General features: G+C 35.3%; 9 protein-coding genes and 2 long non-coding RNA genes across 13 annotated transcripts; 8 read left to right on the forward strand and 3 right to left on the reverse strand.

Annotated features, from left to right (window-relative positions):
* Positions 1-2,050: 2,050 nt before the first annotated feature.
* On the forward strand, positions 2,051-2,985 carry LOC108847626 (uncharacterized). Its single transcript, XR_008940494.1, has 3 exons — positions 2,051-2,141; positions 2,359-2,568; positions 2,677-2,985. It is a non-coding gene; the product is annotated as an uncharacterized LOC108847626 (long non-coding RNA).
* A 16,577-nt stretch (positions 2,986-19,562) lies between these two features.
* LOC108860146 (tubby-like F-box protein 6) lies at positions 19,563-21,909 on the forward strand. The gene is made up of 5 exons (XM_018634081.2): positions 19,563-19,866; positions 20,037-20,443; positions 20,705-20,792; positions 20,945-21,077; positions 21,150-21,909. The coding sequence occupies exons 2-5, from the start codon at positions 20,090-20,092 to the stop codon at positions 21,796-21,798; spliced, it is 1,224 nt and encodes a 407-aa protein (XP_018489583.1). The 5' UTR covers positions 19,563-19,866; positions 20,037-20,089; the 3' UTR covers positions 21,799-21,909.
* A 126-nt stretch (positions 21,910-22,035) lies between these two features.
* On the forward strand, positions 22,036-27,668 carry LOC108852322 (CBS domain-containing protein CBSX3, mitochondrial). Of its 2 annotated transcripts, none has more exons than XM_056987425.1 (5): positions 22,036-22,309; positions 26,371-26,452; positions 26,975-27,048; positions 27,151-27,211; positions 27,291-27,668. In XM_056987425.1, the coding sequence occupies exons 1-5, from the start codon at positions 22,064-22,066 to the stop codon at positions 27,431-27,433; spliced, it is 606 nt and encodes a 201-aa protein (XP_056843405.1). In that variant the 5' UTR covers positions 22,036-22,063; the 3' UTR covers positions 27,434-27,668. The 2 variants fall into 2 exon arrangements, with proteins under 2 accessions (XP_056843405.1, XP_018481326.1); XM_018625824.2 differs by having other exon boundaries at positions 22,037-22,318.
* A 370-nt stretch (positions 27,669-28,038) lies between these two features.
* LOC108847632 (uncharacterized) lies at positions 28,039-29,093 on the forward strand. The gene is made up of 3 exons (XM_018620934.1): positions 28,039-28,146; positions 28,267-28,616; positions 28,712-29,093. The coding sequence occupies exons 1-3, from the start codon at positions 28,039-28,041 to the stop codon at positions 29,091-29,093; spliced, it is 840 nt and encodes a 279-aa protein (XP_018476436.1).
* Positions 29,094-32,610: 3,517 nt separating this feature from the next.
* On the forward strand, positions 32,611-35,739 carry LOC108856331 (3beta-hydroxysteroid-dehydrogenase/decarboxylase). 2 transcript variants are annotated; one of them, XM_056987428.1, is made up of 10 exons: positions 32,611-32,771; positions 32,874-33,141; positions 33,223-33,312; positions 33,561-33,694; positions 33,810-33,980; positions 34,098-34,223; positions 34,601-34,680; positions 34,874-35,072; positions 35,171-35,237; positions 35,339-35,739. In XM_056987428.1, exons 2-10 carry the CDS (start codon positions 32,895-32,897, stop codon positions 35,530-35,532), a joined length of 1,308 nt encoding a protein of 435 aa, XP_056843408.1. In that variant the 5' UTR covers positions 32,611-32,771; positions 32,874-32,894; the 3' UTR covers positions 35,533-35,739. The 2 variants fall into 2 exon arrangements, with proteins under 2 accessions (XP_056843408.1, XP_018485647.1); XM_018630145.2 differs by having other exon boundaries at positions 35,495-35,739.
* Positions 35,740-36,753: 1,014 nt separating this feature from the next.
* On the reverse strand, positions 36,754-38,147 carry LOC108847642 (F-box protein At1g47340-like). The gene has a single exon (XM_018620944.2). The coding sequence runs from the start codon at positions 38,086-38,088 to the stop codon at positions 36,754-36,756; it is 1,335 nt and encodes a 444-aa protein (XP_018476446.1). The 5' UTR covers positions 38,089-38,147.
* A 3,751-nt stretch (positions 38,148-41,898) lies between these two features.
* Positions 41,899-43,308, reverse strand: LOC108847651 (F-box protein At1g47340-like). The gene is given in 3 exon segments (XM_057008746.1): positions 41,899-42,526; positions 42,529-42,585; positions 42,588-43,308. Coding segments are annotated over 3 exon segments (1,239 nt in total). The 5' UTR covers positions 43,297-43,308; the 3' UTR covers positions 41,899-42,053.
* Positions 43,309-46,822: 3,514 nt separating this feature from the next.
* On the forward strand, positions 46,823-48,737 carry LOC130497541 (protein FAR1-RELATED SEQUENCE 5-like). The gene is made up of 4 exons (XM_056990418.1): positions 46,823-46,912; positions 47,403-48,442; positions 48,535-48,627; positions 48,705-48,737. The coding sequence occupies exons 2-4, from the start codon at positions 47,408-47,410 to the stop codon at positions 48,735-48,737; spliced, it is 1,161 nt and encodes a 386-aa protein (XP_056846398.1). The 5' UTR covers positions 46,823-46,912; positions 47,403-47,407.
* Positions 48,738-48,911: 174 nt separating this feature from the next.
* LOC108856241 (uncharacterized) lies at positions 48,912-50,025 on the reverse strand. Its single transcript, XR_001950181.2, has 2 exons — positions 49,887-50,025; positions 48,912-49,613 (listed from the first exon to the last, which is right to left on the reverse strand). It is a non-coding gene; the product is annotated as an uncharacterized LOC108856241 (long non-coding RNA).
* Positions 50,026-63,917: 13,892 nt separating this feature from the next.
* Positions 63,918-66,833, forward strand: LOC108861147 (probable protein phosphatase 2C 12). Its single transcript, XM_018635008.2, has 10 exons — positions 63,918-64,081; positions 64,533-64,779; positions 64,855-65,026; positions 65,116-65,269; positions 65,341-65,404; positions 65,541-65,648; positions 65,747-65,872; positions 65,959-66,194; positions 66,267-66,469; positions 66,556-66,833. Exons 2-10 carry the CDS (start codon positions 64,582-64,584, stop codon positions 66,579-66,581), a joined length of 1,287 nt encoding a protein of 428 aa, XP_018490510.1. The 5' UTR covers positions 63,918-64,081; positions 64,533-64,581; the 3' UTR covers positions 66,582-66,833.
* Positions 66,834-68,029: 1,196 nt separating this feature from the next.
* Positions 68,030-68,434, forward strand: LOC108847664 (uncharacterized). The gene has a single exon (XM_018620977.1). The coding sequence runs from the start codon at positions 68,030-68,032 to the stop codon at positions 68,432-68,434; it is 405 nt and encodes a 134-aa protein (XP_018476479.1).
* Positions 68,435-70,562: the final 2,128 nt, after the last annotated feature.

The raw sequence follows: 70,562 nt of genomic DNA on the forward strand, positions 1-70,562 counted from the left end.
TTTAAGAAATTAAAATATATAATGAATTTTAAAATTAATTTAAATGGGTTATCCGAACTCGAAGTGAACCCGCAACGATCCGAATATAATTCGAACTGAAATTTACAAATATCTGAATGGGGCTGAAATTTTTGACTTCGGAAACCCAAAACCCAAGCAGATCTGAAACGAGCCGAATGGATAACTGAACGCCTAGCCCTAGTCATAATTCGAAATGAATTTAGAAATATATGAATGGGCTGATATCTTTGACCCTGAAAACCTGAAACTCGAACAGATCCGAAAGAACCGGAATTGATACCTGAACGCCCAGCCCTAGTCACTATTATGTATCATATATATGTCATCATATAATTAATTGTATTGGTCCATCATATAAATAACAGAATAGCCTTCCGACGTCAAAAAAAAAAATTGGTCCATCATATAAATAATCATATAAGTAATAGTATTGTATATATACCATCTTATAAATAATCATATATATTATATTCTTAAAGTTTAATGTGAAATATAAAAACCATAATCTAATTTGGTATATATAATTAATCTTTTGTTGTATTTTTCTTATATATATTGAAAATATTTTTAATAATGGTTATTGGAAAATATTTAAGTAAAAATAAATTTTTGAATATATGAATATTTTAAATCATTTTTTTTGATAAATCAACTTTAAATTTATAATTTTGATTTGAAATATGTATATAAAATTTAAATTTTATTTTATGATTATTTTAGACAAAACAATGTTTTTAGGTAATTAGATTAGTCCATTTTGTATATTTTAAAACTGATATAATGGATTTCAAAATTTCATTAATAACAAAATCTAGTTATTTAAGAATATGGCAAATCGTTCCCACTAATTTATTTGTTCAGATTTTACTAAATGGTTAATGATATTTAAATATAGTTCGGTGGATAAGGGAAAATAAATAATATGTGGTATATTAGATAGATTTTTTCTCGGATAATGATGAGAAATAAATGATATGTTTTTAAATTAATGATTTTTAGTGAGATTCTATTTTAAAAAATATCACACATGAATCAAAGTTGTGACTTCTGGTTTAATATATTAACTAGATTTTGATCCGCGCTTTCAAAGCGCGGGTTTATTTTTGGTGAAAACTTTATATAATCACATTTATATAATCCGTCTTGTATATGCATTTATATAACCCGTTTCATATATGTATTTTATATCCGAGTTTATTTTTGTTTAAAACTATAATGTAAATGTATTTTTAGGTTTTTAATTTTGAATTAGATATTTTAAATATAAATCAATATAACAGTTTTATAGTTTTGATCGGTGTTTTGAAACCCGACCCGGACCTGCCGTTGAACAGGTTACCGGTTGGTAACCTGATATTTTTAATATTGTGATTTTTTTTAATGATAAGACAAATTCGGTGATCATAAGTTGGAAATTTGTTTAAAATATATTTATATTTTTCAAAAAAAATTTAAATGATAATGATTGTTGTCAAAATTAATAATTTTAGAATTAACTAAAATCTTAAAGAATAATCGGCATATGCTATTATTGAATTTAAATAACTTACCAGTTTAACCAAAATCATAATGGAACCAAACGACTTCACCGAAAACTTTAGTTCTGTTCGGCAATATTCAACCCTATTATCATTTCGAATCAGAAAATAATCAATAGTAGATGAGATTAGATTTAGGAAAAAGCGGTTTAAAACCAAACCATTAAATAGTTTAAAAACGACGCAGTTTAAAAACATGACCGGTTGGAAAAATACTAAAATGATGCAGTATCAAACATGGAAATAATCACAGACCAAAATTGAATTAGGAAACGGCGCAAAATGTCCACAATACACTTAATGAATACAAAGGAAAGACTCCTTAATAAGAGTAAAAAGAGTAAAAATACCAATATGCTTCTGCTTTAATAGTATAGATATGCCTTATTAAAATTATTTATATTTTAACAGTCTATATTTTTATTTTTATTGCAGAAATTAATTTAAAATCCCTAAATTGGTTTATAGGTTTAGAAGTCGTTAAAGTTCGTGAAAGCAAAGAACAGAAAGCTCAGAGAAGTATACCGAACATTGAAAAAGAAAACTTTGTATGTTAGATATGTTAGAGACAGACGACATGGAGTAAGAATATTTTAATATTTTAATCTTCTGATTTCAAGTTTACGAGTTTTCATGTGGTGTGTCTTTTTTTATTTTTTGTTTGATTGTGTTTAGATTTCCAGAACTTTTAGGTTAACAATTTAAATTATGTTTATTTGTAGTGGGCAAGATAATTCTGTGTTGATATATTCTTTGTTTATGAATGGTGTATACTGAAATTTTATTTATTTACATGCAGAGATGATGATACGATGAAACTGAATAATCCACTTTGGTGGAACAATGAAGAAAGAAGCTGGTGGATACAATTATCTTAATGTATTGGGATTTAAGAGTTTTTTTTTGTGGAAAATGTCTGAGATCAGTTGGAAGAAGTTTAAAGATTTCAGTAAGGCTGAAGACATTGTGACAATTTTAAGATTGATTATGTGTTTCAATGAAAACCAAGGTATATATGTAGAATATCAATTATGTGTTTTAGGATATTAATGGTGATATCTCAGAGTTGTGTTCTTCTGCGAGAATAACATGTGCGACTGATATTTTTTGAGAGTAGATATGTAGCTGAACGAGAAGAAGGTGATGAAACTGATGCAGATGAGAGATCATCCGAGGATGGCGATGAATCTGATGATGATAAGCCGCCAAGAGAAGAGGATGAGCATGAGGAATCTGAGGATGAAGCTCATACATCTAAAAATGAGAAGCAAGATATTGGTGATTATCGGAATGATAAGCATGATCTAGGTGGTGATTTCAATGAAAACCAAGGTGCTAATAAAGGCATTGGTAATGTGGTGGACAATGGTAATGAGATTATTTTTAGATGTAGAAAACGGGGACTCTGTTTTTTTTTTAAACTATATTCTCTCTGCTTTTTCTGTACTTTTACTTTGTTTTCTGCTTTTTTTACTTTACTTTATCTTAAGTTTCTACCATATGAAACATAATAGAGTAGTTTTATTTAAAATTGTTTTTCTATAACTGTGGGGTCCGGCGACCGAGATCAATCGACTAATTTCACGAAACCCACAGCACTCCACGTGGCCACATGGGATTTCGAAGCCATATCCGTATTAAGATCGTAACTCCCTCAATACCACTGACCCACCACCATGTGGTTAAAATTGTTGTTCTCCAGCATACGGTTTCATACGAAATTCTCTTGCTTAGTTTTGTGTTTTCTCTTTAAAGTTTTTTATTTACTCCTAGCTCAACCCTGCAAACAAATTTGGAAATATTATATATTACTTTGCCGGTAAACAGAATAAATATGGTCTGTTAAAATATAAATAATTTTAATAAGAATGTATATGTGATACTATAGTATATCTCTCATGTCTTGTCTGCCTGAACATGATTCCTTATAACAAAATATCATTTCAATCTATAAATACTACTTTACTCCCAACAAATATTATAACACAAGACAAAGAAGAAAAATAGACAATGGTTTTCTGAATAATCACAATTATACTTTCATTCTAATCTCATTTCTAATCATCCTTGTAACGACATCATTTTTGTCTGGACTTTGGCCTTTCTCAACCAAACATGTTTTGATTATCAGCAAACTTGTAATGCGTGCGATATTGATTCGCATTGTATGAACATATATGAAGATAAGTGAGTGATTTCACTTGAATCTGGAAATTTTTCAATTTTTTTTTGTCAATTTTCGCAAAACAACGGTATATATTTGTAGTTTTGCTTGCCTAGCTATGCATACGCATTTGATATTTTTAGAGATGTTTTTTTGGGACAAAAGTATTTTATTAAAGATCTAAGGATAGGCACCGGATGGACAACAAATCAATAAATCTTTGCGGAACCATTATTCTACCTAAACCCCTATGCTACATCTTTGATCTCTGAAAAAAAGAATACAAAAAATTCAATAAAGATGATGTTCCGTTCAATCTTTGAAAGTGATTTGAAAGAGACACATGCAGATTGGTAACCTCCCCTCAAGGATATCATAACTTAGTGGTTCAAAATTTTTGGGGTGAGTCACCTAAATATTCTAAGAAAACATATGATTTTAGTATTTATGTAATTTATTTGTTTTTTTAGAAAATATATAACTAGGATTGGGGGATCATGAGAATTTTCCGCGTAAACTTTGAGAAAAAGGTTAAAATTAGTCCGAAAGACATACCAAGTGGGACAATAAAATAGGAAGTGATGGAAGATATGTGATGCCACTCTGGTCTGACACAGAAGCCTGGAGTGGTCTTGTCACAACTTACTTGTAATTTTTTGACACCGAGGTTTAGAGTGCTAATAGCCAGGTGGATCCATATGGACATGGACCAAATAATCATCATTCTGGACAGAAGTCATACAAAATCCGGGCGTGGAAGATAGTAAGTTGTCGATTCCTAATTAAATTATTTGTTTTTACACTTTATATTAACATTATTGTTGATTTTTTATAGGCTAAAAGAACCAATTCTTCATTCAACTTAAATTAAAAATGAACTTTTCTCTTGCGAAACTTGGGCGATCACATCTTTTCACCAAAATGGAGCTTTTTCTCTCTTCGGAGAACGGTTGTCGTCGGTTTTCGACAGTTGTTTCAGACGGTTATGGTATGTCGGTTATCAGTTGCTAACTTGTACTATAAATCCGTACTGCCTCCTGCCTCTGTTCTGTTGAGACTAGAGTTAAAATTTACGATTTCCTCTGTTCTTGTTAATCATGTCAGAAAAAAATCACAAAACGTTACAACATATATCGTCGGGTATTGATGATGACATCTTCAATCTCCCATTCGATCTATGTGAGGAAGCATCCGAGGAAAACTGTTTCTCTCTGATTACCCGACCAATCAACCTTAGAAGACAAAATCTGCGTGCATTGATGTCGGCTTTCCCAAGACTGGTGATTTAGCGAAGAGGTTACCCGTCGTTTGTTGCAAGACCAAAAAGTCCAATCATCATCTTCACATGCAGATTGGTAACCTCCCCCCAAGGATGTCATAACTTAGTGGTTCAAAATTTTTGCGGTGAGTCACCTAAATAGTCTAAGAAAATATATGATTTTAGTATTTATGTAATTTATTTGTTTTTATTAGAAAATATATAACTAGGATTGGGGGATCATGAGGAATTATCGCGTAAACTTTGAGAAAAGGTTAAAAGTAGTCCGAAGGATTGACCAAGTGGGACAATAAAAGAGGAAGTGGCGGAAGATATGTGATGCCACTCTGGTCTGACCCAGAGGCCTGGAGTGGTCTTGTCACCACTTACTTGCAATTTTTTGGCACCGAGGTTTAGAGTGCTAATAGCCAGGTGGACCCATATGGACATGGACCAGATAATCATCATTCTGGACAGACGTCATACAAAGTCCCGGTATGGAAGATAGTAAGTTTTCGGTTCTTAATTAAATTATTTGTTTTTACACTTTATATGAACATTATTTTTGATTTTTTATAGGCTGAAAGAACCAATTCTTCATTCAACTTAAATTAAAAATGACATTTTCTCTTGCGAAACTTGGGCGATCATATCTTTTCACCAAAACGGTGCATTTTCTCTCTTCGGAGAGCGGTTTTCATCGGTTTTCGACAGTTGTTTCAGAATGTTATGGTACGACGGTTATCAGTTGCTCACTTCTCATTCGTACTATAAATCAGTACTGCCTCCTGCCTCTGTTCTGTTGAGACTAGAGTTAAATTTTACGATTTACTCTGTTCTTGTTAATCATGTCAGAAAAAAATCACAAAACATTACAAGATATATCGTCGGGTATTGATGATGACATCTTCAATCTCCCATTCGATCTATGTGAGAAAGCATCCGAGGAAAACTGTTTCTCTCTGATTACCCGACCAGTCAACCCTAGAAGACAAAATCTGCATGCATTGATGTCGGCTTTCCCAAGACTGGGGATTTAGCGAAGAGGTTACCTGTCATTTGTTGCAAGACCAAAAAATCCAATCATCATCTTCACATGGGATGAATAGATTATATCGGTACTACGTCGTGGCTCTTGGTCTTTCAATGAATGGATGTGTTCCATTCAACGATGGCATCTGAACCATACTGATGATGAGTTAAAGTTTATACCTTTCTGGGTACAAGTTAGGGGGATCCATATACAATTCTTATCTCAGTGAATCGTGATCCATACTGGACATGTTATGGGGTAATTCATAGAAACTGATTTCACTGCAGAGGGGTCTTCAAGTGTGGATTATGTTCGTGTTTGTTTTCTTTGGAATACTGTGGGAACCAAAATTCACACCGTCAAAGAATCATATATTTTAGGAAAGTAGGAAAGCCCTAATTTCCCAGAGGTCCCGGATATCTGAGAAACCACACGCCAACCAATCAGAACACGACAATAACGAGAATAAAAATAAGAAATCGTAAAGAAAATACGAAAGAAAGATTTATTCTGAATCTGCGTATGAGCGTTACAACAAGGTAAGAGCGCTTCGGCTACGAGAGCTGTCGGCGAGATCCCTAGTCTAATACCCGAAGGCGTCTAAACCCTAATTGAGTCGCAGCTCGAGATAACAAAAAACGGAAAAATTCCTAAAATCGCTCTAAGTGCTAGTTTGCTCTGAAAAACGTCTCCCCCTATGCCTCTCGCCTTCAACTCCTTATATACTCCCTCCTAGGTCGGTTTACGCTTCCCCCTTTTGCCCTTAAGCCGTCAAAGTCTGAAAAATGGAAATATTCCATTTTTTCGATTTTCATGATTATCTGCGGAAAGTTTCCATTTACCCGTGGAAACTGATGTTTATCCTCCAAGCATAAACCGTCATAAGATTTATGGGATTTTAAGAAATCGTAAGTGGGCCTCGAATCAAGTTTAGGACCCTTTGGGCCGTCTTTTGATTTGAGACATTTGTTACGATTTCTCCGATAAAGTTAAGTTTCCGCGGTTTCATCGTAAACGGAACGGACGATCCCATTTGATCGAGAAATCAAGAAATGGTTAGCCGTGGCTTGCGGAGAATTGCTATAAGGATAGTCGAGAGTGCATAGTTTTACGTCGTATCGTCGTTTCGGAAGACTTTGAACGTTTTGGAAAATGCGATGTATGAATGCTTGGTCGCTATAGCGACCGAGCTTTATTCGCAGCCGGTCGCTATATACGGAGCGTGGTCTCTATAGCGACCAAGCCATATCCGAGGCTCGGTCACTATAGCGACTGAGCCGTGTCCGAGGCTCGGTCGCTATAAGCCTTGTTTGGAGCTCGGTCGCTATAAGAAATCTTCCAAGAAGAAATCTTCCAAGAAGAAGACTCCCACGAACCCTCCTCCCGAGTGCAATCAGGAAGAGGAGTTTCTTGTTCTGAAGGTCGAGTTTGACTTTCCTCCGGATGCGGCTGAGCGCGACGCATACTGGAAAGCGAGCAGCGACCAAATTGAAGCTCCCGGGGAGGAAAAGTTTCCGATTTCGCGAACTCGGGGCGTAGGATCTGACCTGCCGAGCAAGACCACCAAATCTTTCCTCGCGAAGCTTCGAGAGTATGCTGGGGTTTCGAAAGCGGTCGAGTTTTGGATTCCTAGGTGCGGGGAGGATGCCGAGCATCCTCCGGAGGGCTACTTCACATGCTATGAAGCTGTACTGACGCGTTGTCATCTTTGGTTTCCGATTCCTGAAATCATCGTCCGTGTTCTGGAACGTTTCCAAGTCTCTTTAAACCAGCTGAACCCTACGAGCTTCGAGATTCTCATTGGTCTCGTATTTCTGAGTTATGAGCATGGCTTATCCCTCACTTCAGATCATTTCGAGGCGCTCTTACGAGTGCAGTTTATTCGAGAGTCGGGCTTCTGGCGACTGACCCCTCGTCCCATGATGTTGGTGGTCAGAGGGACCGTTTCTAATTTTAACCATTGGAAACAGTTTTTCTTTTTCGTCCGACTCGATGCCGCGTCCGTTGAGGAGGAATTTATTCCGATGTTCCGGACGGTTCCGAATCCCCTGCCACACATTAGTCTGACGCATCCCTGGCATAGGGATATTATTGAAGTGAGGGATACGCTTAGGAGTGGCGATCATTGGTGGACCAGTTTCACCCGTAGGAGGGTTCGGAAGACAATTAGATTGGTCCACTGTAATTTTGAGGCGGAGGGTGATGTTGACTTTGCTCCCATGGAGCGTCTTCCGGAGTGTGTTCCGGTTGAGAGAATCCGATGTTAATATTGCACCCCATATATAAGTGTATTAATAGTTATAAATCAACTCCAAAGTAGTCCTAGGTAAACCATCAAATATATATCCATTAACTGTGCTAAGTTAACTGATTTTGTACGGCCAAAAATTCAAAACATGTGTATAGTGTAATTATTATGTATCAAAAATCTTAATTGAGGAACCATATATAGTCTTGTTCTATTATCACAATTACATAACTTCCAATATAATTCAAAGCATTCTTACCCAACCATCAAAAGTATGTCGATTAACTGTGCTAACTGATTTAATATGGTTCAAAAATTCAAAACATGTGTGTAGTTGTACAGTTGATTTCTTTTCAAATTTATTATAGTAAAACAAGAACAACAAATTACGTGTTTTCAATCGGTTTGGATTATATTTTAAATCTTCGTTCACTCCGCGCAAGACGCGAATCTCCATCTAGTAATTATTATAATAAAAAGAATCAGACAACACAACACGTTTTTGTCTGATTTTGATGATGGAACTGGTGGCGAGAGCGACTCCGACGAGTGGATAGAGACTTATTATCCATCTTCATCTCCGCAAATCAAGCAATTCTTGAAGCAACAGAACCTTCCAGCAATATCAACATAGTTGATTTTGAATTGTTCAAGGTATTCAGGCACTTGCATGATGTTCTTCTTCTTAGGTTCAATTACCTGGACTTTGTCGATAATTTCTTTTAAATTTGTTAAAACAATTTAAATCGTTTGTGACGCACCAGTATTTGGTGTTGAAACAATATGAATTGTCTGTACCGCAAATAATGAAACGAATCCCTCTCCAATGGAGAAGATAACAAGTCATATGGTTTGTTGTATTATAATTATCATTCTATCGTAAATTAATTTTCATAAATCTAAATAGCCTAGTGGTTATAGTTGTGGTATCTATAGTTACGTGTGGGTTTGATTATCCTCTTATTCCCATTTTTTCTATATATTTGTTAACAAGAACATACAAAATGATGTCACTTTGATGTGTGGTTTGAAAAAAACATTTAAGTTGGTTCTATATTAAACAGGTTTAACTGTTTTTTCCATGGACATGTCAGAATCCAAAGATAAATAAACCGAAATTAATTTCAGTTTTGAAGGAATTGACCATATTTTAATATTTTGTGTGTGAAATTTAAATTTACATTAATTCATGATGTTTTAAGCTTGACCAAAACATTTTTATACGAAAACAATGGTAGCGGAAAATTCATAGTGGAACTGGCCATTTTTCCAGATACACAGATGTCAAGTTTTCGGTTCACCTTTGGTTTGAAAATTTCTAGGTGAACTGATCACTTCTCAAATTGTAGGGAACTTTCTCACATCAATAAGTTACAGGGTTACTCCTTCCGTTTCAAATTATATGTCGTTTTAGAGCAAAATTTTTGTTTCAAAATAAATGTCGTTTTGGTTTTCAATGCAAAATTTATTGAAAATATTTTCTATTCTATTTTTATATTGGTCGATGTGTATTGGTAATAGTATTTTTATTTTAGAAATATGTAAAATTAAATGTTTTCTTAATCTGTGTGCAAAGACTTAGAACGACAAATAATATGAAACGGAGGGAATATTTTCCAACTATGGGTCTACCGAAAAATATGCAACTTTATGGATCACCTTTTAGTCCATTTCCCAAGTTGAAGGATTATTTCCTTGAATATAATTAGCAAAGTTATATAACTCAAACAGATCAAAAAGATCATGATTTATTTACTTTTTTTTACTAGATAACGCATTTTCTAATAAAAACTTAAGGGGCTGTTATTAGTTTATGATTGAAAAAGAGTTTTGATGATTTTAAAAATTAAATAGTAGACTATCAAAAAGTTTATCAAAAAGTTTTGTAGATTATCACAGAATCTGTTAAAGATATTGCTAACTGCTGCAAAGTATCAAAATATTGTATAGTGTCGTGATTGTAGTTATCTTTATCATTTTTCATTGACTATTCATTTTTATAATTTATCTGGTTAAAATTTTCTTCATTTTCAAAACTTGCAGTCTCTCTTTAAAGTAAAAATTGCAGTCTTGCATGCGCAAACTTGCAGCGATATTTGTTCTTTGTATTATTATTGTTATTGGGTGATTCTCATATTCTTGCTAAATTTTGGAATTTACTCTTTTATCTGAATCTGTGTTGAATATGTGTTCATGGAAGGAGATGATAATCATTTGATAGTAGCGACGACAGCTTTGCAAAATTGGAGATAAAAAAAAGGATAAATGAATATTTTCTTTTATTATAAAAGACTTTGAGAATACTGATCAAGATGCAATACTTTGATTAATAAGATTTTGTGAACAAATCACGTGTAGTAGTTAACTAATAACAGCAGACTTTAAAAGTATGTCACAGTCTGTTATTTTAAAAAAAAATCGAATAACACAACACTTTTAGTGATTTTGTAAAATGATGAAACGAATAATTCTAGACTTTTGAAAACTTGCAAGTATTGTTGTAAAATCCTAAACCAATAACATCAGATTTTAACATACTCTTGAGAAGTTTTTATTTAATAACACCAGAATCATAATGAAACTTAAATCTTTGAAAGTTTTTATAAATACTCTATCCAATAACACCCCCTAAAATGGTACATTCTTCTAATTGCAACTAAAAAGTGACAATTTTTCAAATATATATATTATTAGAGCAGAAGATTCTGCCGTTGTTTTTTTAAATTATTTACAAGAGACTGTCACTGTCTTTTCTACTATTTTATAATAAAATGTCATTATTAATTAACACCAATCGAAAGCCATCTAATATTCAAGACAATTACATCTACTTTATTTAAATAGAAGAAATTTTAATAAATCTAATTATGCAAAGTTGTTTGGACCCTTTCATTTAACTCATTATTTTTTGGTCCTACCTTATATTTCCTAAATACAAGGTAACATAAACATATCAAATTAAATGATTTAGCAATCCTCTTATTAATTTTTAGACTACCGTCGAATGATGTCTCTCACATTAGAAAATATATATCCCCTTATTATTAAAAGAGAAGCATTTTGCATTTAATGCTTTCACATTGATTCTACACGTGTCAGCATGAGAAGAAATTGGGAAGAAAACACAATAAGATACTTGCCTTATTTAGCATACGTCGGAGCCTAGCAAAAAAATAAAAAAACACATGTTTTCGAGAAAGAGTAAAAAGTAAAGAACAACATGAGGGTGTAGAGGTGTAGACAGTTTCAAAAAAAAAAAACATGAGGGTGTAGAGTGACTGACGAGTAAGCAAAGAGATTAATATGGCAGTTTCGAAATAACGGTATGCTCTACAAGATTCACATAGAGGACGTACGAAATAGGAGAGTTGGGCAAGGTTCCAAAGAAGATAGAGATGATGCTGACATTGTCAATGCATCATCCACTTCTTCGAAAATTCAAGAGAATGAAAAATGCACTAATGCCCGCGTTCGCGAACATGTCAATGACTCTAACCGAAGAGAAAAGTGGCCATGAACTTGCAGAGACAAAGATAGAAAGAACGTCCACGAGATCGGCACATGACCATGGTTGAGAAAGTCAACAAACGTAGTGAACGGTTAAAAATTCTGTTGCCCACGGAAAAAGATACAACATCAGTAAAGAAAATGGAGTCTGACACGCTGCCATCTGCAAAAATTGAAAGCCTTGCGGATTCAGAGGTCAGAGCAGTTTGGCCAGCTACGAAAAGACGGTGGAGAAGTAGCTGCGAGTCTCTTTGGCTGATGCTCAATGTAGCTTCTTATACGTAAACGGATGGCATGAGATTCTCGCAGGCCGACGGATCAGTTGTGGCGTGGAGGAGCTAAGTTGTGAAAGAATACGGAAAGAAATACGAATAAGGATTTTACTTTGAGAGAATACATTTTGATATTGTTATACGTTGATTGTGGTATGTTCTTTATACATATTCCGTGCATGGACGTGTTTTCTTAATCTTTGTTTGCGGTATGTTGTTTATACATACTGGTAATTCTTGCAAGAAAAATTTTCTACTGTTACGACATACACGTAGCTGTTTGGAACCTTGAGGTACTGTTAATAACGATGGAGTGATAAACGAGATCTATTTTTATCATGCATAAGTTAATCATATTAAACCGAATTTAACCGAATGTTACGATAACTAACCCAATGCGAATTAAACCAGGAAAACCAAGTCTTGATTAAATATTTAATTGTTGCATGACCTCCGCAAGGTAAATTAATGAGCCGTGTCTAGCAAATATTCGTGTATAAATATGTTATGGTAATATATGTATGTTGATAACAAAAATAATAATAGATTATCTTATATAAAATACAAAATCTTAAAATGTTACCAACATTGTTTGTACAAACAATACAAATAATATGGATGTCATTTTTCTTAAACTATTATTTAGATTTTATTTGATTTTGCAAGCATAGAAACTTAAAAATGAAACCATTAGTTCGACATAAGAACTGTCGAAAATTCATATAACATGAAACCAAACAAATATAATAGTTTTAGGTTTATCACCGAAAAATTAAAAACATCGATCACTTCAACCAAAAAAACAAAATAAATATAGATTTAGAATGATATTTATATTTTAGGAGGTTAAAAAAATAACGTAATACCAAACGAATATCCAGATTAAACAGATATAATGTTTTTTATCTTAAAAAGTAGGGTTGGACAAAATATCCAGAACTGACGAACCGAGCCAAAACCGAACCGAAATTCAGGGTTCCGAACTCGATCAGACACGGGGTAAATAACCGAATGGTTCCTAAACTGATGTATCCGAAGAACCGGTACTTAACCCGATCCGAAACGAGAACCGAATGAGTATCCGAAGATTTTCGAAATATAAATATATATTAAAAAAATTATTTATAATTATATGTATAATTATTTTAAAAATTAAAATCAAATTATATATTAAATATATTAATTATTTTGTGTATTTTCAGATAAAATATGATAGTTTGTATAGAAGTACTTAAAAACCGTGTCCAATGAGTAATTTTAGTTTTTTGGTATATTTGGATAGTTTGGATACAAAATACCCGAACCGAATCGTGTAATATGGTTAATTTGAGTATGAACCAATTTCAGATATATTAGTTATTCAGTTATTTTAAGGTTTTTTTACATCAAAACCGAACCCACTCGAACCCGGGAGGATTCGACTCGAACCCGACTCGGAATTTTGTAATACCCAAACGAAACTTAATTTTCAAACCTGAGAAACCCGGTATCCGAAAAAAACGACGGATACCTGAATATTCATGCCAATTAAAAAGATAACAAAATCAATAATCTCATTCCGTGCAAGTAGAGATGTCAAACAGGTTGATCCGTCCCGTCCCGTCCCGTACCGCAGCGGGCTCATCTCTTTGCGGGTCACGGCGGGTCAGGCCCGCGCGGGCTGCGGTCTCCAAAAGGTCGTCCCAAGCCCGTACTGCAAATTGCACACTCCTTTACAGGCTGTCCCGCGGGACATACGTTAATGTAATGTATCCGATCATGTTTGACACTGCAGGCCGCTCCAGAACACTTCTTGATGCTGCATGCTGCTCTAAGATGCCTCAGGCTGTTCCCCTACATAACCAAGTTCACATAATTAATATACATGAAATGTCTACAATGCAAATTCTTCAAAATTTGTAATATAGTATGCATATTTTCTCTATTAAAAGTGCATATAGAACATGAGATGATTATATATATATATGAAGTCATAACCAAACAAAAAGTGCATGTAAAAATGAAATGTTAATGTATATTCTATTCTATTGATGTAACAAGATAACAATGATAAGTAACGAGAGAACATGAAGAATAAAATACATATCGAAGAAGGCTTTAATCAGTAACAAGACTAACTCTTTCAGCTGAACGACATCATTGTTATAGAATTAAATAGCTTAGTCGATCAAGGCTCTAACCATAGCTTATTCTCGTTACCGCTTTGATCAGAGCTTAGTCTTGTTCATGTTATCTTAACCAAATAAAATAGTTATAGTTAATTTTGTCGCACTCAAACATATTTACATACCAATTAAAGATAATTTCAGAATATGTTTTTCATTAGCTTATAACTCCTAAGTTCATAACCAATTTTTTAGTTTTAATGAATAAAAACTAAATATAATCAAACACCAAAACTAAGCTGCTAATCCCAAAATTAATTAAAAAAACACCAAATTAAAACACTAATGGAGCTCAAAACATCATCGTCGGAGCTCGAATCATCATTGCTGGAGCTTTTTTCTTTTTTTCAGAGGAAAGTCATATAAATTACCTTTTTCACTCTTTTTATTTTTTTTTGAGATAAAACAAGAATTGAAGAGGAAAAAAAATGCGGGTCTTTGTAATCCCGCAGACCCGCATGGTCCCGTCCCGCAAAAGACCCAGTCCCGCAAAGACCCGTCCCGCAAAGCCCGCTAATTTGCGGGTCTGTAAAATCTCGGCCCAATCCCGTCCCGCGACAGTTCTTTACGGACCAGACCCGCGGTCCAGGTCCATGATTGACATCTCTACGTGCAAGGCACGGGTTATTACCTAGTTTACCTTATATTTTCCTAACAGTACTTAGTCAATAACGTGACCAATATTTAAACCTTTCTCATTCAAGTCATGTTAAAAATGTGACCAAACTATAAGGTACACTCCATCCTTTACATGATCAAACTTCTCTCTGTTAAAATGAAAAAGCTCCTTCGATATATTATTATCATACTCTCTCCTCAATACCAATAAAACTTTTTGATATACATTTTAGATTAAAAAGATTCATGTATTGTTAAACGAGTAATATTAGTTTCTAATTAACAAATAATTAAATTAAAAGAAATTGTTCCTATATATATATATATATATATATATATATATATATATATATATTGTTGAACATGTTGTTTTAAAATTTCAAATTTCAAATTTCAAATTTCAAATTCTATATTTTCTAAATCATAACAAACAATGTCAAAGCAAAATGAATATATAAATAAATCATAACAAACAATGTCAAAGAAAAATAAAAAATTATAAAATACTAAAAAATAAAATCTTTCCAAAAATCTATTTAAACAAAATTATTGCACCTATTTAGTAGTTAATTATTGGTCTTACCTTATATTTCTCTAACAATACAAGGTCACTTGACGTACATATCGAACTTTAAAGTACGGGTCTGGGTTCATAATTCAAATACATGTAAAATATTTATAATTTTTGGATAAATAACCAATTCGAACGAACTTGGATATTTTAGGACTCAAAAAAGATTTGAAATACCTAAAAGCCCTAAAATACTAAAAAACGGAAATAACTAAAAACACAAACAAATACCTGAAAATATGCAAATACCCAAAAAAATTGCCATAAATCTGACTGGAGGAACCGGAAGCACCTTAAATTTTTTCCTAATACCCACTTTTTTCAAAATTGAAATTTTACTAGAAACTCGAAACTATAATCGAAACATGAACCTGAAACTTAAAAACTATTCATAATACCAAACATATTGGAAATACCAAAAACATATCTGAAATACACAACTATATATAATATACACAAAACATTTCAGATGTTTTAGATACCCGATCGGGTCTCGGCTAGAACCCATAATCGAAAAGAGACCGCGAGTCAAAGAAAAAATCAAATATGTACATAGCCCTGGATCCATACCAAAATTACAACTATATTTTTTGGTCGATTTTGATTTCATTTGTCGGATCTGGTAAAATATCCAGGCCTAAAATAGTTATATAAGAGTGTACATTGAAAATCTTATAATCTAATTCATAAATTACATAACTTTAAACAAATGCCTTTTTGATATAATAACTTTATATTATGTACACCAGTTTCAAAATGATGATTCAAAAACTTTGTTTACAATTCAAATAGGTAAACTTTGTTTACCTATTTGCGAATCGAGCGAGCTCCCCTTGCATGCAATGATGTGGTGGTGAACCTCTCATTCTAATTCAGTGCTCTCCGAACCGTGCGGGAAGGTTTCCCATCACACGGCTCACCAACTTGATCTTCCGCGGGAACCGTATGTCCAAACAGGCCTAGAAAAACAGGTACGATCTCGCTTTCCTTTGCCACTCAAGTGTACGAATCAAATCCGTGCTTAGGCCCCTTCTTCCCTTCCAAGAGTCCACCACCCACCTTAGTAGTCTCAAATAGGGCGTGCAGGCCTCCCTATTTTTTGAGTAGGTGATTCACTACCGAAGCGAAGAAAAGGCTGGATCAAGAAAAGGGGGTACTACGAGCCCTCTGCCCCACGCATTTAACCAGCTCGCGTGGTTCACCGGTTCCACCGACTAGACCAAAAGAGTGATTCAGTCTATACAGAGGTGCGCTTGAAGTGGGGGGTGTGCTGTCCCTATTGGAGGAACCCCTTCCCCATAAGGCCCCACCATCGGGGCATAAGCGCCCTCTTGCTACCCATATACGAGGCAAAGCGCGGATCATAATCTAGTATTTTATTAAATTAGAATCATTACCAATTGATAAATGATTATTCCAACTTAAAAAACTAACTACGTTTAAAAACTACATTTATTCTATATATTGTAGCCACCATTTCAGTTCCATAATAACCGGGACCCACTAGATAATTCTTTCTTTTGCAATTAGTCTCGATCACTCACTTGTATCAGTTACAACCGTTTGAAACAATTTTGAGGCCCGATCAAAACAATAATAAAATATGATATTTATATTTTATTTAATAAACAAGGGTAATGGACTTACATACGCAAACAAAAATGATGGGATCATGAAGTTAAACCACAAAATCATGTTTAACAATAAAACAGAGATCACATTTATAAATGGATGTAGTTAAATGAAAAATATATATGATAATTTCACCAATAAAACAAAAAAAAAATAAAGTAGGCCCTAAGCCATACTTCAACTGCTTCCACCATAGGCCAGTCCGACGAGTTCGTTTATGAAATGTCCATGAACCGGATTGATTTTCAATAAACCAAAAAACAATTAAACACAAAAATACTAACCGAAATTAGATGCTAAACCGAATTGGTACATCTATCTAAACTATTAAACTATAAGCACTAAAAATCTAATTAAGTTATAGTTGGACCAATATATTTGTTTAAACTTTTTAGTATTTTATTTATAACTAACTTGGTTATTATTAAAGATACCTTCTAATCTAACACATTGTTTCATATTTTCAGAATAAGATATGTAAAACGGTATTCTTAACAATAAATTTTAGTGTTTTGATCACCATTTTCTTCAATAATTTAAACGATATAGTAAAAGAATTATCAAAATTTAAAGAAATTACAAATCATATAGTTTATGCAAATTATGTACTATTAAAAATATATCAAAATTTGAATCATTTAAAAAAATAATCAGATTTATATTGATTTTTTATCGGATCAACCAGTGTCAGATCGCGGGTTAGTGGCGAATTTTAGGTTTTTATGGGTTTATCTTGTTTTTTAATATCTGATTTTAACTAACTTTGAATCATACTATATACGGGTACCGGGTTTATCAGTTTGACCGTGAGTTTGGATCGAATACAAAAACACTGGTAAAACTATTAAAACTCCTGCAAATATCAATACTATTAAATCTACAGCATGACATATTGATATGAAGTTGGGTCCAACTATTATTACAACTAAATATACCTTTTAAATTAAACTGTTTCCAAATTTGCTTTACGAATGAAACCGCCACATCTCTCTTTAATGAGTAATTCTTGGGTTCACTTCCTAGGGTGAACCTAGATTCACCCACCAATAGGAGTTCACCATTTTATATTTAATACCTTTTAAAAAAGGAAATAAAATATTGTCAAATTATATTATATTTTTTAAATTAAAAGATAAAAGCTCAAAAATAAAAATAATAGTAGTTGAAAAAAAAATATTTTTAAAAAAAACTTTTAATACCATTAGCAAAATGCTAAACCCTAAATCCTAAATCATAAACCCTAAAACATTGGGTATACCCTAAACCCTTGGACAAATTCTAAATTCTTGATTTTTTAAAGTAATTTTAGTAACGTCGGCAAAACACTAAACCCTAAACCCTAAATACTATACCCTAAACCCATAGATAAATCTTAAACCCTTGGATAAATCATAAACCCTAGAATTTAAGATTTATCCAAGGGTTTAGGATATAGTATTTAGGGTTTAGTGTTTTGTCAATGGCATTAAAATTATTTAAAAAATTTTTTTTTTTGTTTCCAACTAATATTAATTTTTATTTATTCTTATCTTTCAATTTTAAAAATATGACAATATTTTGTTTCCTTTTTTAAAAGATATTAAATACAAAATGGTGAATTCCTATTGGTGGGTGAACCTAGAGGTTCACACTAGGGAGTGAACACAAGAATTACTCCTGTTTAATAATCGGTTGCAACAATGAGTTTGTGATTTGTTGTCGAAATATGTTTGTATTTGGGCCATAGGCTTCAATTTTGATGTATTGTATTGCATAATTATGTATTTGTATGGGTTTTAAAATTTCTATGGTTTGAAATTATTTTGTCTAAATGAGTTTAATTAGATACTAATCTACATTATTATCTGTAAATTTCTATAATTGGTTATATATTTTAATAAAACACCTACTTAAGTTTAGAAATAAAATGTGGAAAATTATAACTGTTATCATATATTAAACTACAAAAATATAATATATTGCAAACTTTATGAATAAAAATTAAAAATAATTATCCAAACGTATATGACACAAGTACATAATTATGAAATTTTATTTATTTAATATACATACAAAAATTATCTATTTTATATCTTTCATATCATACAAAAATATGATTATACAAATACACAAATATATAAATTATATTAGGCAAAATTTTAAAAGCAAAAAATATACCCGCCCTTTTGAGAGCGGGTCAATATCTAATCTATTTTATTAAATTATAATCATGACCAATTGGTAAATAATTAGTCCAAATATGTATTTCATTTATTTAAAAAATTATTGTATCAAATTAAATTAATCTTAAACACAAATATGATTAAAAATAAATTTTGAAAAATATACTCACCTTTTCAAGGCTGGATCAGAATTTATTTGACCTTTTAAAACTACCCGTTAAAGCATTTAGAAAATCTAGTTGGATATATACTGTAATTTGCAAAAGAAAAAGAAAAAAAAAAAACGAATTCCAGTCAGCAAAATAGTATCCAAAAAAATGGAAGAGAGATAAAAAAAAATGTGCTATTTAGAGTAAATTACTAATTTCAATTGAAAGGAGTCGTAATGGGCCGCGCGTAGTGTTCCTTTTCTTAATTAACTTTCCATCTCCTCTTTTCTCTCTTCCTCAAACTGCAGTTATCATCATCATCGTCCCCCCTCCACCTCGTCCGAATCGAAGCTAACGACGGCGACGGTTAACGACATCGGAGGAGCGTGGTGGTGGTGGTGGTGTCTCTAACTACACATTCGAGGAGATCTTTTTTTATAATTTCGAAACAGTTAAAAATCATCGGAATTCACACAATTCTCTCATCCACCACCATCGTGCTTCCCCATGGATTTGTCGCTTCTGTTGGTACATTCATCCTCTCTCCCCTTTCTCAATGCTTTCAATTTTTTTTATTAATTAATAAACCTTTCTTGGGGCTCTACACGTTAATGGCGTAGAAGCCGGATCCATGCCCCTTTCTCATCATTTTCTTAATTCAAACTTCTGAGACTCACATTTTAATCTTTGTTTTGAAGCTCCAAGGGGATTAGGGTTTTGATTTTTTTTTTTGTGATTCATTCACACCGCAATGCCTTTCAAGAAGATAGTTCGTGAGCTTAGGGGTCGTAACAAAGCCATTGGTAGTAGGCGAGGAAGGTCTCACATTGCGCCTGAAGGATCTTCTTCTTCTTCTTCTTCTCCGTCATCTCCGTCTCCATCCACTGATGAATGTTCAGAACAGAGCATTTGGGTTGATTTGCCTCCTGAGTTGCTTCTTGACATCATCCATCGGATTGAGTCTGGTCAGACTTTATGGCCTGGGAGGAGAGACGTCGTCGCTTGCGCCTCCGTTTGTAGGTCATGGAGGGATATGACTAAAGATGAAGTTGTTCAAGTTCCTGAGCTCTCTGGTCTCCTCACTTTTCCTCTTTCCTTAAAACAGGTTTTTATTATTATTACCCTTCTTTCAAACACTTCACTAATGTCAAATCAGTGTCCTAAAAATCGGTCGCCGCCTAGTAGGCAAATCGGGTATGAACGAAAGGATTTATTTAAAAATCGGTTTAGGCATCCGAAAAATCGGCCTAGGCACCCGCATAAACAATAATCCTCTATAAAACAACGCCTAATCACCGCCTAGCGATTTTTAGAACATTGTGTCAAACAAACTCTTATGACGACATTTTGGGTTCTTGTTTCTCAGCCTGGTCCTAGAGATGCTCCGATTCAATGCTTTATCAAACGAGAAAGAGCCACCGGGATTTACCGTCTCTATCTCGGTTTAAGCCCTGGTAGGTATTCTTACCTCTTTTGAAATTGAATTTAGTAAAAAAAAAAAAAAAAAGAAGAAATTGAATTTTTTTTTTTTTTTTAACACCAGAAGAAATTGAATTTAGTAGTCTTTTAGAGTACATTTATGTGAGTTTTGTTTGTGGAATTGCAGCTCTTTCTGGCGACAAGAGTAAGCTCTTACTGTCGGCTAAGAAAGTCAGGAGGGCGACGGGTATGGAGTTTGTTATATCCTTGTCGGGAAATGATTTCTCAAGAAGTAGCACTAGTTACATAGGGAAACTAAGGTATGTATTTGCTAAAGACTGTTTCTTCTCGCCTTAGGTTGTTTTATAAGTTTTCTTGTTGTGTGGATTTAGATCTAATTTCCTTGGAACTAAGTTCACGGTCTACGAGAACCAACCACCTCCGGTTTATTCCGAAAGATCATCATCCAACCGGAAGCTACCACCATCGATGCGTGTGTCTCCATGGGTATCATCTTCTACTCATAGTTACAACATGGCTTCGATCTTGTATGAGCTGAATGTACTCAGAACCAGAGGTCCAAGAAGAATGCAATGTATCATGAACAGCATCCCAGTTTCGTCTATTCAAGAAGGCGGACAAGTTCATTTTCCGACCGAGTTCACAAACCAAGGAAATAAGAAGAACAAGAAGTCGATGATGGATTTATGCACAGGGAACATGGGTGGAGAATCCGTTGTGAAGGAACCTTTGGTCCTGAAAAACAAGTCACCGAGGTGGCACGAGCAGCTCCAGTGCTGGTGTCTAAACTTCAAAGGGCGAGTCACCGTCGCCTCGGTGAAAAATTTCCAGCTAATTGCAGCTGCTGCAGAAGCAGGGAAGAACATGAACATACCAGAGGAGGAGCAAGAGAGAGTGATACTACAGTTTGGGAAGATAGGGAAAGATATTTTCACCATGGATTATCGTTACCCGATCTCTGCATTCCAAGCATTTGCCATTTGTTTAAGCAGCTTCGACACGAAGCCTGTCTGCGAATGAATGTAACATATCGAATCAAATTCTCTATTTGCAGTTTGTTGTGTGTTTGACGAATGTACATACTTTTCCTTCTTGGAACCAAAAAAAAAATCAAGATCTGTTTCCTTTCAACTTGAAATTATTTAATTAATAAGGGATTAACGTTCGGTTTAGGCAAGGTATGTTCTTAGTCTTTATTTGGAAGCAAAAGATTACCACAAATCTCGAAAAAGCTTTCCTTTATTACATAACTCAACTCTTGTTTCTGTCATTGCAAAAAATTAAAATGAAAGCTTTTGTGAGAGGACTAATAGCAAGAGCTAATCTTGAGATGCCAAAGATTCATAGGAAATGGGCATGGAAGGAAACGGCCGGTTTTGGTGGCGTTACTTCTCCTCCTCCTCCGCCGCCGGAGAAAGGGTTGGAGAATCTGACGGTGGCGGATGTCTTGTTGACAAAAGACACTGACGACGGCGGCGGCAAAGTTGACACGTTGATCTCCTGCCGTACGAACGACACCGTTTTCGACGCAGTTAAGAATGTTCGTTCACAAACTCCTTTGTTTCCGTTACAATTAGTAGCTCTAGTCCATGCATCCATCACGTTACATACGCATTAAGAGTTAGTGCGTGTACAAGTTGGGGTGTTCTCCAACTAACAAAGGGTTCTTTCCGTTTCTTTCCAACTTATGTTTTTAATTAACAAAAAAAATATTTCTCTTTATGTTCTTTTCCTATCTACACCAAAACTAAACTTAAATTAAGTTATAGAATTAGGTCACAGATCTCAAATAAAAAGTAACATAGATATTATTTCTTACAAAAGGGTTTGCAAACTTAAATTTGTGTATTAGTGTTCGGTTTCGTTGCCTACTCCACGTTGTTCTGTGTGAATGCGTCCCACCAAACAAGACGTGGTTAAACTCTACATTCAGTGCAATATATAATACAAAGACGTGTGTACATTCGTGCACAAAAAAAAAAAAAAAAAGACGTGTGTACATTACATATGCTTATGTCAGGCATACACTTATATGATTTTTTTTTTGTTTTCAAGAACAATATTTGATAGTATATTTGTTTGAATTTGGTGGTACGTAGAATAAGCCATTGGAATATATTTATTTTGATTACATTATATTTGATAGGAACAGTGTTCGTATGAACATTTGAACAACATTATATGCATATAAGTTATGCACTCGTGCTTGTGTTTCATGTGTATACTAGATGATTACCCGCACTTTGTGCGGATTAATTTAATTTTAGTGTTATTTTGTAGTTTAAATGTAAATTATTAAATTTGATACAAATTTTGAGTAAATTATTTAATTTCAGTATTTGTATTGACTATTATGCATTAAATTCTACTCTTTTTTCACCTTTGCATTTATAAGTGTATATTTTGGATACAAAATTTATCACTACTAACAACTAGGGGTGGGCACTTCGGTTATTTTATCGGTTCGGTTCCGGTTCGGTTCGGTTTGGTTAATTCGGTTCAATGATTTATCCAACCAAAGTAAACCATAGTTAGTTCGGTTTGGATCGGTTTCGGTTCGGTTTGAACTCAGTTCGGTTTGAATTCGGTTCGGTTTTAAAACACAAACGCATGGTCATAAAATCATCGTGTTGACGATTATAAAAAACTAAATTATGTTGACTAGATTCAATATAAAACCGAAAAAAACTTTTAGAAACACAAAACATATATAAGAGCACAATCAAATCAAAGTTAACTATAATAAATAGAAAATTAAAAAAACATCGTTAATAATACCTCTACAAAATAAACTATATAAACTAAATATAATGTAAAACTGAAAGAAAAACTTTAACAAATTATAAACATCAAACAAAAATTAACTAAAGTAAATAGAAAACTAAAAAAAAAATCCTTAATAAAATTAACAATAACTTTAGTCTTAGCATTTTAGTATATTGTATATTGCTAATATGCACATTGGTTATGGGTTCGGTTTAGTTTGGTTCGGTTCAACGTGGTTCGGTTCGGATCGGGTTCGGTTCGGTTGGTTCGGGTTGGGAAAATCTTAAACCTAACTGTTTGATAATAGACTTTGATTCGGTTCGAATCGGTTTCGGTTCGGTTGGTTCGGTTCGATCGGTTCGGTTCGGTTTTTTTGCCCACCCCTACTAACAACCAATTTATGATTAGGAAATTTGAATTTGAAATTAAATACTTATTGTAATTGTAAATTAAAAAGATCTCACCAGCAATAAAATATTAGAAACAATCACGGCTAAAAAACATCAACAAAAATAACAATGACTAATAAACTTATATATATTATTCACAAATTAGATTTAAGAAATTGTGAGAGACAAAAAAACCAATAACTTATAGAACATACCTTTTTATTTGTTTAGATTATACTTAAATTATTTTATACTATTCAATATTTATTTTTGTTTTATATTTCTTTATATTTTTACTAAGTTTCCTATTTCTTTTATAGATTATTTGTATAAGATTTAATATTTTGGTTTTAGTACATTGTTGTGATAATGTTTTGTGATTTTCAAGATCAAAAAATAATTTAATGTTCGGCAATTACAAATGAAATTTTGATTTATTTTAGTTAGGAATGTGTTTTACCCACCCATGCGGACATAATCTTCTTATCAATACTTATTAATGTATGTCTTATTAATCTAAAAACCAGCATAATAAGTTATTCTTTCTGTTTTAAAATAATTAAATCAAACATCAAAGTATTTATATATGTCAAATATTTTTTAAAAATATATACTTATTATTGTGTTATTTTTTAAAACATACATATCTTAGAAATATTTTAGAAAATATCTTTATATACACGTATTTTCTTGACTAAAATTTAATTAAAATATTTTTGCATCTTAATTTTTTATTCTTTATAATAAAAAATTGTTTTGAGATAGCAACACAATATATATAAGAATTATCTTATTTTGTTTTTTTTGATAATTTTCTTTTATTATTTTAGAATCAATTATTTAATATTTAATATAACATATAATTTTATATGTTAAAATAAAATTTGTTTTTAATTATATATAAAATTCATTACAGGTATTTTTTTAAATTAAAAATTAGCGAATCAATTAGAAACTAATAATAAATAAATAACCTAGCTAAAAGTTGAAAATCTTAAAAATATGAAATAAGGAAAATTAAATAAATTTTAATATAACATATAATTTAATATTATTAAAACTAAATTTGTTTTTGATATTTATAAAATTTATTAAGGGTATTTTAAAATTAATAAATTAGTGATTTAGCTAAAAATAATAGTAAATCAATGATTTTGCTAAAACTTAATAAAAACATGACAAATAAGCAAAATCATCTAAAATTAGGGAGAATATGACAAATCAACAAAATTACATATAATTTAATATTATTAAAAATAAATTCGTTTTTATATTTATAAATTTATTAAGGGTATTTTAAAATTAATAAATTAGTGATTTAGCTAAAAGTAAATAGTAAATCAATGATTTTGCTATAACCTAATAAAAACATGACAAATAAACAAAATCACCTAAAATTAGGGAGGATTAACAAATCAGCAAAATCACTTCATAAATAATAGTATAGATAGTTTTGTCAATGGGCCCAATGTCTTGGTCTCCGTAAAAAATAGATCGTAATATATTTTTTAGTATATTTGCATTGTCTACCCATAACATATGTCATAATTAGGTATATACCATATGCAACTGTTATCCACTGTACAACAAAATAGAAAGACCACTATATCCCTATTATGTTTCTTCCTTCTCCTTCTTTCTCTCCTCCGCTTGCTTCCTTTCCTCCACCTTCAAACTTTCTCTGGTTTTTACCACCGTAAATCCTCCATCAAACTCCACCGCTTTCAAATCTCCATCAAACTCCTCCGCCGTCAAGCTACCCCGACTTCCACCCCCGTCAAGCCTCCCCAATTTCCATGACCACCAACACCCACCGAGATCGTTGGCGGCCGAGATCTCTCGACGCCCAGCTCCGCCCCCGAGCTCCTCTCCACATCGATACCTCTCTGTCCGCCCTCCGCTCTTCCCTACCCCGACGTCCATGACCACCAACACCCATCCCCGGAGCCCCCGACAACTCAACCCCGACCATTGTCGATGGCTCCCGCAGCGCGTCCCTTCCCACCCCCGCGCCGTCATCTCAAGTCCGACTTCTCCGGCCGCCGCTCGAACCGCTTCGTCTCCAAAGGGTTTATAAATCCATAGGGGGGTTAGGGTTTAGTTTTGATAAGAGGGGAGGATTTGAGAGGAGAAAAAGAAGTAGGGGCTAGCTCACGCCGTCTCAGTCGTCTCAATCGCCGCCTCCGCTCAATTCACTACGCCCGACTCCGCCTCCCCCCCCCCCCCCCCCCCCCCCGAGGTCCACTAACCTAACATAATAGTTTTGTCGAAAAGGGTTTTTCGGTATTTTCGCTAGCACCACTTTATTTTCTCGGCCCAATTTTACACTGTACATGGTAGATCATTAATTTTGGGTTTGTTTTGGTATATTGGGCTAGTTAACTCTATTTTTTATAAGCAGTAATTGTTTTTTTTTCTTAAAATAAACTAAAAGCAGATGGCAAAGCATAATATTGGATCTTTGGTCGTGCTAAGACCAGGAGACCAGCAATGCATCGCAGGAATTGTCACGGAGAGAGGTGAAATGAGTTTTCACCACTTCATATTGAAATTTTGCAGTTATCGGTATACAGATAAAAAGAAGAAAATTAACCCCAAATAAAAAGAATATACTCATGCAACACAACTTCTTAACCAGCATTCCTTATTTTGTGATGATCATGTGCTTAATCCTATCATCTTGGTTAATGGGAAAATAGTTATTTTATTAAATAAAAATAATTACTGTGAATCTATTCTATTGCAACAACAACATGATCAATCCATATAGCTAGGTTTGGTCGAATTATTTTAATAAAATTATTAAAACATTTTACTAATAATTTAAAGAAAATATATTATACAAATATGATTATAAAAAACACAAATATAATTAAAAACACACACAAATATGAAAACTAAATTAAAAAATGTAAAACAAACGGGTGAAAATCTAACACATATTAGATCATAGACGGAACTTAAGTTTATCTGTGTCTGACATGCAACATTTTTCCTAATTTTATTTGATAATCGAAATTAACTGGTGGATTGTGAAACAGACTATATGAAAAAGATCATCGGAGCGGGAAGATCATCAAAGATTACAAAAGTTGGAGAAGTTATGACAGACGAGGTCAAAATAAACATACATACTATATAATCTAAGTTAATATCTAGGATTTAGTTTATTTATCACATTAGTTTTACTAAAAAATATTGGAATTACTTTGGCCAGAGTAAGTTGATCAGTGTTTCGTCGGGGACAAACATAATCAAAGCAATGCAGCTTATGTCAGGTAGTTGATACTTGATAATACATATATGTTGAATGTATATTTAATCTAAGATGTAAACTATGTTTCTTAAATGGTGTAGAGAATCATATAAGACATGTACCGGTTATTGACGGAAAGATAGTGGGGATGATCTCTATGGTTGATGTCGTTAGAGCAGTTGTGGACCATCAAAATGGCGAGCTCAGGCGCTTGAATCAGTTCATCAAAGGAGACTATTACTAGTTCAAACTCAACAGAAGAAATCAAGTGCGTAGATTCTTACAATAATATCGATATTTATGTAAATACTATCAATAATCTTTAAAACACTCACCACCACCATGAGGCAGTCCTTCATTTTTTATTTTTACAAAGACAATACGTAACAAAACCCGATATGTGTTGGATAATTCTAAGTTTGTGGAAACTTAACATATTAATAAGAGTTCAATTATGTTAAGATAACACAAAAAGTAAATCTAGAATAGAAAAAAAGAATTTTTTTTATTTAGGTTAGTTTGTGTTTCCATATCCCACATATTAAAGAAAATTGTCTTTCACTATAAATAGAGGTCTTATGGAGACGTGTTCCATATGATCAAATAAGAGATCATAAAATCTTAGAGAAAAAACATTGAGAGCTTTAGTTTTGAGTAGTTCCTAAAGCTAATAAAAAAATCATTCTTATAAATTTTTTTGTTTCTAGAGATCAAAGAGAGTTATCAAAGCTTAAATTGAAGCTTTGAGATTTGAATTGGTATCAGAGCTTCCTCAGGTTGAATACTCGATTTAAGCTTAAGTTGAAGCTTCGATCCTTGTGCTTGTGAACAAGAGATCAGGGGAGCAAGATGGTGGACGTGACTAGGGCTCCACGCACAAAGGACTTTGGATCTGCATCCATCCAATGTCCGATGTTATTATCGACAAACTACACAGTTTGGTCGATGAGGATGAAGGTTCTACTTCTTGTTCATGAAGTGTGAGACACGATCAAACCCGGTTCAGATGAGCAAAATAAGAACGACGTGGCGACCGCTCTTTTGTTTCACTCCGTTCCTGAAATTTTGATTCTTCAGGTGGGAGAACAAACCGCAGCGAAGGACATCTGGAACGCCATCAAGTCACGACACCTTGGAGCTGATCGTGTAAAGGAGGCTAGACTTCAGACGTTAATGGCGAAGTTTGATAGGTTGAAGATGGATGATAACGATACCGTCGATGACTTTGCGGGGAAGATATCGAGCCAATCATTTAAAGCAGCCTCGTTAGGAGAAACCATAGAGGAATCCAAGATGGTCAAGAAGTTCTTGAAGGGTCTTCTAAGTCAGAAGTATATCCAGATCGTGGCATTGCTTGATCAAGTCCTAGACCTAAAAGCTACGGGTTTTAGGACATCTTTGGAAGGCTCAGGGCGTACGAGGATCGTGTAAGTGGAGAAACTCAGAAAGAAGACCAAAGAAAGCTTATGTTCTCCAACAAAGAACATCATAGTCATAGGGGCTATGAGAATTCCCGTGGTAGATGTAGAGAACGGAATGGTAGAGTCAGAGGTCGTGGTAGGACACACAACCAAAATCATGTGTCACACACTGACGAAAAAAACTCGAAGAAGGATCGTTCGAAGCTGATATGTTGGAGATGTGACAAGGCGGGTCACTACGCAACTGTCTATCCCGAGAAGTCAGAGAAGAGTCAAGAAACCAACCTAAACGAGACAGAAGAGGCTGATGCACTATATGTACACGAGGTGGTGTCCTTAAATGAAGACAAAGTGATTCCAAAGAATTTCGATATCAACAAAGGCGATGCAAATGTTTGGTATTTGGATAATGGAGCGAGTAATCACATGACGGGAAACAAGGAGTTCTTTTCGAGTTTGGATCAAACACCAAAGGGAAGATAAAGTGATGGATCGTGTGTTGATATCGTTGGAAAAGGTGTGATTACCTTTGTGTGCAAGACAAGAGAGAAGAAGACACTCAAAGAAATCTACTACATACCTGACCTGAAGCACAACATATTGAGTCTTGGGTAAGCAACAGAAAACGGATGTGAGATTAACATGAAAGATGTCTACTTAACGCTCACAGATTCGTGTGGAAGGTCGATTGTACGTATCACAAGATCTCCCAACCGTCTCTACAAGACCCCGATGGAGATTAGCTACCCAGAATGCTTACATGTCAGAGATCAAGATGCTACATGGAGGTTGCATGCTCGACTAGGACATATAAGTTATGGAATGATTATTTGAGTATGTTCTATATACAATAAATACTAGGTAATAACATGTGCCCTGCGCGGAGTGAAATTCTTATATAAAAACTTAAGTTTCATTTTATAATCGAATTATTTGTCTAATATATTTGTGGTCAAAATTAAATCAATAATTGTTTGGTATAGTGCATTTGGTTCTTGGTTTCGGTTTGGTTATTTCGGTTCTTTGGTTGAGGTTCAGTTTTGATTTTCTGGGTTTTCGGTTCAGTTCTGGATAAAGAATAATTAAGATCAGAATAATATTTATGATTTGTAATTTGCTACCATAAATTTCTCTAATATACTTAATTTAAAAATAATTGTTTTTACTATGTTTGCATATCTTGATTTAAAAATATGTGTGCATAACACGCTATAATATATGTTATATACAAATCACAAATGATAATTTAAAATAATAACAAACCAATTGTTCACAAAATTTGGATTGTAAGTCTTTTAAAAGATTTAGTAATTTATAGTCTTAAAAAATTCAAAATATGACATATAAGAAAAAAATATTATTTTTATTATATAGTTAATGTGATTGTTTAAAGTTTTTAACAATATAAATTAAACCAAAATGATGGAGGATACAAAAATTAATACAATTCTTTATTCAAATCATTAATTATTATATATATGTTAATCATATTAGGTAATTTCGTAACTTTTATTTAAAGAAAGAATGAAAAATATATTTATGTATTAATAATTAAATAAAAAGTTAATATATATTTAGATTGACTAACCTCTTTTCTAAGGATTCTGAAAATTAACCTGGTAAAGACACATTGCTACACTCAAAAGTCCCAATGCTCTTCATTAATATATAAGGGATATGATAACCGAAGTTTGGTTTAAAGAATGGCCGGTTTACATTAAATTTACCGGTTAAAATTAAGTATGTTATAAGCACTGTTTTAAAACCGAACCGACTAACGTACCAGAAGTATGTTGGACCATGGATTATTATGGTTTGACTGGGTTTGATTAGATTAGAATGGCCGGTTTACATTAAATTTACCGGTTAAAATTAAGTATGTTATAAGCACTGTTTTAAAACCGAACCGACTAACGTACCAGAAATATGTTGGATCATGGATTATTATGGTTTGACTGGGTTTGATTAGATTAAAATGAGTTTAATGATATTTTGTGAATAGTATATGTATCTCTATTATTAAAATAGAAGTACACTTATAAAATGTCCTTAAATTTTCAGTGTTATTTACAATGGTATGCCACTAAGAATTTAATTAATCTTCCTATATTAATATTTGTCTTTTTCAGTTATTTAATGTGTGTTTCCTAAATATTTTTTGTCTTTTTCTGTTTAATTAATGCATTCCAAAATCAAATTCTATTTAATGTGTGTTACCTTTTATGATTTTTTGTCTTTTCTGTTTAATTAATATATTCCCAAAATCGAATCCGAAATAAAAAAAAGTTTGGCAATAATAATTAATAAACCTATTTTTATTCATTATTTTTTCCTATTTTTTTATATATGTGTGTGTGTTTGCAAATAATTAATAAATATAGCTTTGAATGTTTAATGAACAATATTATTTATAAATATGTAATTATATTTTGTTATTTATTAGTAATAACTAAAAATAAAAGTCACATTAACTAATTAATTTTTTTTTTAAAACTATATTTTTCGAAAATTTTGCTAACATGATTTAAAAGATTTTCACTGTGCATACACCTTCTCTATTTTGAAAATTATGGAATAAATTTTCTATAATGTTTTTATTTTCTTACAAATGTTATAAGTAATGTATCAATTTTTAATACCATATTAACTCATTTTTGTATATGTTTTCTACTTTTGATTCAGAAACTATATTTTTAGATATTTTATACATAAATCTAATTATACAAATGTTTGATTGTCTTACATGATCTAATTATACAAATGTTTGATTTGTTTATATGATGTCCAATAAATATTGGTCATGTAATTTACTGTAGAACGCAAAAAGTTATTCGATGCAATTAAACACATTTTTATTTTTAAATATGTTTTATTAGTACACATATTGAAAACCATATATAATATTTAGTATAAAACAAAAAAATGAAAATTGACACCCGCTCAGTCGAGCGGGTGAAGATCTAGTATTCTTTAAATAGTCATAATGTTAAAAAAAGTAACAATTGAAATATAAAAAGGTAATAAAAATAATTTAATAGTTCAAATCTAAAATCAATATAAAAACTCATTTAAATTTTATTCCTAGATTTTATCTCTCTAAATCCTTATCAACATTTTTTTTTTTAAATTATATACATATTAGTTAAAAATTTTATATTTTGAAATAAAAATTTCACAAACGTAAATGTTTCAATTATTAATTTCTTCTAAACAAGTGATCATGAAATAAAATTTAAACAAAGTGAGAAGTAGACAATAACTATATTTTGACGTGAAAATTAAATTTTATGACTCTTGTGATTTATTAGTTGTAAAGACGTCAAAAGAAAAAGACGAGAGACAATACTTTATTAATTTTTAATAGATCATATTTTCACTTTTAAAGAAGAAAAGTTAATTGTTTTACTATCAAGATTTTGGTTTGCAAATGAACCGGAGTTTGGTCGGTTCATTGGGTCGCCGGTTCCCAGATTTTAGCGGTTTTATAGAGATTTTAACCGGTTCAACTTTAGTTGGGTTTTAACATTAATCTGGCCCGGATTGTTGTTGGTTTATGGTCCAATCCAGTCCAACCACCAGTCCGTTCCGGATTTAAAAACACTGGTTATAAGGTTGAGCGAACGAGTATATGATAGATGCTAAAATATATTTTTAAATACAATATAGAAACATAAATTATCATATAGAAAAAGTTATTTATATATTATAATTACATAAAAATTTAAAATATATTATATGCAAAATGTAGTAATTCTTTTAAAAAATAAAAATGATTATTATCTAACTATTTTAAATTATGAATTTACTGCAGTGAACTATAACACTAAAATGTAAATTATATATTTTAATGAATTACTGATGATATTTTTGTCAATTAATTAATATTAATTAATTAAAAAATTGTTGACAAAAAAAATTAATTAAAAAAATTAATGTTAATTAATTAATGATAATATTTAATTTGTTTTTTTTTTAATTCTGGCAAAAGGTAAGAGAGAGAGTAAACAAGCTCCGATCTACAAGTTTCTCTTCGTTTTCTCCGTACGTTCTATCTCTCCACTCTGTCTATAGTCGATCACCACCTCTCTAGTCGTTGACTTGAACCTGCACCGCCGCCTCCGTCAATTTCCGCCTCACTGTGAACTATAACTTCTTTCAATTGTGAGTTCGACTCGATTCTTGGTCTTTGTTCTAAGCTCTATCTGACTACTGTTGATTATTATATCATATAGCATTGCTTTCGCTCACCAATTAATTGAACAGTGCGGCGGAGAAGACAGCACAATGGTGATGGAAGAAGTTACGGAGACGGAGCGCTGGTGCGTCGTTACCGGCGGCAGAGGATTCGCTGCAAGGCATCTCGTGGAGATGCTCGTACGCCAGGAGATGTTCCACGTCCGCATCGCTGATTTAGCCCCGGCGATACAGCTGGAGGCTCACGAGGAGACGGGACTTCTCGGGGAAGCAATGAGATCCGGTCGAGTTCGCTACGTCTCCGCTGATCTCCGTGATAAAGCTCAAGTCATCAAATGTAAGCTTTGTTCCCCCAGTGAATCTTTCGAGGTTATATATGTATATGTATCTTCTGATGTTATTTAGAGTAACTGAGCAGCTTTTGAAGGAGCGGAAGTGGTGTTTCACATGGCTGCTCCAGATTCATCAATCAACAATTACAAGCTTCACTATTCAGTCAATGTTCAAGGTTTTCAAGAAACTATATCTTATTTTTTATATATGTGCAAAGCTAAAGAAGAAATTATTATTAACCGGCTAGTGGTACTTGAGGGATAACCCCAATACGGTGAACCCGCAGTTCGATCCCTGTTGGCCACCAGATAATTTAACATTGCAATTCTAGGGTCCACAGAATAGTCGGTTGATCTCGGTCGCTGGATACTGTAGTTAATTCAAAAAATAAAGAATAAATTATTAATGGATTTTGATCTGTAGGGACAACAAATGTAATTGAAGCTTGTGTTGAGGTTGGAGTTAAGAGGCTCATCTACACAAGCTCTCCCAGTGTCGTCTTTGATGGCGTCAACAGTATTTTGAATGCCAATGAAACAGTGCCATACCCATCCAAGGTAACTGCTCTTGTTTCACAAATTCACATCATGCCTGCTGCTGGTTGTATATCTCTTCTGGGGTTCAGAACTTGACATTTACAGTGTGTGTAAGCTTGGATCTTTATTGTTTCAGCACAATGACTCGTATTCAGCAACTAAAGCTGAAGGTGAAGCTTTGGTCATGAAAGCGAATGGAAGAAATGGATTACTCACTTGTTGCATACGTCCTAGCAGCATATTTGGTCCTGGTGATAGATTATTGGTTCCGTCGCTTGTTGCTGCTGCCAGGGCTGGGAAATCCAAGGTTTTGATCCATTTTCTTTCGACTACTAAATGCTACCAATCTTCTTTTGCTACCTTTATGCCTTGCCTTGTACATTTAATAACTGTCTTTATTCTCTTTGGAATCTTTATTGTCCAGTTCATCATAGGTGATGGAAGTAACCTCTATGATTTCACTTATGTTGAAAACGTTGTGCATGCCCATGTCTGCGCTGAGCGAGCTCTAGCATCAGGAGGAGAAGTTTGTGCAAAAGCTGCAGGCCAGGTATTTGGTTTCAGTTGATTCCATCTTGTACTTGTCAATATGATAGTGAAACCATTACGGTACCTTATGTCTACTTCCTATGGATATCAAGAGAGTCAGGAAGTTGTATGACATGCCTCAGAACAGATACACGGCTTTAGCTCCAGTCTATTAGTATGTGGACACCGAAGTTGTCTTTTACTTCTTTTTTAGGTTTAGTTATAAGGTGATATCACATTGATTAGACAATAGTTTTTGACTCGGGTTATAATAAGATGACATAATACATGGAAACTGACTACACTTTTCTAGAACTATTGCTTTTTTCTGATAGATGTTAAACTCTACTTAGGGAGAATATATGATGTAGCTTAATCTGAGATGAAATGGCTGTGTAGGCATACTTCATCACCAACATGGAGCCCATTAAATTTTGGGAGTTTATGTCGCTGCTTCTTGAAGGACTTGGCTATGATAGGTATATTATCTTTAACACAGGCTACAAAAAAGGTTCTTCCCCTTTTGGTGGTTCTCTTATGTATGGTGCGTTAGATATTTCGTTTGCTTTCTTAACTTTGTCCTACACAATGCGAGTTAAGAAAATGCACACATTATATTTGATTTATTATGCTTCATGACAGATTAACGGTAATTGATTGTATTCTTTTCAGGCCAAGTATAAAGATACCTGCAATTATCATGATGCCAATAGCACACCTAGTGGAACTGGTATATAAATTACTGGGACCATATGGGATGAAAGTACCACAGCTAACTCCTTCTAGAGTTAGGCTGCTCTCTTGCAGCAGAACTTTCGACTCCTCAAAAGCAAAAGATCTCTTAGGCTACGCTCCTGTTGTCCCACTTCAGGTTTATACAATCTCTTTTAACTAGAGACATGGATCGATACATACACTTTCTGCTTTTTTGGTATCTCGCTTACACTTTTCAGTAATGTGTAACTTTAGGAAGGTATAAAGAGGACAATAGACTCATTCTCACACTTGACGGCTCAAAACAATCCCAAAAAGGAGGGTACGTATGGTTAACATCTCTGAATTATATGCTTTGAGAGTCATCATTGGTAGTCATCTAGAGAGAGTGATTTTGATGGCATGATTGATTGATATTTGAAGTTAATGATAGGGTTCAGTGGAAAAAGCAAACACTGATTGCAATAGTCATTCTGATTACTCTCTATCTTAACTTTGTTGCAATGACTGGATACTCTGCCATACTAATTCCAATTTTTGTAGCATCAATGATTTTCTTCTTCCGTGGCAATTTTCCAGAGAAAATTAAATTGTTGGGGAGCAAGAGGGATGACTAAAGAAGAAGACTCCATCTTTCAGTAATCTCAACGTTGCGTGTTTTGGAGCTTTCTTTTTTACGGTTTGTATACATCCTTTGGGTATATGGATGTTCATTGGTTTGAATTGCTTGTATTTCTTTTTCCCTTTGTAAGTTTAAACTCTGTGACTGTCAATTTCAGTTTTTTTTTTATATATAAAAAAACTCTAGTACCAAAATTTATTAATCGGTTTGGATCATTATTTTGCTGTTGTCAGCCTAATTAACAATTTTGTTGTTTTTGGATAAAACATCATGTTTTTTTTATATTACAAAGTGTTGTTTATACATTCGGGTAAACAGAGTTCAAAGAAACAATTTCTTGTAACTATAAGATATTACATCCACATCTCAGTGGGTTGCACTTTTACAATCACTAAGAGTACCTACTTAAGAATGATTTTACTGGTGAGGGTTCGGCAGCTGATGCAAGAAAAGAAAGATTCCGGGGTGTGCTTACTTCACAAAGCTTCTTATAGCATTACACAGAGTTCATATGTTTTAGCCTTCTTTTCTCTAGTGTATCTGAGAACATGCCATTATACATATTCTAAACGAGTCTCAGAAAGTTCACAGCCACATTGGAGTTGTCTATAAGAAAAAAAGCTATGGTTGAGGTATCAGAGAGAAGGAAATGTCACACTCCTCATTACTTAACTTTTCACTTACTATAGACAAATTAACATGTAAAACACCATATGTTAATGTTTCTTTGGAACACAGTGTTCAATATTGAAACCTGAGATGAAAAATTCCGCAAGAGCGAGAACAGTAGTGAGTAGCAAGCAGCAAAGGGAAAAGGACTCTCACAGCTGCTCCAGCTAAGAAGCCACGTACAGGCTGCTCCTTCTGCATTTTGGATATCACCAACTCTCCTATACCTGATTTCCCTCAGAGTTATAAGACTAATCACCATGTAACAGCTTCTTCAGGTTATCTTAAAGCCTCTATTTAGAATTATAGATCTAACTGAAGAGATCCTTGACGAAACCGATGAGTATGTGAACATCCACAACAGGATAAGAGTAAAGTAAACTGTACACAGGCTTTTTTGTATTCTTTTAAGCCACAGAAGATGTTATTGATTTAGAAACTGAAGGGAAATGGGATTATAAAAGAAAACTTGGTTTATTAAAAATAGTTAAAAAAGAAGGTACAAAATGACATGCCCATTTCTCTCAGCTAACTCCAATGATCGTCTCTATATTTTCTTCTTCTTAATCATCATCATCTTCATTTTTATCCTCATGCTCTTTTTCAAGTTCAAGTTCATCTTCTTTTTCTTCTTCCTTTTACCAAAAAAACACCAAATACCATTTTCATCAAATTCTTCTTTCTCTTCTTCTTCTGATTCTTCTCTATAAATATATGGAACATAGATGCTTGACTTGAGTAGCTTTGAATCGTTAGCATTAAGATCATCTACATGGTCTGCAAAGACATAGACATCAGAGTATTCATGGCCTTCTCCAAAACCTTGGATTTCAACGCGTTGGAGAGTGTTCGTTTCGGGATTAAAGTAGAAAACATAAAATGGTTGTTTAGATGTATACTTTGCCATCGACAAAACCATCTCACCCTTAGAACTCACTCCAACGACGAAAACGTCGCGCAGGCAGAGTCTATCATCCTTCAAAGTGTAGGCATACTTAGACCATTCCTGTTTCTCCACATCCTCTAGAACCCACACACGCAACTTAATAGCATTATCAGATTTATCATCATAATAAACCAAACCTAATTTACCCTTATAGTTTATCAATTTGCAAGAGCTTTCTTGATAAATGAACTTGAATTTTTCAGACCTTACGTCAAAGCACACTATCACAAAACCTTTTATCTGCTTAGAATTGTTCATACAATCAGACGAGTCACCTAAGTAATACAAAACCCCATTAATGCAAATCCCTGAACTCACACACTCGTGTCGTAAGGAACATTTGATCTTTCTCCATCTCATTCCCATAGTTCCTAAAGTCATAATTCTATGATCACCAGGACCAAATGGATAACGCATCAACAATACCTTGAATTGCTTGTAAATCGGATCAAACCCAAAAAAGCTGTACGTCTTTCTGTACCTACGGATATATGGTAATACCTCGTACCGTCCCGTCTTAGGGTTGCATACCATAGGCCTTCTACCCAAGTATGACCATTGCTCCTTGTCAACATAGAAATATACCAAACCAGAGGCATATGCCCCTGGACATCCGTGAGTATAACTATATATCTCCATATCCTCTGGAGGAAACTTTATATGAAATTCAAGGGTTACTACAACACTTGGTGAAAGCTTCTCATATTGACTCAGATGCTGCGGCGAAGAGTAGATGCTCCATTTATCGTTTTCTTCGATGCCGAATAAGAGACGCGGCTTAGCCGAGGACTTGGTCAGGAACAAATCTTTTAAGTCTTGACCACCAAGTATTGATGCCCATAGTTTGGAGACGCAATGAAACCTCGCGATTGACTTTGCTGGTAATCTCGATAATATATCGAGGTTGAGTTCACTAGGTATAGAATCTGAAATCATGATCGTTGTAGCTGCTGTTCCAAGACAGAGAGAGAGAGATGTTTTTATATGAAGACCTAGGGAAACCTAGCTATATATATATACATATATGAGGGGACCTAGCACCATATATGGGAAGCGGCTGAGAAAATAAAGATAAAACTTATATAGCTATCGCTAACTTGCGCGTAAAGTAATTGAATTTTACCAAAAAACTTATACAAGTTTACATTTTTAGTACATTATACTTTTTATAAGTATTTGAATTTTCATTATCAAAATAGGAAATGTTTATAGACAAAAAAAAAGAAAAGTTATTATAAAGAACTAAAACAGGGAATACTAGTAAACAATGTGATATATCATATATATAGACATGGTTTAGTCACAATAACCGTGGCTTTTTAGACTGCAAGGACTTGATTGCTATGATCAAGGAACCTCATGCTTGGCCAAGTTTTGCTACGGAACTAGAGAGGATAGAGACACTGCTCATATGCTTTCCAGACTTCAAGATTTCGTATATTCCTAGAGCGCGTAATCAGATTTCAGATTTTTTAGCTAAGACAGCTAGATCCTTCCATAGGAAGTTACATTTTATTGGTTGTTCTATTCCGGTCTGGTTACCTAGACCACCTCAAGCCTGAGTAATAGAATAGCCGTTTGCCGTCAAAAAAAAAAAAAAAAAAAAAAAAACCGTGGCTTTTTTACTTAGTCACGGAAGGTCACAGTTAATCACGAAATACGTAAACCGCGACGAGGCCAAGGTGGATGTGGCCATACAGTACGTAGAACTAAATGAGCGTCTCTCTTTAGTTCCCTCTTTTAACATGTTGTGCTCTTTCTAGGCTAAGGTTAGTTACAATATGTAACCTAACCACGTGGCTATGGTCGGGTGGTAGCATAGCGTTCCATGGATTTTACGAGACCTGAGTTCGAATCCGTCTACACTGAGATTATCACAGTGCATGGCCACCGGGACTTTCACATTTTCTTTCCGGAGAATGATTTACCATTTTTTTTTACAATATGTAACCTTAAACTTCTAAGTTTGATCATTCTCTACTAAACTGTATGACTTGAAAAAGGAAAAGTCATAGCTATGTATTTTGTTTTTGCCTTTCAATAGAAAGCCTTTTTTTGTTAAGAAAAAAGGGAAGTGTTTCTTCATTCATTGTAACTTCATTCATTGTAACTGATTTACATATTGCATCCACATCTCAGTGGGTTAAACTTTTACAATCGTTAAGAGTACATACGTAAGAATGGTTTTCACTGGTGAAGGTTAAGAATCTCTTGGCAGTTGATGCAAGAAAAGAAAGATTCCGGGGTAAATGACTCTCTCTCTCTCTCTCTCTCTAATGCCTTACTTCACAAAATTTTCTTATAGCATTACACAGAGTTCATATTTATAAACCTTCTTTTATTCAGTGTATCTGAGACAATGCCATTATACAATATCCTAAACGAGTCTCAGAAAGTTCACAGCCACATTGCAGTTGTCTATAAGAAAAAAAAAAGGAACAAGAAAACTAAAGATGAGCTATTTAAGGACAGTTGTAAGAAGCCAAAAGATATGGTTGAGGCATCAGAGAGAAGGAAAGGTAAGACTACTCACTTACTATAGACAAACATGAAAAACACATGTTAGCTTGTTGTTTCCTTGGAATATAGTGTTGAAAGCTACATTAGCATGCATACAGGATTCCTTCTGCATTTGGGATATAGAGAACTCCTATACCTGATTTTCAGGTTAACTTAAAGCCTCTATTTAGCATTAGAGATCTAACTGAAGAGATCCTTGACGAAGCCGATGAGTATATGAACATCCACAACAGGATAAGAGTGAACAATAAACATGCATGCTTCTCAGGAGAACCTACCAAGCGTGATAACCTCGATTACAATCATCATCTGGTTCCACTAGCGAAGGCGCATCAGCGTCAAACCTCACAAGAATACCTTCAGTTTCGTGTCCTCCAAGAAAGCCATTAGATTCGTCCCTTTCCATGGCTCCAAAACACGAAGAGTCCTCCAAACTTTATGATATCTGGGTGAGAATATAGATAGTATACATTCTACTTAAACCAAACAAGAATTGAATACATATCACTAGGGATGTTATATAGGGTTGTGAGATTTAGGGCTGACCCAACCCATTCAATAATTTAAGAACCCTAACCCAAATGTATTATTCATAAAATGTTTAGGGCCACTTTAGAGCTGGGCTAAAGAAATAAAGAGTTTTCACAGGGTTAACCCTATTAGATATGTTTTTGTTATAGAACAATGTTTTGGTGTAGGGTCAAACCCTCAATTATTTTTTGATTTTTCGTTAAAATTGCTAAAAAAGTTTCTATAAGATTTCAGAAATGATTTTTTTCCGTCAAAATCACAAAAAAAAAAAAAATTTGCCAAATCGGTTTTTTCGCCAAAATCAGAAAAATCAAGTTTTTCCGAAAAACCACAAAATCGAGTTTTCCCACCAAAAACCACAAAATAGAGTTTTCCGCATAAACCGTAAAACTGGTTTTCCCGCCAAAATCGAATAATTAAGTTTTCCCACCAAAACCGAGAAACCCGAAAAATCGAGTTTTCAAGCCAAAATTGGGAAATCGAATTTTTCCGTCAAAACCAAGAAATCGAGAAATTGAGTTTTTCCACCAAAAACGAGAAACCGGGGTTCCTGCCAAAACCGAGAAATTAGGGTTTCCCGCCAGAACCAAGAAAACGAGTTATCCCGCTGAAACCGAGAAATCGAGTTTTCCCGAGAAATCAGGGTTTTTCAAGAAAACCGAGAAATCTTGTTTTCAGAGAAAACCGAAAAATCGGTTTTCCCGAGAAAAATGAGAAATCGGGGGTTTCCCGCCAAAACGGAGAAATCGGGTTTTTTCGAGAAAACCGAGAAATCGGGTTTTCCCAAGAAAACCGAGAAATCTAGTTTTCCCGAGAAAACCAAGAAATTGGGGTTTCCCGCTAAAACCGAGAAGTCGGGGTTTTTTGTCAAAACCGAGAAATCAAGTTTTCCCGAGAAAATCGAGAAATCGAGTTTTCCCGAGAAAACCGAGAAATCGAGTTTTCCGAGAAAAACGAGAAATTGGGTTTTTCCTAGAAAACCGAGAAATCGAGTTTTCCCGAGAAAACCGAGAAATCGAGGTTTCCCGCCAAAGCCGGAAAATCGAGTTTTCCAACCAAAACCGGGAAATCGAGTTTTCCGCTAAAACTGGGGAATCGAATTTTTCCGTCAAAATTTAGAAATTTTTTTTTTCTGCCAAAACCAAGAAATTGAGTTTTCTCGCCAATACCACAATAACGAGTTTTCCTGCCAAAACCAGAAAAATAAAATTTTCCACCAAAACCTGGAAATTGAATTTTTCTATCCAAATAAAAAAATTAAGGTTTTTTGCCAAAAACACAAAATTTTGTTTTTTTGTTGAATTTGCAAAATCTCATTTTCCCTCAAAATTCTCAAAATAACTAAACAGTGTTAATCATGCTTTTGTTTTAAAAGATTTTATAAAATGGGTAACCCTAACCCAACCCCTTCATGCATAGACTATTAGGGTTAATGTTGGGTTGGGTTAGAATAGGGTTGGTTTTATATTTTATAGGGTTGGGTTGGGCTGGATAACCCAATACAACATCCCTACATATCACGGTTATCTCATCATACACTATTTTATTTAAGCCACCATCAATATATAAACTCATCTACACTGGCTGTTTTGTATTCATTTACGCCAGAGAAGATGTTACTGATTTTGAAACTGAAAGAGAGATGGGATTTTAAAAAGAAAACTTGAGATTTATTAAAATAGTTTAAAAACAAGGTACATAACTAAAGATTATAAACGCATAGATCAAATCACACAATGACATGCCCATTGCTTTCACCAAACTACAATGATCGTCTCTATCTTTTATTCCTCTTCATCTTCATCATTTCTTCGTTTTTATCCTCATGCTCTTTTCCAAGCTTCTTCCTTTTACCAAAAAACACCAAGCACCATTTTCATCATATTTTCTTCTTCTGATTCTTCTCTATAAACATATGGAACATAGATGCTTGACTTGAGTAGCTTTGAATCGTGAACATTAAGATCATCTACATGGTCTGCAAAGACATAGACACTTCTAGGTTCATCAGAGGATTCATTGTATTCTCCAAAACCTTGGATTTCAACGCGTTGGAGAGTGTTCGTTTCGGGATTAAAGTAGAAAACATAAAATGGTTGTTTAGATGTATACTTTGCCATCGACAAAACCATCTCACCCTTAGAACTCACTCCAACGACGAAAACGTCGCGCAGGCAGAGTCTATCATCCTTCAAAGTGTAGGCATACTTAGACCATTCCAGTTTCTCCACATCCTCTAGAACCCACACACGCAACTCAATGGTATCATCAACGTGATCATCATAATAAACCAAACCTAATTTACCCTTATAGTTTATCAATTGCAAGAGCTTTCTTGATAAATGAACTTGAATTCTTCAGTCCTAACATCAAAGCACACATCACAAAACCAGACATCTGCTCAGACTTGTTAACACAGGTAGAAGAGTCACCTAAGTAATACAAAACCCCATTAATGCATATCCCTGAACTCACACACTCATGCCGTAAGGAACATTCGATCTTTCTCCACCTCATTCCCATAGTTCCTAATGTCATAATTCTATGATCATCAGGACCAAATGGATAAGCCATGAACAATACCTTGAATTTCTTGTAAATTGGATCAAACCCAAAAAAGCTGTACGTCTTTCTGTACCTACGGATATATGGTAATGCCTCATACCGTCCCGTTTTAGGGCTACATATCACTGGCACTCCATCGCAGCGTTTGCCTAGGGTTTTCATACCATAGAAATATATCAATCCAGAGACATATCCACATGCAAACTCCTGACCAGAATGATGGATCCGAATACCGTCTGGAGGGAACTTCATATGAAACTCAGGGGTTACGGCAAGAGACGATGAACATTTCTCATATGGACTCAGATTCTGAGGCACCGAGAAGATACTCCACAGACCCTTTTCTTCGATGCCAAATAAGAGACGCGGCTGAGATAAGGACTTGGCCAGGAACAGATCTTTGAAGTCTTGACCACCTAGTATTGATTCCCATTGCTTGGACACGCAACTAAACCTGGCGATTGACTTTGAGGGCAGTCTCGACAATATCTCGAGGTCGAGTTCAATAGGGATATAATCTGACATCATGACCGATTTAGTTGCTGATCGAAGAGGAGAGAGATGTGAAATTTATATTAGGACCCAGCGAAACCTAGTTACTATATATGGAAGGCCGAGGAGAACATAGAAGTAAATACCATTCTTTTATATATTAATTAAGAAACATTACAAACATTTTTTTAAGTTATGTGTAGTTATGAGAATGAAATTCAGAATTTTTAGAAAAATAGGTTGATCCATCTTAATTTATATAAATTAACAATCAATAAACAATGTACAAAAGAATATTCTCGCATTTTCCTTAAATAAAAGTTATAGAATTATCTAATAACATATATTTATGATAATAAATTGTTATAAATAATAAATATTTGATAACAATTTTTGAATCTTAGCTTTCTTTTGTTTAATTTTATATTATTAAAAGATATTAAACAAACAAATTAACCATTTAATAAAAAATTTAGATTTTTTTTTATATGTTATATTTTGAATTTTTAAAACGACTATGAGTTATTAGGAATTTTATAATCCGACTTTGAAAATTTTGTGCTTATTTGTTTAATTTGTTTTGTTATAACAAGATAAAAATGATCATAAAATTGTACTAATATGGATTCTTATTTAATAAATATTCAAATTAAATAATATATATATATTCAGCTAATGATTTAAAACAAGAAAATATGCTGCATCGATTTAGTCGTCCAGTCCAAACCCTTCAAAACTATGTGGAAGACTAATGTCAAAGTAATTAGATTTTGGAAACAATACTAAACTGCTGCTTCTAAAATCATTAAAATGGTTCTCAGTGATGTTAAATTAAAGTATTAAAAAAAATTATACAACCTTCTTTTTTAATAAAAATTCATTTGATGACCACATTACGGTTTTATAGATATAAAAAGTGTGATAAAAATTTTAAGCCCAAATCGATGAGGCTTATCATAAATTCAAAATAGATATCAATACATAATTACAGTTATAAATGTTCAACCCAACATATGAGTGATTATATAAAGAAAACATAACTCTATGCATATTAAAAAAAACACATATGTACATATTTAATTTATCAATACTATATATTTTAGATTTTTATTATATAAGTTCACCTTATGCAAAGCGTAAATCTTATCCTAATTCTTATTATTTGAGGAGCATTATTAACAATTAACCTTAACCCCCATGTATGATTAACAAAAATGGCATTATTTAGGTGTCATCATGAGAATCTTTCTCACAACCTTTATTAAAAACCCCTCTCTTGCCTAGATTAATCACATGTAATGCTATTGGTCACTAAAACTATAAAGGGATTATACTATATGTTTTGTATATGTAATACATTAATTATACGCATTCATGGTTATTGTTATGAATTTTTAGTTTTTAAATACCTACTAATTAAAATTTATAATTTATTTTAGTCCTTTCATCCCGTGCAAGGCGCGAATCCATCACCTATTTATATTAGATAGCACTAAAACTAAATTATATCTACTTTAATTCTCAGCAACTGCAATTATATTATGTACCACTACTGGTGATTTTTTGGGAGCAAGAGGAACACATAAGAAAAGATGTATAGGAAATAAAAAAGGAATCTTTATTCCTTATTAAATTTAACAAAGAACTTTTGTTCTATATTTCTATAAAAAAAGAATGAGGAGAAATAAGAACGAAAAACTATTCCTTGATGATAATTTTTTTTAGAAATGATAAAGAATTCAATGTTCTTTCTTCGTTCCTTGATCACCATTCAAAGCAAAGTTCCACACAGACTTTCAGTATTAGCGACAAGTCCTCTGCCGAAAAAACATCAAAAACTCAGTTATAGTATCATACTAGTAGAATTTTAACCCATACTCACGGAAAACTTGTGACCGAGACCAAAATTCCGAAACCCAGATGATCCCATAACTTCCTTACCATTTTAGAGGTTGTAGGAGCTATCACAATGGATGATGGTGTTTCTCGAGCGAAGAACATAGAGAACTAAAGAACAAGCATCTGCTTTAGTAGTTTATAACTCCTACAACTCTTCAATATGGTCACAATGGTCACACTCATCATACTCTATATTATAATATCTCAATAATGGTATAATGGGAGACTTTCGCTACAAGCATTGAAGAGCATCTTGTTTTGAATATTGCAGGTTCATGAAGTTTCAAACTTAATTTATTTACTGTAAATTCATTTACTAGCATCTCCACACCTGAAAGCCTTTTTTTAAGATGTTAATGTACTGACCAAATTTGTAACATCATATCAACTGTTTCATAACCATACAAACTTGTATAAGAAGAAGAAAGTATGCACTACCACTTTATTACATTCTAATGCAAAGCCGCAGCAAATTATCATGCAAGTTTATTGTGAATTCTATGGACTAAGTAGACAGTAATTGATTTACTATCTTGGCCACTTAACCCTACTCCTGGAGTTCAAAATGTAAACTTTATGGGTTCCAGAAACAAGTTCACATGTTTGAATACATTGACTCAGAATTTTCAGATGACATAAGGAGAATAGCTTATGTATACAATATACCAATGAACGAGAAAAGCAATCTATGAGTGTTTAAAAACCGGTATAATTAGTTACATGAAAAACTTGGTCAATGGTTTTATACATGAAATAGTTTGCACACAGACTTGCATATCTTCTTTACCTACCTTCTCTCAGCTGTTAGTACCCACTTTTAAACATAAAAGCACCACGCATGAAAGAAAAAAAAAAAAGAGTGACGTGAGAGAGCCATATCAAATAAAATAAATAAACTGCTTTGGAGTTTGCCGAAGAATGGTGGTTGGTTGATCAAGGAACTCATATCTCTGGGTGAATATTCCAACCAGATGATCCTGTACATGGTTGGTTTAATAAATCTTGGTTTAGTACAATCTCGGTTAAGTGTAACCTCGATTATCTGGTTATGAGCAATCCTTAAACCATCTGGTTTACAACATCCTGCATATATTTGTATAATTCGTATTTATAATACTGTGACTATAATAGTTGGACAACCACATTATTTCAATCCAGTGCCGGCTCTTAGCTATGCAACATGCATTTGCCATAGGTCAGTGGGTTCATAGATTTTTGGTGTTATTTAAAAGATCCATTTTCAATCTGTTAAATTATAAAAAAACCTATAATTAAGTAAAACCTAATTTACTTATTATCAAAAAGACCATAATTAACTAAACCAAATTTTACTTATTATCAAAAAAGTCCATAATCAAATAAACCTAATTTACTTATTATCAAAAACGCCCATTTTATATGGTTCACCAAAGGCTAATATAAAGATGGCACTGTTCCAACCACTAAAATGTATACATGTGTACACAACTTCCCATTTTGTTTCTCACTGTTTGTTAAGAAAGAGAAGATGTGCGAACAAAACTTGCCTTCACCCCCTAAGGTGAATGGTATAATTCACCTCACTTCTCTAAACCAATTAAACTGCCACATAGGATTAGTTAAAAAATGTTTTATAATTAAAGAAAAAAAAGGAAAATACCTTGATAAAAAAAAAAAATTAACGTGAGACGCCGTCGTTAACTTCTCCTTCTTCATCCATCGACTTTTTTTCTTCTTCGCAGAGACTCCCAAATAATTATGCCCTAACTTACAGGTTCAAATCACTCAACTAACATAAATTAGCATCAAATTTAATTTTGTTTGTTATATATATATATATATATATATATATATATATATATATATCTGTTGATCGTATAGTTATAAACTTAGGGTTATTGGATCTTCTGTAATAATGTCTATGTATGATCATATTTAGTTTCTGACTTTCACGTTTAGTGGATGAAGACAGCAATAAAGAAACTGAGTCAATTAGGTTACTTTTGGTTTTGTTCCTTTATTTTGATGGTGAGAAAAGAATCGATGACCAATGAATGAATCAAAGTTATAATGAGGGTATTCTATGGCTTAGCTTATCATGAAAAACATCTTAAATTATTTTTCATCAATTCCTGCATGCATCTACGTCATCTATTCCTTTATTTCATTAGTTAATTTTCAAATTTTGATGAACTTTTGTCATGTATAAGAGGACAGAACTAGACAACATTATTTTTAACTATTGTTTGTATTTTTCTATATAGTTGCAATGGAGAGTCCTCATTTAAGTGGTGAAGAAAATGTTCCTGCTAGTCATGATGAATCTAGTTTGCAAGTCTCAGGTGGAACCAGTTTGTTAAGTCAGAATTCAGATGAGTTTTTAGCCGAGGAAAAAGATGCTCCAGTCAGCGATGGCGATGCTTCAGTAAGCGATGGCGATGCTTCTGTCGAAGATTTTGGTGAAAAAGACGACATAAGCAACTATGAGGATTGTCTTCAGATTGAAGATGTTGATGCTTTAGAGGCAAAAAATGAAAATCAGAATAACCATGAACTCTGTATTGGAATGGATTTTAGTTCTGATGAGTCCGCATATAAAGCTTATAGAAAATATGGAAGCAGTCATGGTTTTGACGTAAGGAGACAGCGGACTGCGAAAAAAAACAATAAGCTAGTAAGGATGGTTTATGTATGCTCAAAAGAGGGGTTTAGACAAGAACCAAAGGTCAATATATCATATTCACGACCAACCACAAGGTGTGGTTGTAAAGCTCGCATGTCTTGCTATCTTCAGAGTAATGGAAGATATAAGATTGTGACTTTTGAGCCGAACCATAACCATGATTTAGTGAGAACACCTATGAAGCATTTGCTGAAGAGTAACCGAGCAATCTCTATCTCTCAGAAACAACATGCTGATGATGCTGATATGTCTGGAATTTCAGCAAAAGCAACCGTTGAAATGATGAGTAGAGAAGTTGGGGGGCAAGCAAATCTGGGTTTTATGCATAAAGACCTGAAAAACTACATATATCGTAAGCGAATGGCAGCAATGGAAAAGGGAGATGCTGGAGCTGTTTTGGAGTACTTTCAAAAAAAGAAAGAGGAAAATGCATCTTTTTTTTACTCAATGCAACTCGATGAGGACGATATGATCACTAATATCTTTTGGGCAGATGATCGGTCAATTAGTGATTACAATCTTTTTGGAGATGTTGTTTGCTTTGATTCAACTTACAAGACCAACGAATATGACAGACCCTTTGCTCCATTTGTCGGCGTCAATCATCATAAGCAAACTATTGTGTTTGGTGCTGCTCTCTTATATGATGAAACCACAGAGTCTTTTGAGTGGCTTTTTCAGTTATCTGTTCTTAATCAATCTTTATATTTCAGGACACCAGTCTTCCTCCTGATACACAGTTATCTGTTGTTTCTGCCACTAGTCTGATCTCATACAATGAACCTTCTTTCTCACAACTGCTCGAGGTTAATACTTCATTCTTAATACTATTATATTTGAATTCTGTCATTTTTTTAATTATTTTATGTCTCATATTTTGTAGGAATTTGACAAGAATCGTGATGGATCATCGTAATACTCTGATTTTTTAAATGTGAAAGCAGACATTAATTATGTTTTTGTTTTCGTTCTTACTTTTGGTGTTTCTACTTTCTAGCATATTCTTGTTTTTACACTTATTATTATCTTCAAAAACTCAAGACTATATTCAGCTTACGTCTCTGATGAACCTTTAGCAAAGCACACACAATGTCTCAACACTTCGTAGAATAAACTAAACAAAATAAACATAAGAATAGAAAGAAATACACTAGATGTTGATGTTGGAACATTGGCAGGTTTAATAAGGTTGACCTTGGCGATCTTGGAGAACTATCTCAAGCAACAATATGGAAGCTTCACAAGCTAAAAAGGCTGAAGAAACTAAATTAGGCTGCAACCAGAAATGAATTTCAGCACCCATTGATTAGAGCATTAACTCAACTACTCTCGCCAGCCTCTCCAGTCTCCATCATCTTTAGTTTCTCTTGTTCACTCACTTACTCTCTGTTTTTGTTCTCACAGTCACAATTCTTCTTCACTCTTCTGTTTCTTGCCACTCAGAGCTCTTCTTCTTCTTCTTCCTTCTTTAACAAAGCTGTTCATAAATTCCTAATTGCCTTACAACCTGATGGATCCATTGCTCACTATTACAGCTAAAAAAAATAAACACAGCAAATACTTGAAAGTTATCTGGTAAAAATCAGTGCAAGACAAGATGGGGAAAAAGAGATTGATAGGCTCAAGAAGCCTGACAGCAATATCAAGACCATTGTTAGCATCATGAACTAGCTCTTGTGGAAGCCTTGTCGTCCCAAACGTTCCTCCCATCTTCGTCTTCACGTCATATATTCCAGCCGAGTGCCATCTGCAGTGACATATACGCATCATCATCACGTTCACTAGACAAAACCTGTCACAAGTTCAAACCCAAAACAGCCCGAGAGGTCAGCCCGAGAGTGGAGAGGTCATTGTTGTCTCCAAACAAAAACAAAAGCTATTTTACTGAGAGGTCAGCCTGATCTCTCGAAGAAGCAGACAGAGACTTGCGTTACAAGGTTTAAGAAGAGAAGAAGAGCAGCCAGAGCTAAAGCCCAAGTTAAGGAACAATTGAAACGTTCACAAATCTGAATATCATTCAGGAATCATCACGAGGTTAATTATGTTAATTGAGTGATGACTTAACTTGAACCTGTAAGTTACATGAAGAATTATTTAGGAGTCTATGGGATGAAGAAGAAGAAAAAGCAGATCGATGATGAAGAAGACGTTAACGGCGCCGTGTCTCACGTTAATTCCTTTTTTTTGTCAAGGTATTTTTTTTTTCTTTAATTATAAAACATTTTTTAACTAATTCTATGTGGCAGTTTAATTGGTTTAGAGAAGTGAGGTGAATTATACCATTCACCTTAGGGGGTGAAGGCAAGTTTTGTTCAAGATGTGCGGTGTCTATCGTAATACAGGAACTTATCGTGAGTAAAATACGGATCGAGTGAGTGTAAAGAAGTCAAATGTTGGAAACCACGGTGTTCATGGGTTATACTGATCCCAGGGTGAATAAGATCATTAGTTGTGTCATATGCACGTAAAAATACATATATATGATCTTCTCCCTTTTAAAAAAGATTGCATCGAAATTTTCTGTTCGATTATATTTCTGAGATAAAAAGAAGTCGAGAGAATCAAATAAGATTTATCATTTATTGAGAAAGCAACTATCATAAATAAGCTCTAGGACATAAAGTTATTCATAGAATGGGTACAAAATCTTGGTTCAAGTATAGGACCCGATAATTTACACTTTGGATTAACAAAAGAAATGATCCACTTATGCTGCGGGAGCATAGTCATAGATAATATCGTCGTCGTCGTCACCGTTTTCTGATAACACAGCATGAGCATACTGAACTGATTCATCATTATTAGCAGCGTCGCCTATATAGACGTTGTCATATGTGCTAAAAAGAAATTTAGAGACAGAAAACATAATTCTCTCTTTAGATAACGGACAAAGAAAATGCAAAATTACGCCTCGAAGAGCAAATGATTGATGTGAATTTGATGAGTGAACGAGAAACGGTTGGACTCTTTATAGGTGAAACGAAAAGTCGATTGAAAGTTTGGACTCGTTTCCGTCTTCCACTGACCTCAGCAAGGAGTGTGACATGCTGGTATGCATTGTGGAGTGGCACAATATAGATTACGAATCGCAGTTATAACTTTTTGACACATGGGATTTATAGTGACACGTCCGTGACACATAATGGTTTGAATTTCTTACTTGTTTTTTTAGATATGTGTAATATTCTTTTATAATCAGAAAGCAAGTTTTGAACAAATAAAAGTAAAAAAGACACCAGGAAAGCAAGAAAAGGGTTAGTCATGGTATCCGATGAGAATATTATTTGTAGTGGGAACATAATGGTGTAACCAGAGCTTGATCCGAGCAACCCCACCGATGGTCGATTTCACTTTTTTTAATAAATAAATAGTTATTTTGTATATATAGTAATTTATAATTTAAAATATTATGTAAATAGTTTTTTTTTGTTTAGAAATTAGTCTTGAAATCGATCTTTTGTTTTGGGAAAAGTTTCACTGAAGGTTCTTCTTTTCTTGTGATAGATCCTCATTGAGAAGTGATCATACGTTTGTATTGAAACGCTGGTGAAAATTTCTAAAGAGATTCAACCTTACAAACATCAGTCACATCACTTATGCGAGTTCATGCTCATGCTTTTTACTTGGTATTGTTTTGTAATTGTGTTTCTGGTTTTGTTGCTTTAGTTTTTTTATACTTACTAGTAACTGATTGAGTGGTTATTTATTTGTTAATGGCATTATGTGGCTCATATGCTTGATCTTTATTGTTTAGTAATTTTATTTTTTGATAGAAGTATTGTTTAGTAATTTGGTCTCTCGTTTTCTCTTTATCTGGTTTTGTACTTGAAACAACGCACATAAAAAAATATGATCCATTAATCCACCAGCCATTGTTTTTACTTTTCAGGCTAGTTGGAGCGAGATTTGATCAATCTGACAGGAGATGTCAACCTGATGAGCAAGCAACTGGTTCTTTCATGTGAAGCTAAAGGTGTCACAATATCACCAATACCAGAAGCTGAGAAACCACATAATACATCAAACCATCCCCAAACACAAACACAAACACCACCAACTGAAGTAGAAGCTACATCCGACTCTCTATATGGCAACCAACAAACAAACAAACAAGTTGATGTCTTCTTCCCACAACTTGAAATTTCAAGTTGATGTCTTCTTCCCACAACTTGAAAATTTGTTATGTTTTTAGTTTTCACTTATAAGTTTTAGTTCTTGTTTGTGTACTAGAAGTTTAAAATCAGAACTTTTGTTATGTATGATAATTTCAGATTTCTTATAATAATATAATAATATAAAATTTTAAAATATTTTAAATAATCATATTTTTGAATTAATAATAAAACTTTGTTCATTAATATATTCGAATCCAGCACTTGTAAGTTTCAAACCTAAAATTGTTATGTATATTATGTTTAAAAAAATGTTTTGCAAAATTAAAATCGGACAAATGAAACATAGCGTTTTCATTTTTACAAATGCTATCTAAAAGTGAGAGATATATCAACCATAACACAATAAAAAGAAACGCTATTAATGAGATAACTACGATATATTAGAATAATGACTATTTAGTCTTATGATAATGATGTAACAAATCCTTATGCTTATCTCTTTAGGATCCTTACGATGTATAAATACAGGCTATTGCCTAACGTGATCAATAACAAGTTCTATTCATTCTATATTCTCAAGTTATTTCATGGTATCAGAGCAAAAGATCATAAATTTTTCTCTATAACAAAACGTGTTTCTTGATCTTCAAGAAACATGGCCAACCCTGATGGAGTTGGATCTACTCAAACTACTCTAGCTGCTATTACTAATGCTTCGCCGTACTACTTGCATCCTTCAGACAATCCAGGAGCACTTATCACATCTGTCCTACTTACTGGCGAAAATTACACCGAATGGGCAACAGAATTGTCCAATTCTATACAAGCAAAACAGAAACTAGGGTTTCTTAATGGAAGTCTAACAAAACCTACTACAGAACCTGACCTATCTCGATGGCTAGCTACTAATTCGATGCTGGTGGGTTGGATCAGAACTTCGATTGACTCCAAGATACGATCCACTGTATCGTTTGTTCCTGAAGCACATAAACTTTGGGAGAACCTAAAACGGCGTTTCTCTGTCACAAACGGTGTCAGAATTCATCAAATCCGGGATGCTATTAATAACTGTAAACAGAATGGTCAGACTGTTATTGACTACTATGGACGCCTCACTAAGCTTTGGGAGGAGTTAGATAATCTCAAAACAACTCGGGCCTGCACATGTGAAGCTGCAACTGATATTGAAAAGGAAAGAGAAGAAATTCGAGTGCATAAATTTCTTTTCGGCCTGGATGAATCTCGTTTCCGCACTATCCGATCACAAGTCATCGATGAGGATCCGTTACCTGATATAAACAATGTGTACTCGCAAGTGATTCGAGAAGAACAGCAAAACAATACTACTCGTGCAAAAGACCTCAAAACAAAGGCTATAGGATTCTCTGTTCAGACTACTACATCTACTGATTCTCCACAACCGCAACAGTCTCAACAATCTCCAGTGGCTGTAGCACGATTTCGTGATCCAAACCGTACATGCACACACTGCTCGCGTAAAGGACACGACAATACAGAATGTTTCCAACTTCATGGGTATCCAGAATGGTGGCATGAGCAACAGAGGATGAACGGTGGAGGTTCTGGTCAGCGTGGAGGACGTGGTGGTCGTTTCTCAAACCCTTCTAACAGAGGCCGAGGGCGCTCTAACTCAACCAGAGCGGTCTCAAATAAAACCACTTCTACACCATCACAGTCGTCCTTCAGCAATGATCAAATAGCTCAACTCCTTCAGCTACTTCAAACATCCCGATCAACCAATATCTCTACAGAACGATTGTCGGGTAAAACAAAGTTTCATGATGTTATTATCGATACAGGCGCCTCTCACCATATGACAGGAAACTTGGCTCTGTTGAGCGATGTCACAGATATCACACCATCATCGGTTAAATTTCCAGACGGTCGTGCGTCTAGTGCTACGAAAACAGGCACACTTGTGCTTAGTCGGGACTATTTCTTACGAGATGTCCTCTATGTTCCTGACTTTACTTGCACGCTGATATCTGTCTCTAGATTGCTTAAGCAAACGAGATGTATAGCCATATTTACTGATACTCTCTGTGTCTTGCAGGACCGTTTTACGAAGACCCTGATTGGAACGGGTGAAGAACGTGAGGGAGTTTATTATTTTACGGGAGTTTCAGCTGCACGTGTTCATCGGACTGAGTACAAGAATGCTTCTACTTCAGAACTGTGGCATATGAGGCTTGGACACCCATCTTTTCGTGTGTTATCTTCTCTACCTATTTTAGATAAATTGTGTTTTGATTCTGAGCAAGCGAAGTCCTGTGAGATTTGTTTTCGGGCTAAGCAAACTCGTTCTAGTTTTCCTGAAAGTTTCAATAAAGCTTCGGCACCTTTTGTTTTAATTCACTGTGACGTTTGGGGACCATACAGAAACCCATCTTCGTGTGGAGCTAGATACTTCCTTACCATTATCGATGATTACTCTCGTGCTGTTTGGACCTATTTGATGTTGGAAAAATCAGAGGTCTCTGGTCTCCTCAGAAACTTCTTTGCACTTTGTGAAAAACAATTTGGCCGATCAGTACAACAAATTCGAACAGACAATGGCTCCGAATTCATGGTCCTCTCCAACTACTTTAAACAAAACGGTATCATCCATCAGACATCATGTGTGGACACACCACAACAGAATGGGCGGGTGGAAAGAAAACATCGTCATCTACTAAACATAGCTCGAGCCTGTTTATTCCAAGCACGCCTACCGTCCACCTTCTGGGGTGAAAGTATCCTCACTGCGTCACATCTGATTAACCACACTCCATCTCAGGTACTACATGGCAAGACACCATATGAGCTCTTATTTGGGAAGAAGCCTGACTTTGATCAGCTCCGTGTGTTTGGCTGCTTGTGTTACGCACACCGGAAAGCACGAGATAAGGATAAATTTGGTGATCGAAGTCGACGATGCATCTTTGTTGGTTACCCGTATGGTAAGAAGGCGTGGACTCTGTATGATCTTGACACAAAGGAATTCTTCACCAGTCGAGATGTAGCCTTCTCTGAATCAAAGTTTCCTGGCGTTGATACTGAGAACTATGTTACTCCACCTCTTAATCACTACGATACTTCTGATGATGACTGGTTACTTCCTACTTTACAATCAAGGGGGAGTTCAGAAACTTCACCTCCTCAACCTGCGTCTATAGCAACACCCCCAGCCCCTACATCATCGTCACCTGCTACCTCTGTTCCAGTAACAGAGACACCTATACCTGCAGGGTCATCTTCAGATACTAATAACTCTACTGCTCCGACTTCTTCTGTTGAACCTACCGTACCATCTACACCTATCAAAACGCCTTCACTTCCTGTGACATCACCTGTAGAAACTTCCTCTCCAGGCATTCCTGAGATTCTTGGCAGAGGACATAGACAGAAGACTCCATCGATATTGCTTAAAGACTACGTAGCTCATTCTGCTCGAACTTCTACTGATAATAAACTCTCTCATGCTCTCACCTCGCCTGATCTAGGTCCTCGGCAAACGTCCTCAGGTAACACTCCCTATCCCATATCTAGTTATGTTTCTGATCAACTATTTACAGAGAAACATCGGGCCTTTATGGCTACTATTATCGCCGATGATCCTCCTCGCTCGTTCAAGGAGGCAGTTAAACTGAAAATCTGGCGAGATGCAATGGGAAAGGAAATTCATGCGTTTGAGGCTACTAATACATGGGATATCACTGACCTACCTCCAGGAAGAAAGGCACTTAGCAACCAGTGGCTGTATACGAACAAATACAATGCAGACGGTACCCTTGAGCGTCCTAAGGCTCGCCTTGTTGTCTTGGGAAATCACCAAACTGAGGGAGAAGACTTCAATGAAACATTTGCCCCGGTTGCGAAACTAGCGTCTGTGCGTTTTATCTTGAAACTAGCAGCAGCTTTGAACTGGCATGTTCATCAAATGGATGTCCATAATGCCTTTTTACATGGAGATCTTGAGGAAGAGATATATATGAAGCTTCCCCAAGGATATACTTGCTCCGACCCGACCAAAGTTTGTCGTCTTAAGAAATCTTTGTATGGCCTTCGACAGGCTCCACGATGTTGGTACGCAAAGCTCACCACTGCGCTTACTCAATTCGGCTTTTCTCACGACTATGCAGATCATTCGTTGTTCTCGAAGGTTCGTGGCTCTGTTTGCATACACATATTGATATATGTTGATGATTTTGTCATCGCTTGTAATGACACTAAGGCGCTTCAAGAGTTTAAAGACTATCTGAGTCGTTGCTTTAGGATGAAAGACCTTGGCACTCTAAAATATTTTCTTGGGTTTGAAGTCGCAAGGAATGAAACTGGTTTCTACATATCTCAGCGAAAATATGCGCTAGACATAATAGCAGAAACATGACTGCTTGGCGCCAAACCTTCTCCAGTTCCTGTTGAACTCAACCACCAGTTAGCTCGGGCTGTTGGTCCTCTTGCCAATGCCTATCAGTACAGACGCCTTGTTGGACGTTTGATCTATCTGACCAATACTAGACCTGAACTTGGCTACATTGTTCATATCCTCGCTCAGTTTATGCAGCGACCGTTATTACCACATTGGGATGCTGCTCTACGTGTCGTTAGGTATCTAAAAGGATGTCCTGGTCAAGGCATATTTTTGAAGGCAAATGACTCGCTTCAGATATGTGCGTACTGTGACTCCGATTGGAGTTCATGTCCTCTTTCGCGCCGATCTCTTAGTGCATATATTGTCTTTCTTGGTGACTCTCCGGTAATATGGCGGACAAAGAAGCAGGATTGTGTCTCCCTCTCCTCGGCTGAAGCCGAATATCGTGCCATGTCTGAAACGGTTAAAGAACTCAAGTGGGTCAAGGGTCTGCTTGAATCGTTTGGCGTTTCACATCCGACGCCTATGGAGCTTCTTTGTGACAGCAAATCGGCAATTTACATTGTTACTAATCCAGTGTTCCATGCACGCACCAAACATATCGAGCGTGACTGTCACCATGTTCGTGATGCTCTTAAGTCCAAGCTCATTTCTACTACTCATGTTTCTTCTAAGAATCAGCTGGCTGACATACTGACCAAAGCATTGCCGCGCCCTTTGTTTGAAGATCTATTGTCCAAGTTGGGTATTCGAAATCTCACACTACCAACTTGAGGGGGAGTAATGAGATAACTACGATATATTAGGATAATGACTATTTAGTCTTATGATAATGATGTAACAAATCCTTATGCTTATCTCTTTAGGATCCTTACGATGTATAAATACAGGCTATTGCCTAACGTGATCAATAACAAGTTCTATTCATTCTATATTCTCAAGTTATTTCAGCTATCCTATTCAGCTATTAAAACCTAGATTTCTTGTAACGGTATTCAACTGAGAGTTTTAGGTGATTTATATTAAAATGATAAATTCACTGTTATTCTAACATGAAGTTTAAAATCCGTTTAAAATCTACTGTTATTGAACATGACATTTCATAAAATACTATGAAATCCACTATTATTGAAAATATTTTAAGTTGTGGAGTTTTAACGTTTTCAGGTGATTTTAGGGTGTTTGGTAGAGTTTATTAGTTAAAAGATAAAATAAAAACCAAATCCCATAGTTTAGGTGATATTCTAGAGTAATTTAACAAAAAATATCTAAATTTTTGCAACTTATTGAAATCATCTAAAACACTATTAAAAATCAAATCACATCAGATGTTAAATTGAATACATCCCTATTTATTAAATACGTATTGTCTGTCAAGTTGATAATGGCATTAAGATTATTTGATGGTATTAAATACATATTGTCAAGTTGATAATGGCATTAAGAATTTAACTAGATTTTTGATCCGTGCTTAAAAAACGCATATATTATTTTTATTGTTTTATTTACAAATGGATCGAGTCTTTTATTTTGACTATATAAAATGTCACATGATCAAGTTTTAATTATGCAGATCTGTTATTTGTTACTTAATTATATAAAAAATGTGAGTATATGAATTGTTGATTATTTCTATAAATTAAAGATACGTCATATGATTAAATTATATAGAATAAATTTTTTTATAGTGTGTACAGTATGAAATTTTTTTATTTTACAATGTCTCACACAATCGTTTTTTTGTTTCTAAATAAATTAAACAATAGTTGTACCTGAAACTTTTACTTGAGAAAAATTTTATATTTAACAATTATATTTTTCATAAATATTTCAAAACATATAAAGTGGCCCAAATTTTTTTCTTAGTTTTGTGATAAAGTTAAAGTAATTAGTTAGAAAAAGCTCTCTGGCCTCTTCCTGAGGTCCCCTTTCCGATCTGCTTTTTTAGATTCAAATTTGAATTTTACACTTCTACTTCGACGGCTCCGTCAAGACCTCCTCCGTGAAAACCGCCCCCTCCATCATCACCCTCTCCATCGTCTCAATCTAGATCTGGAGAGGTTTTTTTTCAAGCTTAAGTTCTTCCTGGAAAAGTTAAGTCCGAGCTCTTAACAAGGACGGTGCTCTTCACCGGATCTCCGCCGTACTGCTCTAGAATCAATTGGTTCTATTGTCAAAACAAGCAACGTTTATAAGTCGTGGGTGACTAAAACGTTTTGCTTTCTTCCATCTGAACAAGGATTATCAAACCTCTAAGATCTCTTTGTAGTTCCAAATTCTGGTTAATGAGTAACCATGGCGAATCTTTACTCCAAAGAAGAAGAATAATGCAAACAGCTTCACGGGCAAGAGGAAGAAGATGACTTGATTTTCTCAGATTTTGGATTCTTGAAAGCTGATTGGGAGGTTTAAAAAATATTATCTCTTGGGTCAAGAATTATTGTTAAGTGCTGGAAAATCTCTATTATTTACCAGGAATCTCTGTTTATCCTTGCTGATTTATGCATAATTCTTGGTGGTGGTGACTTTTTTCCGGTGGTGATCTCAAATAAATTGGATTTTTTAAAGAGCTACGGAAAAAGCTACGGCTGAAGCAACGAAGCCTGCAAGTCTTTGCATTTCACTGATAAAGAACATACAAGATCATACGGGTGGTGTCTACTTCAAAAAGCAATTTCTTCTGGCTCATCACATTAGTTTTTTTACCGATGTTGATGTGTCCAGTATACATACAAACCTCTAAAAAAACAAAAGTTTTGTAAAATGAATATTGTAGCATGGAATTGCCGAGGAGTAGGAGCTGATCTAACAAAGGAACATCTTGATGAGTTATATCATTGTTTACTACCTAAATTTTTATTTTTATCAGAAACAAAAAATAATCGTCATGTCCTCCAAAATTTGCAAGTATCTTATGGTTACGATCAAGTTTGTACCGTGGAGCCTCGTGGACGAAGCGGTGGTCTAGCACTTTTTTATATGGATGATCCTTTGGTTACTATTTTGTATGCGGATACGCACATTATTGATATTGAAACCAGATTTGAAGGACATGCAGTTTTTATGACTTTTGTGTATGGCGACCCTGTTGTTAGACATCGAGACCTAGTTTGGGAACGATTGTCACGCATGAGTACCAACCGCAGTGGGGCGTGGTTTATGATTGGAGATTTCAATGAGATCACTGGTAACCATGAAAAGAAAGGAGGAAGACGTCGTTTAGAGAGCTCTTTCCTCCCTTTCCGTATCATGTTAGAAAATTGTGGGATGCTTGACTTCCCATATAAAGGTAATTCCTTCTCGTGGGTGGGAAGAAGAAGTACCGGAAAAGTTAAATGCAAGCTTGATAGAGCAGTGGCTAATGAAGAATGGCATGCCTTATTTGGCCAGTCAGTTGTAGAATTCCTACGACTATGGGGTTCAGATCACCGGCCGGTCCTAGCACGCATTCAATCTATCTCCCGAAGGACAAGGAAAAATTACAGATTTGACAAGAGGTGGATAGGAAAACCAGGCTTTAAAGAAGCAGTAACCTCGGGGTGGGGACAGTTTGATGCAATTCCAGTTCGGAATTTTCACCAAAAAGTTACCTCATGTCGAAATAAAATCAGTTCTTGGAGAAAGAATAATCCTACAAACTCGGCCGTCTTGATTGAAGAATTAAAAAATAAAATAGATCTTGCCGAAGATGATGAAAACTCTACAACAGAAGAATTGGAGGATCTAAGAAGACAACTTATTATGGCCTTTAGAGAAGAGAACTCTTTTTGGGAACAAAAGAGTAGGGACCAATGGCACAAATATGGGGATAGAAACACAAAATTCCACCATGGCATCACCAAGCAAAGGAGAGCCCAAAATCGGATCATCAGTATAAAAGACAAACATGGGAATCTAGTAGAGAGAGAGATTGAGGTGGAGAACGTGGCTGTTCAATACTTTCGAGATCTTTTCTCTACTTCCTCACCATCAGAGATAGATAATTCCCTGCGGTTCATTTCAGTGAAGGTGACCCAGGCTGACAATGGTTTACTCTTAGAGAAACCGTCAGAACAAGAAATTAGAAAAGCCCTTTTTGATATAAACCCGGATAAAGCTCCCGGACCGGATGGCATGACGAGTAGATTGTTCCAGAGATTCTGGCGGGAGATGCGTCAAGATATAGTTAAACTTGTACAAGACTTTTTCGAGACTGGCCTATTCGATCCTGATTTGAATCAAACGAATATCTGCCTCATTCCAAAAAAGAAGAAACCTCGGGATATGTCTGAATTCCGACCCATTAGCCTCTGTAATGTTAGCTACAAGATTATATCTAAGCTAATTTGCAAGAGACTGAAGAGGGTTATTCCGCGTTTGATCTCAGAGACACAATCTGCCTTTGTAGCCAAACGCTTGATCACAGACAACATCCTAATAGCACAAGAAAATTTTCATGCCTTGAGGACAAACCAGAGATGTAGACAAGACTTTATGGCTATCAAAACAGACATGAGCAAAGCCTACGATAGAGTGGAATGGAATTTCATATCAGCTTTGATGGAGAAGATGGGCTTTGATAAAAGACTAGTTGACCTCATTATGTGTTGTGTCACGTCGGTCTCATATCAAGTCTTAGTCAACGGGCAACCGAGGGAAAAAATCCTACCAAAGAGAGGCTTGAGACAAGGAGATCCTCTCTCCTCTTTTTTGTTTATCTTGTGCACCGAAACACTGATCTCACTCCTAAATGGAGCAGAAATGGAGAAGAAGATTATTGGGCTTCGGGTTGCAAGAGCGAGCCCAAGGGTCTCCCATCTCCTTTTTGCAGATGATAGTCTTTTCTTTTGCAAGGCAGAATTAAGCCAATGCAAAGAGATCATGGACATTCTAGACATATATGGAAAAGCCTCAGGCCAAAGATTAAACACGTCAAAATCTTCCATGTTCTTTGGAAACCGAGTGGAGTCTTCTCGGAAAAAGATATAAAAAAAGCGTTAGGGTTCTCTTCTGAAGGAGGCATGGGGATGTACCTTGGATTACCTGAACAAATTGGTGGTTCGAAGATGAAAGTGTTCTCTTTTGTACAAGATCGGCTCATTGGGCGAACAAATAATTGGTCATCGAGACTTCTCTCGAAAGGAGGAAAAGAAGTCCAGATTAAATCGGTGGCTCAAGCAGTCCCGACTTATGTTATGTCATGCTACTTACTTCCACAAGGTATTACTGATAAGCTCAGGAGCACGACTTCAAACTTTTGGTGGAGCTCAAAACAAAATAGCAGAGGTTTACATTGGATAGCGTGGGACGAAGTCTGTACTCCCAAAGATTTGGGAGGACTAGGTTTTCGAGATTTCCACGATTTCAACATAGCACTTCTTGCAAAACAACTGTGGAGATTAATTCATTACCCAAACTCTTTACTGGCACAAGTTCTAAAAGGAAGGTATTATCATCACACCTCTCCTTTAGAAGATCGACGGACATACTCACCATCATATGGATGGCGTAGTATCATGGCAACAAAACCTCTACTCCTCTCGGGTTTACGGAAGACAATTGGATCGGGCAACGATACGAGAGTATGGAGTGAGCCTTGGGTTCCAGATTCAAGGGCGCGACCACCGAGACCTGCCGAACATATTGTCTACAGGCTCCCCCAGCTCCTTGTTCAGTCCTTTATTAAGGATGATACCAAGGAGTGGGATATACCACTTTTGAGAGAGTTCTTTCATCCTGATGATATACCTTTGATACTTGGGCTAAAACCTTCTCGCTCCCTATTACCAGATGGTTATGCTTGGAACCATACTAAGTCAGGAGTATATTCAGTTAAGACCGGTTATGATCTACTCCAATCAATGAAACGGAGTCTTACACACGATGTGGTTAGTGAACCGAGCTTCACGTGTCTTCTAAGCCATGTTTGGAAGATAAAAGCTCCAAGCAAGATGAAGCATTTCCTGTGGCAAGCTCTCTCGGGCTGTGTGGCAACAGCAGAGAGGCTCATTTATAGACACCTGGGTACCGATAGGAGTTGTCCTAGATGTGCTGCCCCAGTGGAGTCGATTAATCATCTTCTTTTTGAGTGCCCCCCAGCCCTGCAGGTTTGGGCTTTATCGGACTATCCGTCCCTTCCGGGTTACTTCCCGAGTATATCTATATACCAAAACATGAACTTTCTGTTTTGGAAGACAAAAGAGGTGGCTCCCTTGAGACCACAACTCGATACCTTCCCATGGATCTGTTGGTACATCTGGAAGGCCAGGAACGACAAACTCTTCAATGGGAAAGTCGTATCCCCGATGGATACTCTTCAACATGCGACACTCGAGGCCGAATGTTGGAGGACTGCTAACGAAAAGGAGGACGAAGAGGGAGAACATGACGGTACCCATTCTTCAGAAGTGGAGACATTGCCCCCTTGGATACCCCGAATCCATACCTGCCGAATTGATGCTTCATGGATTGATAATGGCAGCGTTAGTGGCTTATGGTGGAATTTCAAGGATCAAATGGGCTCTGTATCCTTTGGACAAAGGGCATGTAGCAGGAGCCTCTCAGCACTTCACGCTGAGATGGAAAGTTTACTCTGGGCAGCTTCATGTATGAGGAACATGAGGATCACCACGATAAGCTTCGAGACGGACTGCACAGATCTGGTGGACATGATTACGAATCCGGGGGAGTGGCCAGCATTCGCGACAGAGATCGGGATTTTCCAGGGCCTCCATGAATATTTTGAGGATGTGAGACTATCTCATATTCCTCGAAACATGAATGGACGGGCCGATGCTCTAGCTAAAGAAGCAAGAAAGAGAGGATACATTTTTTCCCATATAGATCAGATCCGGTCAGATGGAGAGACTCCACGGAGACTCGGCTCGTCGGACCACCACTTGATCTAGATAAGATGGGCAGCTGACAAAAAAAAAAAAAAATATTACTTTTTAAAATTATTGCAGATTTTAATTTATTGTTATTATCAAAAACGTTTATGGACTATGAAATTGATTATATATAAACATAATCTATTTAAATGTATTATAGGCCTAAATACTGAAAATAATAATGTCATTAATAAAAAATTTAATTTATTCGTAAAATTTAAGGATAATTTTGAAAAAAATTAAGTATTTTATTAAGTGCATAAAATGAGAATGATACATTTTTAATTTTTAATGGTATTGATGAAAGTTAAACCCAAATAGCGCTCTCGCAACTTATTATAATTCTCAAAAAAAGAAAAAAAAACTTATTTTATTACATTGTCTACATTTTCAATTTATCTAGCAATAATATTTGTTCATATAAAATCGAGCATAGGTGAAGAAGAACCAGGCGTGATCGATGTTTCCTATATGTATAAAATGTCTACGTAATGTGGGTTGAATTTTCGTGTTCCAAATCCGAGAAATGAGGGCTTCGAAGCCAGGTCGACCACGTGGGAAGCCGGAAACGACATCGTTTTGATTTCCACCGAATAAAAAACATAACGGTGTTCATAGCTAAAGAGAACGGCGGAGGAAGGAAGATTTTAATTAATTTTAAAATACATAGTATTAAAAATGAATTAACAATGTTTTTAAAATATACTGTACTAATAATTAGAAAACAATTAAATTAAATTAAAGAGACATACTCTCTCTCTCTTCGTTGCGTCCTCCATGGAATGTCAAGAGAGCGTGGGGATCCGTGATTTTCAATTCGAGGAAGAAGAAGAAGAAGAAGCATCATCGCCTTCTCTCACCGCGTAATCCACGATTATTACATATCCGTTCAATCCAGATCGTAACGCTCTCTCTCTCTCTCTCTCTCTCTCTCTCTCTCTCTCTCTCTCCATTGTGTTTTTTCTTCGCACGATGTGATCGTTCCGATTCGTTCTTTCAATGCACAATCTGCCTGGGATGATTTGCTTCCGCTTTGATTTTATTCACATTCGTATTCATTTTCTTTGCTGGATTCATCCGTTTAAGGCTCGTTTCAGGGGACGCATTACGATTCAAAAATATTGATTTTCTCTTCGGCTTTCAAATCCTTTGAAGATGCTTTCATCACCTATATCCTTTATTTCTTCCTTGTGAATTTGATCTAGCAATGCTGGATCGGGATGTCACTGTGGTTTAAGGATCATATGTTACACCTCTACTTTGAATTTGACTAACTTGGAAACCATGTATTATTATTAGATCCTTCATCAATCTGTAACTAGAAATTAAGAGTTTTTTTTTTTTTTAAATAGGCAGCTAGAGGAAGGCTTTAGCATCATTTTGAAGCTTAGGGGGGTAACAATGTCAACAAAAGGAGACCATCATGCAGTTCCACTTTCGGTTTTGCTCAAGCGTGAATCAGCTAACGAAAAGATTGACAATCCTGACCTTGTACACGGCCAGTTTAACCAGAGCAAGAAAGGAGAGGACTTCACTTTCGTTAAAACCGAGTGCCAAAGACTCACCGCTGATGGCGTTACTACCTTCTCTGTTTTCGGGGTTTCTCTTCGATCTAACTAACTCCATATTATTGGTATTAATAATATCTCTGATTTAAATTAAATGTTTTTGCAGCTTTTTGATGGACACAATGGTTCTGCTGCTGCTATCTACACTAAGGAGAACCTTCTTGACAATGTATTAGCTGCTATACCCTCTGATCTCAACAGAGATGAGTGGGTCGCCGCGCTTCCTAGGGCTTTGGTTGCTGGTTTTGTCAAAACTGATAAAGATTTCCAAGAAAGAGGTATCAACTCCTTTTCTTGCCCAGAATAATATGATTTTGGTGAAGTAAGTGTTTTGACGTTTTGTTGTTTCCTCTCTCTCTCTTGTCAGCAAGAACCTCTGGAACTACCGTTACTTTTGTCATTGTAGAAGGGTGGGTGGTGAGTGTTGCATCTGTAGGTGACTCTCGTTGCATTCTTGAGCCTGCTGAAGGTGGTGTCTATCATTTATCTGCTGATCATCGCCTTGAAATAAACGAAGAAGAGTAAGTCACCCTTTATTCCTTCCGTTGCCGACCACGCTTATTGTATTAAATATCTTTTGCTCTTTTAATAGGCGAGATCGCGTCACTGCAAGCGGTGGTGAAGTTGGTCGGTTAAATACTGGTGGTGGGACTGAGGTACTTCTCTAGATAATGCTTGAGCTTGGCACTGTCTCCTTTGCCCGTTATGTCTGCCAAATTATGCTAGCTTTGTAGAATGTAATATATTTAACTTCTTTGTGTTGTCAAAAAAACTAAATCTAACTTGTTTTAGATTGGTCCTCTACGATGTTGGCCGGGTGGTCTCTGTCTCTCAAGATCAATTGGAGATCTGGATGTTGGCGAATACATTGTTCCAGTTCCTTATGTGAAGCAAGTCAAGGTTAAAAAAAAACTCTTTCAACTTTCGGCTTCTGTGGTTATGGCTCTGAACTTTTGAATTCAATCTGAAAGATGTATCCACTTGATTTGGTTATGTAGTTGTCTTCTGCTGGTGGTCGACTTGTCATCTCAAGTGATGGTGTGTGGGATGCAATTAGTGCAGAAGAGGCTCTTGATTGTTGCCGGGGCTTGCCACCTGAAGCTTCGGCCGAGCATATTGTTAAAGTATAATGTCTGAGTTGCTTATATTTTTTTGATTTATTCTTGTCTTTGCAGTGCCTTGATTGTTTTTGTATTGCTTCTTCACACAGGCAGCTGTGGGGAAGAAAGGTATTCGAGATGATACAACATGTATTGTCGTTGATATATTACCATCAGAAAAACCAGCTGCTTCCTTACCGCCTCCCAAAAAGCAAGGAAAAGGAATAATAAAGTCCATGTTCAAAAGAAAATCTTCGGGCTCATGTTCTAATATTGAGAAAGAGTATCTAGAACCTGATGAAGTTGAAGAACTGTTTGAAGAAGGCTCTGCTATGCTTTCGGAGAGGTGTGGTTCTTCGAATATAGCTTCATATTTGAGAAGATTCATCATTGATCATTTGTTGTTGACTTATTGCAGATTAGACACAAAGTACCCGCTCTGCAATATGTTTAAGTTGTTCATGTGTGCTGTGTGTCAAGTAGAAGTGAAACCTGGAGAAGGTGTTTCGATCCATGCTGGAACGGCTAATTGCCCAAAGCTTCGTCCTTGGGATGGTCCATTCCTTTGCGCAAGTTGCCAAGAAAAGAAAGACGCTATGGAAGGGAAACGATCATCAGGAGGTACCTTACTTTACATCTCCTCCTGATATATTGTGTGTAGATTTGTTGGGGGAAGCTAATAGGACTAACCTATTATTATATTGCAGATAGACATAGTAGTGAGAGCGACTAGCCAACAGCAATTACACAACATGCAATTTATTTGGTCAAGCAACTAACAAAAACAGTATTGTGAGTATATATAAAGTGGTGTTAATGGATTGGACCTTGTTTCTCCTTTTATTGTTAAGTGGCCAACTTCTTAACTTAAGTTAAGAAAGTCCCACATTGCTCTCATTTGTGTAATAGGCGGCCAATTCCAACCTATATAAGGAGAGCCTTTGTTTGCTTATGAATAATATATATCATTCTTTCACAAACAAAAGCATCCGATCTCTCTCTCTCTCTCTCTCTCTCTCTCTCTCTCTCTCTGGTTCGATTAGTTCTTAAGCAAGAACACTAGGATTAGAACACGTTATCAGCACGATTCTGCTCCAAGATCAACCAAACTCGGAGATATCATAAACCCTAGCCGCCAACCACTTCTCTCTCTCAGATCTTTTACATTCAATTGTTCCTTAGATCTTAAACTAATCATACTTTGAATTCTTTCTTTGTTGATTGATTAAGGTTTCTAAGAAAGGAACCAAGGAGAAAAATCGGCAAAGTAAAAGGTTAGATCTCAAAACCCTAATTTTACTTGCGGCTCAAGTTTTTATTTCGGTTTCAATTTTATGTTTGAATCCGATTTTTAAAAGGTTTCTGATTTGATTAAATTGATCTAGTTCTTGTTTAAAATATTAAATCAAATCGGTTTTATAAAATCTTATATATTAAAATCGATTTTACTAAAACTTATAAACTCTATTAGATCATATTTGATCAGATCCGAAATTCTAACCTAAACCCTAAAATTTCGGATCTCAAAACCCTAAAAGCCTCCATAACTTTAGTTTTGTATAAGACAACAAGCGATACCCCTTTTAAGGATGACACGGTATATGTTTAAACAAAACATAAGTCTATGTTTAACTAAAACTTAAAATCTGATTTGAATTTTTTAAATCTAATCCTTAAAAGTTAAAATCAGATTAAAAGAAACTTTAAATTCTAAGAAAATTTTAAGCATGTGATAACATGACTTTCATTTTGTATAAGACAACAAGTGATACCCCTTATTAAAGGATGATACGCTATATGTCTAAAACAAAATTAGTCTAATGTTTCCACATTCTTTGATCAATGATCCACACCATTGTGTGGTTAGTTCTTGAATTTTTAGTCAATGATCCATACTACTTAGTATGGCTAGACAATAAGGTCAATGATACGTACATAGCAGTACGAGTAGACCATGGTCGATGATGTGTACCTTCCGGTACGACTAGACCACAGGCCGTATTGGTCGATGATGTGTACCTTCCGGTACAACTAGCCCACAGGCCGCATGAGTCAATGAAGTGTACCCAAGGTACGACCAAGACCATGCTCTCATCCATCTTATTTTAAAAACAAGTTGATGGATGAATTATAAGAAAATAAAATTTTCTAAAAGACCTAAACAATCTGATCTTTTTTAAGATGGCCAAAATCGCAAATTTGGATTTTGCACCTCTAACTGTGAGGGATGACAATTACCTACAATGGGCACTAGATGTCGAGATTTCTCTTGGAGCCAAAGGCCTAGAGCATTGTATCGTTCCTCAGAACAAAGCTACTAAGAAAGAGAACTCTAAGACCCTCATGCTCATCCGTCATCACATTGAGGAGAGCTTAAAAGCTCAGTACCTCACAGTAAGTGATCCATACGAGTTATGGAAAGAGCTTCAGATGAGATATGATCACCAGAAGACCTTGATTCTTCCGGGTGCCACCTATGAGTGGATTCATCTCAGGATTCAAGACTTTAAGTCTGTGAATGAGTACAACTCAGCCATGTTTAAAATAGTCTCAAAACTGAGGCTATGCGGGCGAGACTGTAACTGATAAGCAGTTGTTGGAAAAGACTTTCCAGACAATGTCCTCAAGCAATATGTTGCTTCAGCAACAATACAGACAGAAAGGTTTTAAGACCTATAGTGAGCTCATCTCATGTCTATTGCTTGCAGAACAGAACAACGAGCTGCTCTTGAAGAACAGTGAGCTTAGACCACCTGGATCTAAGCTTGTCCCTAAGGCAAATCATACCTCAAATGAGCCTAATGATGGTGCTGAAGCCAACCATGTCCGGTATGACCATAAGGGCCGCAGATCCTCATATGGAAGAGGACGTGGCCGTAAAGGTCATGGGCGAGGACGTGGACAAGGTGGCAACAACAAAGGGCGTAACACCCCTTATGACCGTCCAATCCAGTCCAATAATGGACAAGGTAAAGGCAGAGGCAATGGGACTTCTTCAAAGCCACAGAATCCTGCAAGCTCACCTTGCCATAGATGTGGAATGATGAATCATTGGGCAAAGAATTGCCGCACAGCCAAGCATCTGGTCGACCTCTATCAGGAGAGTCTTAAGGGCAAGAATCCGGAAGCAGACATGGTGTACAAGGATGAAGAGGACGATTTTGATCATGACAATGATGACCTCATAGAATTTGAGACTTCAGACATACTGAGTATGCTGAATAATGATAATATGAATGATTCAGATTATATTTTATTGTCTAGAATGAAAGCAAGTATGGATACACTTGTGGTTGATAGTGGAACAAGCCACACGATTCTTAAAGATAAGAAATTCTTTGTTAACCTAACATTGAAAGATGCCAATGTGAGCACAATAGCTGGTGTATCATCACTAATCAAAGGCCACGGCCAAGCTTATGTCTTGTTACCAAATGGGACACATCTAGAAATAGATGAAGCATTGTATTCTCCAAACTCTAAAAGAAGCATGTTGAGCTTTAAAGACATTCGCAAGAATGGTCTTCATATTCAAACGAGTGGAGAAGGAGCCAAAGAGTTCTTAAACATCTTTGAGCTCGACCAAGACCATAAGAAGGTCTTGGAAATGATACCAGCTTTATCCACTGGTCTTTACCATGCTCAGATCAGGGCAGTCGAAGCCAATGCTATAACAATAAGCAAAGAGTTCAAGGATAACTTTGCTTTGTGGCACGACCGGCTAGGGCATCCAGGAACATCTATGATGCGTAGACTTATCCTAAATTCTAATGGTCATAACCTTAAAGGTAGACGAGTTGTTCCTAAAATCCATACATGTGTACCTTGTGCACAAGGAAAACTCCAAGTCCGACCATCACCAGTCAAATTGACAAAGGAAACCATAGGTTTTCTGGAAAGAATACAAGGTGACATCTGTGGACCAATACACCCACCAAGTGGGACGTTTAGGTACTTCATGGTACTCATTGATGCGTCCACAAGATGGTCCCATGTCTGTCTATTATCCACACGGAATCTAGCCTTAGCTAGACTTCTTGCTCAAATCATCAGATTGAAAGCACATTTTCCAGACTTTCCTTTGAAGACTATATGTCTTGATAATGCTGGTGAATTCACTTCCCAAGCCTTTTATGAGTACTGTATGTCCATGGGGGTGACAGTTGAACACTCCGTGGCACATGTCCATACGCAGAACGGCCTAGCCGAGTCCTTTATCAAAAGGATTCAGATGATTGCTAGACCTTTACTCATGAAAAGTAATCTTCCAGTCACAGCTTGGGGACATGCAGTATTACATGCTGCGGAATTAATACGCATCAGACCATCTAGTGAGCATAGATATTCACCATTCCAGCTCCTCATGGGTCGAGAGCCAGACATCTCCCATCTTAAGACTTTTGGATGTGCTGTTTATTACCCAATAGCTCCACCACAAAGAACAAAGATGGGAGCTAAGAGAAGGATGAGAATATATGTTGGATATGATTCTCCCTCAATTATAAAATACCTCGAGCCAACCACGGGTGATTTATTTAAGGCCATGTATGCAGATTGCCATTTTGTGGAATCTGAGTATCCAACATTGGGAGGAAATAATAGCAAGCGGGTAAAAGAAATTACATGGAATCATACATCCCAAGCATGGCAAGATCCTCGAACTCAAGTCTGTGATCTTGAAGTTCAGAAGATTATACATCTTCAAGAGCTAGCT

This window comes from Raphanus sativus, chromosome 1 (assembly GCF_000801105.2).
Source record: "Raphanus sativus cultivar WK10039 chromosome 1, ASM80110v3, whole genome shotgun sequence".
Lineage (NCBI taxonomy): Eukaryota > Viridiplantae > Streptophyta > Magnoliopsida > Brassicales > Brassicaceae > Raphanus > Raphanus sativus.

Excerpts from the sequence above, each read along its gene's own strand:
- LOC108860146 (XM_018634081.2), top strand. The coding sequence starts at position 20,090 with ATGCCTTTCAAGAAGATAGTTCGTGAGCTTAGGGGTCGTAACAAAGCC. Across the intron at positions 20,793-20,944 it reads CTATCTCGGTTTAAGCCCTG|CTCTTTCTGGCGACAAGAGT; the intron begins GTAGGTATTCTT and ends GTGGAATTGCAG. Across the intron at positions 21,078-21,149 it reads AGTTACATAGGGAAACTAAG|ATCTAATTTCCTTGGAACTA; the intron begins GTATGTATTTGC and ends GTGTGGATTTAG.
- LOC108852322 (XM_018625824.2), top strand. The coding sequence starts at position 22,064 with ATGAAAGCTTTTGTGAGAGGACTAATAGCAAGAGCTAATCTTGAGATG. Across the intron at positions 22,319-26,370 it reads TTTTCGACGCAGTTAAGAAT|ATGGCAAAGCATAATATTGG; the intron begins GTTCGTTCACAA and ends AACTAAAAGCAG. Across the intron at positions 27,049-27,150 it reads GAGAAGTTATGACAGACGAG|AGTAAGTTGATCAGTGTTTC; the intron begins GTCAAAATAAAC and ends TACTTTGGCCAG.
- LOC108847632 (XM_018620934.1), top strand. The coding sequence starts at position 28,039 with ATGGTGGACGTGACTAGGGCTCCACGCACAAAGGACTTTGGATCTGCA. Across the intron at positions 28,147-28,266 it reads TTTGGTCGATGAGGATGAAG|GTGGGAGAACAAACCGCAGC; the intron begins GTTCTACTTCTT and ends TTGATTCTTCAG. Across the intron at positions 28,617-28,711 it reads TCAGGGCGTACGAGGATCGT|ATGTAGAGAACGGAATGGTA; the intron begins GTAAGTGGAGAA and ends TTCCCGTGGTAG.
- LOC108856331 (XM_056987428.1), top strand. The coding sequence starts at position 32,895 with ATGGTGATGGAAGAAGTTACGGAGACGGAGCGCTGGTGCGTCGTTACC. Across the intron at positions 33,313-33,560 it reads CTATTCAGTCAATGTTCAAG|GGACAACAAATGTAATTGAA; the intron begins GTTTTCAAGAAA and ends TTTGATCTGTAG. Across the intron at positions 35,238-35,338 it reads AAACAATCCCAAAAAGGAGG|TTAATGATAGGGTTCAGTGG; the intron begins GTACGTATGGTT and ends TGATATTTGAAG.
- LOC108847642 (XM_018620944.2), bottom strand. The coding sequence starts at position 38,088 with ATGATTTCAGATTCTATACCTAGTGAACTCAACCTCGATATATTATCG.
- LOC130497541 (XM_056990418.1), top strand. The coding sequence starts at position 47,408 with ATGGAGAGTCCTCATTTAAGTGGTGAAGAAAATGTTCCTGCTAGTCAT. Across the intron at positions 48,443-48,534 it reads ATCATCATAAGCAAACTATT|GACACCAGTCTTCCTCCTGA; the intron begins GTGTTTGGTGCT and ends TTTATATTTCAG. Across the intron at positions 48,628-48,704 it reads CTTTCTCACAACTGCTCGAG|GAATTTGACAAGAATCGTGA; the intron begins GTTAATACTTCA and ends CATATTTTGTAG.
- LOC108861147 (XM_018635008.2), top strand. The coding sequence starts at position 64,582 with ATGTCAACAAAAGGAGACCATCATGCAGTTCCACTTTCGGTTTTGCTC. Across the intron at positions 65,270-65,340 it reads CTTGAAATAAACGAAGAAGA|GCGAGATCGCGTCACTGCAA; the intron begins GTAAGTCACCCT and ends CTCTTTTAATAG. Across the intron at positions 65,873-65,958 it reads CGGCCGAGCATATTGTTAAA|GCAGCTGTGGGGAAGAAAGG; the intron begins GTATAATGTCTG and ends TTCTTCACACAG.
- LOC108847664 (XM_018620977.1), top strand. The coding sequence starts at position 68,030 with ATGGCCAAAATCGCAAATTTGGATTTTGCACCTCTAACTGTGAGGGAT.